The sequence below is a fragment of the Rhamphochromis longiceps genome, linkage group LG2, assembly GCF_057381845.1.
Source record: "Rhamphochromis longiceps isolate RC_006_pf linkage group LG2, R_longiceps_female_GT1.1, whole genome shotgun sequence".
Lineage (NCBI taxonomy): Eukaryota > Metazoa > Chordata > Actinopteri > Cichliformes > Cichlidae > Rhamphochromis > Rhamphochromis longiceps.
The window spans coordinates 13,183,276-13,252,828 of record NC_140558.1 but is presented as its reverse complement, the minus strand read 5'-3'; the positions used below and the strand labels follow the sequence as shown (position 1 = coordinate 13,252,828).

The window sequence follows — 69,553 nt, the reverse complement described above, 5'->3', positions numbered from 1 at the left end:
TGATGGGAAATGTGCGATCGTTGGCAAGTAAAATCGACGAGCTCTCAGCACTGGTACGGAGTCAGAGGGAATACCGAGAGTGTAGCCTGATGTGTTTCACCGAATCATGGCTGCACCAGGTCATTCCCGATGAGAATGCTTCCGTGGAAGGCTTCCACACTGTTCGGGCGGACAGGGACAGCATCGCTAGCGGTAAGCGTAAAGGAGGTGGGCTTGCTGTTTTAGTTAACAACCGGTGGTGTAACCCTGCCAACATAACAATCAAAGAAAGGATTTGTTGCCCGGACACTGAACTGTGTGCTGTTGGACTCAGGCCGTATTATTTACCCAGGGAATTCTCTCACGTCATCTTGGTGGCTGTTTATGTTCCCCCCTCTGCTAACCCCACAGCTGCATGTGACACTATCCACTCTGCCATAGCTCGGCTACAGACTCAGCACCCGAGTGCCTTTATTGTGATCTCGGGTGACTTCAACCATGTATCACTGGACAATACACTACCAACATTCAAACAATATGTGGACTGTCCCACCAGGGGAGAGAAAACTTTAGACTTACTGTATGCTAACGTCAAGGATGCATACAGCTCCTCCTCCCTCCCCCCACTTGGTAGGTCAGATCATAACCTGATTCACCTCACCCCCCGCTATGTGCCAATTGTGAGGAGGGAACCTGTGACCACCAGGACTGTTAGGAGGTGGTCAGAGGAGGCAATAGCGGAACTACAGGGCTGTTTCGAGGTGACCGACTGGGAAACACTCTGTGAGCCTCACGCCGAGGACATCAATGGGCTTACTGAGTGTATCACAGACTACATAACTTTCTGCACCGACTCCATTGTTCCAGCTCAGACTGTTCATTGTTACCCAAATAACAAGCCGTGGGTGACTAAGGACATCAAAGCCCTCCTCAACAACAAGAAGAGGGCTTTCAGAGGGGGCAACAAAGAGGAGGTGAGGAAGGTCCAGGTGTTACTAAAGGACAAGATCAGAGAGGCTAAGGACAATTACAGGAGGAAGCTGGAGTGGAAACTCCAGCAGAACAGCATGAGAGAGGTGTGGAGGGGCATGAAGACCATCACTGGATTCAGGCCAACCAACAGCAGGGGAGCTGAGGGAGGTGAGAATAGAGCCGACGAGTTGAATCTGTTTTTCAATAGATTCGACACCACAGTGTCTGCTCCCACCCCCACAACCTCACCTGCAGTCAGCCTGGAATCCAGAGCCACACCACTGTGCCAGCCTCTCTCTTCACATGTTGCCTCCTGTGAGATTCCTGACACCCCTCCCCCACCCATCACCTTCACTCAATACCAGGTTGAGATGCAAATGAGGAGACTTCACTCAGGCAAGTCTGCTGGACCAGACGGAGCGAGTCCCCTTGTCCTCAAGGCCTGTGCCCCCCAGCTGTGTGGAGTCTTTCATAAACTGTTTATGCTGAGTCTGAGTCTGCAGAGGGTCCCGGTGATGTGGAAGACATCATGCCTCGTCCCTGTACCAAAGACGCCTCGTCCCAGTGGCCCCCAGGATTACAGGCCCGTGGCACTGACCTCCCACATCATGAAGACCCTGGAAAGGCTCATCCTGGACCAGCTGCGACCCATAGTAAGACCACATCTGGATCCCCTTCAGTTCGCTTATCAGCCTCGTCTCGGAACAGAGGACGCCATCATCTACCTGCTCAATCGTGTCTACACCCATCTGGACCAGCCGGCGAGCACTGTGAGGGTCATGTTTTTTGACTTTTCCAGTGCTTTCAACACCATCAGGCCGACCCTCCTGGGTGATAAGTTAGCAGCGATGCAGGTGGATGCTTCTCTGGTGTCCTGGATTGTTGATTACCTGACAGGAAGACCACAATATGTACGTCTCCCACAGTGTGTGTCTGACAAGGTGATTAGCAACACAGGGGCACCACAGGGGACTGTCCTCTCCCCCTTCCTCTTCACCCTCTACACCACAGACTTCAGCCACTGCACAGAGACCTGCCATCTTCAGAAGTTTTCTGATGACTCTGCGGTGGTTGGATGCATCAGCAGGGATGATGAGACAGAGTACCGGGCTGTGGTCGACTCCTTTGTCACGTGGTGTGAGCAGAATCATCTGCAGCTCAACGTGGCAAAGACCAAGGAACTGATCGTGGACTTCAGGAAGACCAGGAAACACTTGACCCCTGTTTCAATCCAGGGGGTCAGTGTTGACATTGTGGAGGACTATAAATACCTTGGAGTACACATTGACAATAAACTGGACTGGGCTAAAAACACCACAGCACTTTACAGGAAGGGCCAGAGTCGTCTCTATTTTTTGAGGCGACTGAGGTCCTTCAACATCTGCCAGAAAATGCTGAGGATTTTCTATGAGTCTGTGGTGGCCAGTGCGATCCTCTATGCTGTTGCATGCTGGGGGAGCAGGCTGAGGGTCGCAGATGCCAACAGACTTAATAAACTGATCCGTAAGGCCAGCAATGTTGTGGGGATGGAGCTGGACTCCCTCAAGGTGGTGTCGGAGAGGCGGATGCTGTCCAAGATAAAGACAATGTTGGATAACACCTCCCACCCACTCCATGACATGTTGGTCAGTCACAGGAGCTCGTTCAGTGAGAGACTGAGATTACCGAAAAGCACCACTGAACGACACAGGAAATCATTCCTGCCTGTGGCCATCTCCCTGTACAACGCATCCACTTAACACACTGTTTGCTGCTACAACTACACGTTTCTTTTCCAAATATTTATTTATAAGTGACTTATGTATGTATGTATGTATATATATGTATATATTGTACTATTCTTAGTTAGCGTATTGTCTGTCTTGTCTTAATGTTGGTTTAAAATGGAGCACTGTAACAAAAAATAATTTCCCCCAGGGATCAATAAAGTATTCTGATTCTGATTCTGATTCTGATTTTCAGTCGTACGCTCCGGGATGCTGAACGCAAGTACAGTGTTTTTGACAGGGAGTTGCTGGCCCTGCACCTCGCGACACGACATTTTCGTTTTTTCCTCGAGGGTCGCAACTTTACTGCGTACGTTGACCACAAACCTTTGACGTTTGCGATGTCCAAGGTCTCTGACCCATGGAGCGCACGCCAACAGCGCCAGTTGGCGGCCATTTCTGAGTTTACCACAGACATTCAGCATGTGGCTGGTAAGTCCAATCACGCCGCTGACTGTCTCTCACGTGTGTTGGTTTCTCCGGTGTATGTCGGCATCGACTACGCTGCCATGGCCGCCGAGCAACGTGCTGACCCGGACGTCCTTGCCCTTCAGTCAACAAAAACGGGCCTCGTGCTGGAGGACGCCCCGGTGTGGGACGGCGGTCCACACCTTCTTTGCGACATTTCCACCGGCCGCCCCCGCCCGGTGGTTCCCCTTTTGTGGCATCTTCGTGTTTTTGACTCGGTGCATGCCCTCTCTCATCCCGGCGTCCGGGCCTCGGTCAAGCTGGTCAGCGCCAGGTTTGTTTGGCTGGGCCTTCGCAAGACGGTGAAAGAATGGGCAGCGGTTTGTATCCCATGCCAACGCTCGAAAATCCACCGGCACACACAACCGAACCTTTCTGTGTCCCGGGTAGGCGTTTCGATCACGTTCATGTGGACCTGGTTGGTGCCTTGCCCCAGTCACAGGGTTTCACGCACCTTTTGACTGTGGTGGACCGCACAACCAGGTGGCCAGAGGCGGTACCCCTGGCGTCCACGACAGCGGCGACGGTGGCCAGGGCATTTTTGTCAACGTGGGTTTCACGTTTCGGCCCCCCTGCTGACATTACCTCGGACAGGGGCCCCCAGTTTGTTTCCGAGCTTTGGTCTGCTATGGCTGACGGCCTGGGAGTCAAGGTCCACGGCACCACAGCATACCACCCGCAAGCTAATGGGATGTGCGAACGGTTTCACTGGTCACTTAAGGCCGCGCTCCGTGCTTCCTTAACAAGTGGCGACTGTGTCGACCGTCTTCCGTGGGTTTTGCTGGGATTGCGTAGCGCGGTTAAAGAAGACCTCGGGGTTTCCCCGGCTGAACTGGTCCTCGGCCAGCCTCTCCGGGTCCCCGGGGAATTCTTACCCGAGAGCCCTCCCCCATGTTTCGATACCTCTTTGTTGCCTTTTCGCCCCCCAAGAGACTCATTTCCTGTTCCTGGTCCTGTGCACCACTGCCTGCCTGACACTTTTGGACTCTGCTCGTTTCGTTTTCGTCAGGCACGATGCCCATAGGACTCCGCTGCGGCCACCATATGACGGGCCATACAGGGTTCTTAAACCAGGCAACAAACATTTCATTTTGGACTTTGGTGGTCGGCAGGAAATTGTCTCTGTTGACAGACTTAAGCCTGCACATGTTATGCAAGAGGATCAGGTGGTCCCGGCCCAGGCCCCTCGCCGCGGCTGCCCACCTGCCACCGGGCTGATGGATTCTGTTTTTTCCCCCAGGAGCGACCCAAAATCAACGGAGTCCGAGTCGTCTGCAGCTTTTTCTGACCGCCAGTGCCAGCCTCGCTGGGTTGCCCTCGGTCAGTTCCCCACCCCCCCAGTTCAGCCGTTCCGGCCGTTTGCTTAAGCCCCGGGTCCTGGACTAGTTCTGCTGGGTGTTCGGGGGGCATGTGTGGTGGACCACTAGAGGGCTCCACTCACACCCAGTGTATAGGAAGTGTGTTCCTGTGTTTTGTAGCGCGATATGCGCAGTTGATGTTGGAGATGAATAAAGAAGGAGTGAGAACTGAGAGCTCTGTGTCGTTGATGCTTACCTCCACATTACTGTCTTTACAGATGTTGCAAGAGACTGAAAACATGCTGTTGTTTGAAGATATTTAATAATCAGTTCTGCACAGGAGCTGAAGCAGAGTGCAGCCTGTTGCTTTTACAGAATAATACTTGTACTAAAAGTACAGTAAAGGTAATTAGTGACTGAGCAGCCTGGGGCGTTTCTCTTGATTTCTTTAGTCAGGGTAAATTTATTCACCTGCACGGGTTAGCTAAACAAACTTTACAAATCAAGTTTCCCCGACAGCCAAGTGCTCATCTTAGCTAGCTAGGTCTCAGGACCTAGCTAAGGACGGTAGTTACAGATTAGCTTACAAACACGTTTAATTTACCGAAAAAGTGCTTCGGAGCCTCGGGTAGTGATGATGTGACGTTCTGGAGAGTGAGGAGAGAATGGAGCCAGCTAAGAAGAGGAGGATGTCCTCTCCTGTGTGGGAACATTTTGATCTTATTCCTCCCAACAAGGTATGTAAATTTCTACAGAAGATGTATTTTCATAATACTGATGGTGCAATACAATTTGCGTTAAGCTGTCTTTACTTTTGTACAAGGTGAAGTGTTTGCTATGTGCCAGGGAGCTGGGATATAACAACAACACCTCATCCATGTTTAGGCACTACAGAGCTTTGCATGAGAATAAGGGGAACACTGATTGTGGAGCAAGACCAGGTGAGCCATCGAATGCCATGATAATATAGCATGCCGTAATGTTACTAAATGATATAACAATATTATACAACTGTAATAAGTTACGTGTGTGATATTTATATTTGTGCTTTGTTTTTATTGTCTTTCCTCAGGAGAACAATCTCAAATAGATGAAGACCTGGTTAGCATGGTGATTGAGGACTCCCAGCCATTTAGCATTGTGGAGGACAAAGGATTTAAAAGATTTGTTAAATCATTAAATCCTAGCTATTTTCTCCCCACTAAAAAGGTCCTAAAAGCAGTGAAAATTTAGTTTTTACAGAATAAAATGTGAACAGGCAGGACTGAGGCTCAAAGCCTCAGTGTGTAGCTGTCCATACCTCAACATTACAAAAGCACAAACACTGTCCATACCCCAACCACACCTCACCTCACAGTAAATGATCATTTCCATTTTAAGCATTTCCAAATAATCATTTTCCATACTGCCAGTATAAATATACAGAGTATACTGCCATCACTACAATATAGATGTTTTACACACTCCTTTTGTTGTTGACATTTATAGGCTGTGTGCAAAATGCTACACTCTTCAAATTCATGCCAACTAATATTTTTACGTCCAGTAGATGTCCTATATATATATATATATATATATATATATATTGTTCCAGGCGGCAGCGTTACGTTGCCATGGTTACAGGTGACGTGTTCTCTGTGACTGAGTGTTTCTGGGTGGAGAGAGCGCAGCGGCCCTTCGCGATAGACGCTAGGACAATGCTTCATGGGCTGCCTCTGTCGACCGACATACTGAGCCCCCGACAGCGAGCAGTGATGCCTACAACACCAGCTAAGGTACCGAAATACAACAGGCTAACCCCGCTTGAGCCTTACCTCTCACAAGTCAGGCATAGTGGCTGGAGTGATGAAGAGGCTGCTACGCACCTAGCACTAGCATTGGAAAGAGATGCACTGCAGGTACTGCTTGACCTAGCCCCGGCAGAGCAGCATGAGCTCCAGGCCCTCACCATGGCACTCGAGAGGCGATTTGGGCAGCGGCACTCCACTGATCAGAGCAGGGAGCAGCTGACCAACCGGAGCCGTCGGGCAGGGGAAAGCCTGGGCACCTTTGCAGCTGATGTGTTGCTATATGCTCGTCGTGGCTACCCAGAGTTCCCAGCAGCAGCCCGTGAGGAGCTTAGCCTGCATGGTTTTCTGCGAGGACTCTTTCCAGAACGACTGCGCCAACACGTCTGGCTGGCCATGCTATGAACTCTCCGTGAGGCGCTCCTTGAGGCTGAAAGGGCCAAGCTGGTGCTTGCCTCACGACCTAACCAGCAGGTAACTCCACCAAACTACCCCCAAATCAGAGCCGCAGACTGCGACAGGGAGGGGGAGTTCACCGAGATATGCCAGCTGCAGCCCTTGGTGCCCTGGAGGCGTCCCCGTCAACCGACCGACCACTTCTGTGATGAGCTTGGCCACGTGGCGCACGACTGCCTGGCACCCACCCCAAAGACCAGACTATGTGGCCTCAAGGAAACGAGAGAAGGAGCGGTATAGCCAGGGAACCACCGCTCCAGCTTACAGCCCCGCTCCAAGAACGATGCACGGTGGTGGGCCTAGTCGGGCACCTCAAGGGTCTCTACCTGAGCTGCTGTGTTGAGGACCAGCCCTGCCGGGCCCTGGTGGACACGGGGTCTACCATTTCCCTAATACGACCTGGAACGTCCGGGCCGCTTGTGATGGGTTGGTCGCCCACCGACACCCAGCTGGTGACGTGGGAGAGAACTGACATGCGGGGGAAGAGACCGTTGCGGATCCGAGTGAAGGATCTGAAGCTGGTGCACGACTTCTGGCTTGCTGACATCCAAGACCAGTGCATTGGCCTTGATCTGCTGACCCGCTGGGGGGCCTGCATTGACACCGTGAAGCTGGCTATCACTCTTGGTACAGAGACTCTGGCCTTCCAGTGCGGTCAAAGGCAGGGAACGGAGGGGACCAGAGACAGATAAGCCAGGCTTCAGGCAGCTGCCGCTCAACAGACTTTGGACTCCGGTGACTCTGGACCATCTCTACTCACCCCAACTCTACTCGCCTCAGCCCCAGCCTCTAGGCTCAACAAACCTCTGCTGCGAGATCAATCAACTTCAGACCAGACAACAAACGACGGAGGCTCCGGAAAAGTGCAATCAAACGATGAGTTTTATTATCACAGGAGAACAACCAACCGTCAGCATACGGATTGTTTTGCTCTGACAAGAATACATTGGGTTCTGGTTTTATAGGATAAAATATCACACCTACGTCAATACAGTTAAAAAATACATGGTGACAGACCGGCAAAAGTTCAACTCGTGCAGACAAGGGTACATCACGTACACTTCTAATAACCATAAACCGACATATAACTTCCCTTTTCTACATTACTTGCCTTTTAGGGTAATAACTTCAGGTCTCAACATCTCTGAGAGCTAATAATGGACCCTCGTCATTAATCACTAAGTAGAGTACTTTGCAGCCAGTCTCAAACTGAAGCAGAAGATGCTTAGGCCTTCGCTCAGACCTGCTACTAGATTAATATGTGTATCGTAAGCGTGCATGCAATTAACCTGCTATGTTCTCATCTCCCCTCAGCATGTATCATCTGGACACTCTCACCAGTGAAGCTTAAAACCTTCTAGAATGGAACATCAACTCTAACCAAGCACATTCATGCATTGTGTATAGAATGAACTCAACCTGTAAAAATAGAAAGGTCAATGTGATGACAGAAATATTCAATGCAATTTTATAAACCCTGCAGGAAATATTACTGATAAATGATACTGTAAAACATGTTATTAATACATTCTTCATAAGGCAGATTATATGGTAGCAATAAAAGAATCTCTGAATCCCAACACCTCCCTCGACTGAGACAACCCAAGCTGTTGATGACCTGTGGCAGCGCAGCAGCGTAGGCCTCACCATTGCCCAGCGCCAGCGGTTGAAGTGCTTCCTGGACGAGAATGTGGACATCATTGCCGCTTGTGACGAAGACTGCAGGCAGACGCAACTGGTTCAGTACACCATTCACACCGGCTCTGCTCATCCCATCCGTCCCATCCACATCGACTGCTCCTCTCAAAACGACAGGAGTAGCGGGTCCAGGAGGCACTGGGCGTCGCTGCTGCTCAGGCTGCAGCCAGCGGAGGGGGATGGCTCCCATTGACCACGTAGCAGCTGAATTGGGAACAGGAGGCTGACGCGACATTGGTTCAGGTGGGGGCCTGGCTGGAAGCGGCGCTACGCCCAGACTGGACGTGGGTGTTGGGCCTTGTGAATGGCTACTACTCCCAGTACAACAATCTGGAGACCCATAACGGCCTCCTATACAGGAGATGGTGGGTGTTAGAGTTTGTATTTTTGATTGTCATTTATGCTTAGAAATATTTACTTTGCAGTGTAATTATATTGTCTTCAACGTTCCAGCGGATAGGTGCAAGCTACAAACCTATCAGTGGGCCCCCGGCCAGGGCAAGGATCTCCTGCAGCTGTTGGTGCCTCGGTCGCTGCGGTCGCAGGTGCTCGAGCTTGTCCATAGCTTGGTGGGGGCCGGCCACTATGGGAATGCCAAAACTCTCCGCTGTCTCAGGGGACGGTTCTACTGGCCTGGTTGTCGACAGGATGTGGAACTTCATGTGCACTGCTGTGACACCTGCACGGCACGGAAGGGCCCCACTTAACGCTCCACTGCCCCCCTGCAGCAGTATCTGGTGGGGGGCCCGATGGAGAGAGTGGGAGTGGAGGTCCTAGGGCCTTTCCCCGTTACCAAGTCAGGCAACCGGCACGTGTTGGTGGCCATGGACTGCTGCAGGAGGCTGAGGGAGTGGCTGCGGGTGGTTCATGACTACACCCGCCAGGCCCAGGCCAGCGCCGGAGTACAACAGAGAAGAGCCGGTGACACCAGGTGCCGAGGGGGAGCTTTCGTGCCTGGCGACAAGGTTTGGGTGTACTGCCTGGTTCGCAAGAGAGGAGTGTCCCCCAAGCCGTGCAGCCACTGGCAAGGGCTGGCGGAGGTCGTGGAGCGGCTAACAGAAGTGGTGTACCGGATCTGCATGCCAGGCCTGGGGCGCATGCTGGTGTTGCACCAGGACAGACTCTCACCGTACTGACCGCCCGCTCCAGCAGGCGCCAGGGCAGGGGATGCTGGTGGCACCCGTTCTAATTCCGAGTAACTCTTCCCCTGCTGGTCGAGATCGGCCTGTGCGACGAAAGAGGGCACCTGGACATTTGCGGGACTTTGTGTTGGGTAATGGGGTTGTCGGGGACGATAATAAACAGCTGTGCTCCCTTACTAGCTCGCGGGAAGCAAGACCAAATGATACCTCTGTCTCCTCCTTGTCTGAGCTCACTACTATATATACATATAAAGTCTATATCTGCAGTGCCTACTGATACAGAAAAATAAAACTAGTAAACCAAACAAAATCGGCCGCCGTCACAATATGTCAAATTACACCAGGTTAAAACAAATTAAAATACAATGATGTATCGGGTCCTCGGCCCGCAGCCAGAAGTCCACTTGGCAAAGCAGCAGCTCAGAACTCTGCAAATGAAAGGAGGAGATGACTTACACTGGACAGTAAAACGCAGCAGGAGTATCCCTCCCACCTGACTTCAATGGTATTGTTTATTTACCTGTCCACAAGTTCGCATCACACCCTAATAAATATTGGTCAGGTGCAGTGGAGTCCACTACACGTTTCTCTGCCGGAGTAACGCAATATTTCCCACCTACAAGGGTGCAAATAACTTTAAATCTCTGCTAAACAGCCAGAACTCAAGTGGTACATTTTCTATGACCTACCGTTCTAACAGAAGGCTAGGGGGCCCGCATCAAGCTTTTATTAAAAAAAGTTAAGTGCCAACTTGCACGGCTTGGACCAAGCATTCACAGCTTCGGGTTTGCTCCAAAGAATACCTATTTGCCTATACCTGAGCTTATAAAAGGCACAAAAACCAGCTCCACCTACCAGGCACGGTTCCCAAACTCAGGTCTCACCTGTCACAGTGTTTGAGCAATGGCTTGTCCCAAATTCGACAAGTGGCACAAAAACAAACCAATGGAGGCCCCAGTTGAGTGCAATCAGATGAAGAGTTCATTAAGAACACACGTGTGGGAAGAAGTACACACCATCACATCTGCGAACTTCTTCTGCCAAAAATACACAGAGAATGGTTTATATATCATCAGGGTTTGATGCCCCCTCTTGCGTTTGTAACAGCCACTATGGTGTGGTGTCCCTTTAAGACACCCAAGTCGAGGGTTGATGGTGTCATCAGTTTGTGCCACTGCTCTCTCTCTCTGGGATTATGAGGACACGTGCCTGCACGCTTGTGCTTAACGAGGGACGGATTTATGTTTTCCTCTCCAGACCTTTTGTTTTGTTTTGTTTGCAACACTTGGGTTGTATGAGCGCTGGGTGTTATGTTGTTGAGCCGCAGCCGTTCAGCCGTTATATGGTTGTTGAAGAAGGCGTATTAAAGAACCACCGTGGATTACCGATACCAGCGTGGGTGTGTGTTCTTCCGACTAGCCTGCTAGGTGTTTTGCCGCCTCCTCTCAACCACGCAACACAACCCAACGTTACACGTTCTATAACATATTTTTGTATTTCTAAGAACATCATTTGCATCTTGTACAGACAATGAGACAATTTTTAGAGCTAAGGTCAGACACAGAAGTTCCTCTTTCTAACATCTTTTCCCAAATATGGCGATGATTTCAGGCCCTGGAGATACCCGTGGACTTGTCCTCTTGTTGACCCATCTTCTGTCACCTGTTACTAAGTAAACTCAAATGCCACAGGTTGCAACAAGAAGCTGAATACATTCAGGCCTTCACTCAAGCCTGTTTTTAGATTATATGTACTATATGTGTTTTGTAAGCGTGTATGCAGTTTTAACCTTCTGTTGCTCCAAGTCACCTACACAATAGATTGCCTGGACATTCGCGCCAAACAAAGCTTGAGACCTTTAATTGACTGAGCTTTAACTCTTTACTGAGCACAAAATGCAATGTGTATAAAATGGTCTTAGCTGTACCTGTAATAAAAAGGTTAATGTAAAGTCAGCAGGTTTTAATAAACATCTTAATGCAGTATCAATACTATAGATTATATCATTAACCCTTTAAAGCTGGTCGGAGCGGGCACGCTCCGTTTTGCGTAACTATTTTTAAATCCAGATAGCACTGCAACCACTTAAGCTAGCACAATTATTTTTTTTGCGTATGAAACTGGAGGAGTTGTACTTACATCTTATGTCATCAGCTTGCCCTAGGCCACAGTTTCCTTCCACATATGGCTTTGCAAAAATTGCATAAAAAGCACTTGCAGCAACAAAAACATAATATTCCAGAAACATGCTTTGCCGATCCGATCAGATGTTCGTAACACTTCCTACGTCCATCAGCGCGAACTATCGCATTTCCGCCATGACCTACCCGAAACAGGAAGTGACGTAATGTACGAAATGTAGTTTTTTACCATCAGGGCCTTATGAGCTTATACTGGTGTTTTTAAAAGTTATGTTTGACTTTATGACTTTCTGTGTCGTTTCTGGGATGCTTAGGACTCAAATTGCATTGCTGGAAATAGTTTATTTTGATGCATATTCTGTTTTTTTTTGCAAATTTGCATTATAATATTTATTTTCGTTTTTTCTGCAGTATATAAAAATTGGTGTATTTAAAAAATAAAGATATGAAGACACTCAAAATAAATTTCCTGTGGTGGGAAACTATTTTATGCAACTTTTATGTATTTACAGTTTTGAGGGATACGCCGCTTAAATTTCTCTAATTAGAAATATATGTTAAAAAAAAAAAGATTTTCAATTTTTTGGCCTTTTATTGCACTTTTTTGCAATTTATGTAATTACTATACACTTAATGCATACATATTATTAAAATTTGGGCTATATTGGTTGTATTGATGTATATCAACTTGAAATGCTCCCAAAAATGGCACTACAGTATGTAAAAATATAATATAAGCTCTGGCGGACTTGGTTCTATGGTAGGTCTTAAAGGGTTAATGATGCAGAATATATTGTAGCCATAAAATATTTTCTTTAATTCCACAGGCTGCAACTTACAGCCTTTAAACTAGCGATTAAAATGCTGACAGTAAATACGTCAGTCCAGATGTTACCACATTATTGTATGACACTATTGTATGAGTTAAAACAACTGAGACAGGATGATTAAAATGATAGCTGTCAGTTATCTCATTCATTCTCTCTCATTATATTATCTCCAGCCTTAGCAGAGGGCAGTGACACTGTTGATTTAACCCCAAAACATTGATTCTGTACATCTGGATGTACCTTTTTTGGATGAGCGATGAAATGTTTCTCCCACAAAAAAGGGTACATCCAGATAAACAGAATCAGCTTTTTAAGATTTCCTTACCTAGATGATTGAGCGTGCATCAAGACATTGATTGATTGGGGTTCATAAGCGAGTGCAAACATTTCTGGCCTCTTATCACTTAGATTTCTGAATCTAAAGAGTGAATGCATTTAAATCAGGAAATGCACACCTAGTAATCAAAAGTTTGGTAAAGTAGCATGAGTACTGTAAAGTTTTGTAGGGTCATGTTAAAAATCACACAAGCATCATACCACATCTGGCATATAAAATCCCATTTTGTACAGAACATTGTTAAAATTATAAACTATATATTCCAGTCATCCACTTATCAGTAATTTTTGAGTAAATGGATATCACTGATAAATCAGTGGTGATTCACCTGCAAGTGTTTTTAACAAACTTTGTTTTTTGTAGAATTCATCAGCAGCTGTGAAGAGATGTATTTGAATATCTTCTGGTTCCACTTTTCCTAACCTGCAAGCTGAGGATTGCTGATTCCATTTTCACTTAATTCTGCTCAATTAAGTGTTTTGATCATTGATCAAATATGGCATCTTTGTGCTGTGCTGCAAGTTAAAACCCATTGTCCTCATGAGCACAGCATCTAACACTCTCCTTAAAAAAGTTGATTGATTTCAACTGGACACAATGGTTTTCAGTGGGAGATACATTCATCACTCATCTGTGACACTGTAGAAAGCACTTGGATGAGTACCTGATAAAACAATTTTCCATGGAAACATCCAGAGGAACTAAACTTTGTGGTAATGTTAAAGTCAAAACACAGAGTTAACGTTACCTTTTTTGAAAAGCACCACCTAGTGGGAGGAAAGGGGATGGTTTGAGCATCTCTGGATGGATCCTGATATGGAAGTAAAGAAAGTGGAAGCCAAAAAAGGGAGGCATGACACATGAAAAGTTTGAGTTCATAAACACGTCTTTTTTTTCTTGGAAGTTAGTCCTGCTTTCTCTGAGCTTTCCCCCCCTTATGCCTCTCTGCAGCAGTCACCAGTGATCACATGAAACATGATCGTGTGCTGTCGCTCCTGCCACACCTACATCAATCCGTTCATCACCTTTCTGGACCAGTGCAGGTGGAAGAGCAACCTGTGTTACCGGGCCAATGATGGTACAAGTCCAGTCACTGTTGTTTATTTTCCCTGCAGTCTCTTAACTGTTGTATCATGTTTTGCGGCCTTAATGTTGTATGCCTTTTTAAATTCTTGTTCAGTAATAGGTGAGCTCATGTGTAATCCCTTAAGTAACACTTGCAAAGTTCATATAAAGAAAGATTTGGATTTATTATTATTTTTTTAATTCTTCAGGGATCTATGATCACAACTCCTCTTGGTTTTGTTGATCTTTTTCAGTTGCAACCTCCTCAGCTGGTGGTCCACCTGTTTGTGCTCGATGTGCCTCACAATGCTGTGGAAGTGGGATACCTGAAGTACTTCTCTGAATCACTTCTTACAGTTTTTCTCAGTCGCTTTGGTGCATTCCTCAGAACACCATTAACATTTGCACAGCAGTTAGTGCATTTCCCAAAACAATTAGTGCAAACTGCAAAACCTAGTGGATAGCCTGCAAAAGCACATCACATGCACAGAATTGATTATCCATACCTCAAAAGCAAGTATCCATGTCAATGAAACTGTCAGTGCTATCAAAATGAAAAGTCTTGACACCATCTTTATGAACAAGATAGTCAAATGGCATTGTCATGTTTCCACTATGACAGTTTATAATTTCAGTGTTTCCCATTGCAAAAACAATTGGTGACACCTGAAAATGCTGGCGACAGCACTATGGCCTACCTGTACAGCCATCTGAAATGTGCAGTAAAGTCACTGTAGATGTTATGGGAGTCTTGGGAGTAACTGAGACACTGAATACGTACGTTTCACATTTCCATTGTGTAGAAGTGTTTGTAATCCTACAGAATTGTGCAAAAGAAAAATATGCTACAGTCACTTGTGCACTGTAGAATACATGTAAACATAAAATCACCCATTTGGTAGAGCTGTGCACTAATGTGAACAATAAACAGCACATGTAACAGTACAGTAAATCATTCTGGCACATCCAGACGTTCCTGTCTGTCTGGCCACATATTTTCATCTACATCACAACAGATGTTATCCCTCGCAATGCAGCGAGGAAAGTATCTCCTGGAGTGGCGAATCCATCCTCTGCAGGACCCTGCTGTGATGTCGTCACATGCTGCATCCATGGCTGCTAGCAGGGCCATTTGCTCATGTGGATGCCGGTCATAAACTTTCCACCTCCAGACAGAGAAAAACTCCTCTATTGGATTAAGGAATGGGGAATATGGAGGGAGATATTCAACCAGAATTCTGTCATGTGCTGCAAACCACTCTCTGACCTGATGGGAGTGGTGAAAACGGACATTATCCCAGACAACAACATACTTGCTGAGTTGGCCTCCACCTCTCTCATTCTCAGGGACTAGGTCCCTGTAAAGAGTGTCTAAAAATGTCAGGAGATGTTGGGTATTGTATGGACCAAGAAGGGGGATATGGGTGAAGACGCCGTTGTCTGAGATGGCTGCACACATGGTAATATTCCCTCCGCGCTGACCAGGGACTTCAGTGGTTGCCCTCTGTCCAATGCGATTTCTTCCACGCCTTCTGCCTTTGGCCAGATTGAAACCTGCCTCATCAACATATATGAATGTGTGCAGTGTTTCCCTGGCTTCCAGCTCCAGTACACGCTTTAGAGAGAGACAGAAATGCAATGTCACAATATGCCTGTGTACAGTAACAAACAGTAATGCATGCATTTGGTAAAACACATTGTAGAGTATGTGCTGTGGAATTGCAAGTGTACTGCATGAAACTACGAAGTACTGTAAAACAGTTTGCAGTGCAGAACATAGAAGACCAGCTTTACCTGCACATACTGGTGACGGATCTCCTTCACCCTGTCACTGTTTCGTTCAAATGGCACTTTATACAATTGCTTCATGTGGATTTCATTTTTCTTGAGTACTCTGTCAATTGTTGAAATTGAAACAGATTCAATATTGCCAAATACCGTGTAATTCTCTATGACAGCGCTTTGTATTTCTCTCAGCTTTATTGCATTGTTTGCAATGACCATTGCATAAATGGCTTCTTCTTGCTGTGGGGTAAAAAGGGGCCCTCTTCCGCCTCCGCGAGGTTGTCTTACAATCCTATGTGGTGCAGAGTGAACTTTTTGTGAAATTGCAAATACAGTACAGTAACATGTGATGTGTCTGAGATGGCACAGTACAGTACAGTGTATTACTGTTTGCATACCTGTTTTCCCTACGGAATGTTTGAATGATTGAACTGACAGTAGTTCTTCCAATATTGGGTTGCACCCTTCGACCAGCCTCCTCCATGGTGAGGCCGTGATTGACAACATGGTCCACAATTGTAGCCCTTATTTCATTAGGAATCCGCCTATATCTGCCTCTTCTCCCTCTTCCCCTTCCTCCCCGCATCCTCACCCCTCTTCCACGGTGCTGACCTTCCATTTTGTGTCACAGAAGTGTAGAAATGGTACACACTAGCTCCTGCGCAGTTTATATATGCTTGCCAATTGGGGATTCACAGGATTCATCCATAATTGACAGTGAACAAGTTGTTTGTCATTGGTTACAACTAAACTTTCACACGCCTCCTCATGAGTGACAGCTGTAATTCACCTGAGATCAATTGTTCAATTTCGGAGACATTTCCAGGAAAAATGATACAGAAAGGTATAGGATTTGCTTGACAGATGGCCAATATTTGGCATGTGATAACTAGTTCAACAATTTTGTGTGTGATGACTCAAGCAATGGATGTATGACTATTAGTTTTATTGGGAACAACTATTCAGCATCCATAGGTATGATTACTTTTGACTGACATGACATAAGCAAATGGAAATGTCAGAAAGCAGCAGGGAAATGTATGGAAGCAACTGATTCAAGTCCAAAATCATTTGCAGTTTGTTCAGAGAGAGGAGAAATTGCTACTATGATGTGCACAAATGACTGAGTGTTGTGGAGGTTGAACTAATAGTTATGAGAATTTCAATTCTGATCTGAGAAACGCACCAAAGCGACTGAGAAAAACTGTAAGAACCGGGATTGGTGAGTCCTGATGTTGCGGCTTCATGAGTTTGTCAGTTAATCAAGCTGATTATTAACTCATTCACTGCCATTGACGTCTATAGCCGTCAATGGCAGTGAATGAGTCAATGGGTTTAACTCATTCACTGCCAATGGCTGGCAGTGAATGAGTTAACAGGTGTCACAGGCAGAAACCAGGTTGACAGAATGTTTTCTGCTGCAGGTTGCCTGGGGACTCACGTGGGCTTCCTAACCTTTGAAAGCACCATCCACTTTTACAATCTCCAGGAGGGGCTAACCCAGGCGCAGATGCTCATGGTGTCGCACATTGATGGTAAATCTGTTAAATTAATCAAGTCTTTTTAAAAATTAAACATAATGTTACAAAAAAGTCGACAATCTTAAATTATTTAGTTTCATTTAAAGACAAGTCATTTGATTAGGTACAGATGTGCATAAATAAAGCATTTCTATGGAATCATAGGAATCATAATCAAATGGAGAAAGTCTCTTTTCAAAAATTTTTTTTTAGTTTTAATCTTTTAATTGTAGGCACATTGCATCAAGCAAAAATGAAATTATATGCCACAGTCTTTGACTTGAAGAAATCTATTTTCTGCACTTTTCCAGCATATAAAATAAAATGACCCACTCACTGCAACTTCATGCTCCTTATGTGAGGAGCCATGAGCGATTGTGTGTTTGTTGTCACTCTCCTGGAGATCTGTTGAATGCTCTTTATTACCACATGGTGAATCGCCGGTTAACCTCAGAGAAGCTGAAGAACGGATCCAACTTCTCCGTGTACCAGGATGCCCCCATCCATATACAACACTACAGCAACAGGGTGAATGAACACATACTATTGCTAGCCTGTAACTCTGGCACAGGAATCCAGTTTAGCTGTCACAATAACATGAACATAGACCAGAACAATTTGTAATCAATGTGAAACCACCGCAGGACCAATCATTAGCTGAGACTCAGAGACTCAATCTGGCTTTCGTAGAGCTCACTCTACTGAAACTGCATTTCTTATGAGTCTCCAGTAACATCCAGGAGAAAGCTTTGTTTTGCTGATGTTGGACCTTACTTTGATACTGTGATACTGTTGACCATCATATTCTGCTAGATAGGCTGAGACACTGGGTGGGTATATCAGGGTCTGCTTTGGACTGGTTCGCATCTAACTTGCGTGAACAATTCTTTTCTGTGGCTACTTCTAAGTATAGGTCCTCTTCTACCTTTTTTTTTTTGCCCATGGTGTGCCACAAGGTTCTGTTTTGGGGCCTTTATTGTTTCTATTCTATATACTCCCTCTTCAGCTCTTATTGAGCACTTTTAACGACATTTCTTATCACTGATATTAAGATGATATTCAGTTATATATCTCCTTTTTAAGCCCTAAGATGTTTCCAAGGTTTTGCATAGCTGGATTTTTAGAGGATGTTTGGATGTTTAGAGGTTGGATTGCTGATAACTTTCAACTTAATGAGGTAAAAACTGAAGTCCTTGTTTGCGCTCCTAAAGATTTTGTACCTAGGGGCTGTATCCCAATTCAGGGTCTGCAGCCTTAAAGGCCGCATTTTAAGGCCGATTACGTCACAGCGACGCGACGAAGGCTGTCCCAATTCGAAGGCTGCTCGAAATGCGGCCCTCAAATGCGTACTTCATTTCCCTGAATTTTAAGGCTGTGGCGGTGTAGACTTCGTGGCCCAACATATCCCAGAATTCATAGCGCGGCGTTGGGTGTGGATAATTTTGCCGAAAAAAAAAAAAAAAAAAAAAAAAACTGCGGATGAGGGGCTCCCGAAGAGTAAACTTTAAGTACTGAATATTATGTCACTTATTTATGTGCAAATGTTTAATAACGAAGAACATTAAAACATTACTGCTGGCCACATGTCGGCAAAGTTATGTGACATTAGTGACGTTTGTACTAATTTGGTTTTAAAGCCTTTACTTTAAAATATACGCCGTTCAATAGCTGACCTTAATCTTACAGAGAATGATCAAAGCTCATGTAGAAACAAAAACAAATGAACAAAAGATTTTCAATATTAAAGTTATTCTATTAATCATTTTTAGTTATACCAGCAGTGAACTTTAACTCTGTGTCAAATACTGAGATTCAAGTTGTGTTTATTAAAATTTCCTTTACCTTAAATCTTCACTCAAAGACAAACATATTTTACAGTGTATATATATAGATGTGTTATATATAAGAGACAAATATTGTTCTTTTAATATGTTGGCATTACTAAATTTGGCTCAATGCTTACATATGTGTAAAAACAAAATGTACAAGCTGTGATAACTGTGTCTGATAGAATGAAGAGTAGACTGATATATTAAATAGTCCTTTATTGGGTGAGAAAATCAGACCATGTCATAACTGCTTTAAGTCATACAGAATAGATATCAGAGCCTTAAACAGGCTGACTTCTGCTAAATGGGTCAAACTGGGCAGAAACACATAACATCCTTATAGAATATGATATAACACTATAGATCAACTAACCTCAGAATATATAAAGCATATAAACAATTACAGCAATATGATGCAACAAACACAGCAGTACTACTAATCCAAAATACTCAAAGCTTCATAGAACTGAAACAAACATTTTTTTTAGGTCCATTCTGCTGCTGATACATACTTTAGGTTTCTGAATATTACACTTGTTGCTGCCTTTCATAGTGTTCAACTTGAAGGCCCTGAGTACTTTCTCCCACACTGAAAACACTGGAATGGTAAAAATATTTGAACATTGCCTAATAAGACTGATTCAGGACAGACAATTAGTTATTTCAAACTTTTCTAGCAGTCCTTCACAAACAGGGAACAGTCTGTCTATTCTCTCCATCTGTCAGCTGCTGCTGGCTCTTCCTCCTCCTCTTCCTCACACACTGCTGAGTTTGTCCTGGTGGATCATCAGGGATGCAAAGCCTCACAGGTGATGTGCAGCAGTGGGTCCCTCAGTCTGTCCTCACTCTGGACACCTGCAGTTGTCACACATGGAAATCAAGTTTGTGATAAGCTGCAGGATTCAAACACAAGTGTAACTTATAAATACATGTTCATACATTTATTACAGAGAGAAAGAAAAAGAGAGAGTGCAGGACAAACAGACAGGTGGCAGTCTCAGGTGTATACACTGCTACAAAACAGCACAAGAGAAGCAGGATTTAGTGTTTGTGTTATTACGAGTGCTAAACAAGAAGAGTTCCCAGATGGTAGAGTAGACACATGTGTGACTCCTGTGATTAAAGCATCTTTCTTTCAGCTTAACGAGTGAACCGTCAGCTCATTCAAACACACGTTAAAGTCAGTTTGGCTCGACACCACCGAACAGAGGCAGTAATATAACATAGCTAACATTAACAGTGCAGTGAATCCTGCTTGTGCCGTGATATTCAGGACTGCAAACCGAGCAGCATCACTGACTTTCAGCTTGTTGTGTTTGTGGATATATGACTGACTTTAATTATCCATAAAATCATCATATTCTCTGTAAGATTAAGGTATTTCAGAAACTGCTGATACTGGGATTTTCCCACATAACCATCACTAGTTTACAGAGACTAGAAAAAGAGACAATATCCAGTGGCAGTTTTCTGTGTAAAATAAGAACAATTTGATTGCTTCAAGCTGATGGGAAGAAAACATAGCTTGTTACAATCAATGCAGAAGAGCATCTCAGAATGCATAACACATCAAGCTTTGAAGCAGATCGGCTACAGCTGCAGAAGACCACACCGGGCGCCACTTCTGTCACCAAAGAAGAGTAAGATTCTGCAGGTCTATCAATATTAGATGATAGAAGATTGAAAAACTGTTATCTATATAGCTAGATACTTGCTTCTAATAAAAGATATTTGAAATGAAAAACTGTTATCTAATCTGATTAGTCTCAATTTTAGCTCTGATGTTAGATTGATGGGGTCAGAATTTGACATAAACAACATGAAAGCATGGATCCATCCTGTCTTCTTGGCACAAAGTAATCTTGATCTTATATGTATGGAGACAGCCCCACCTGCTTGTAAGATTGTGTGGTATTCAAAAAGTACATCATCAGCAATGCATGATGCAGAGTAACTGCAATATGTGACACTTTAAGCTCATTGTTGACAGAAGTCTCTGTGTTTGTGGGAAATAGATCAGTGTGTGGCTGCAGAATCCCATCAAAGCTGACTGGAAATGATTCGAGCCCGAGTTAAAGGTCAAAGGTCAAATTTTTATTCCACGTCACTAGTGCATGGAATCACATTTGACTTATATACTATTTATTTATCTTTTTCAACTGCCAGCATTTGCTATGTAAGCATTATGTGTATAGATAGTTTACTTAGGCTGTGGGACTCACATTCATGTATCCGCTTATCCTTTTCAGGGTCGCGGGGGGTGCTGGAGCCTATCCCAGCTGTCATAGGGCGAGAGATAGAGATATCTATAGATATTTTGAAATGTATTTCAAAATATACAAAAATGGCCAAAAAATATATGCGCTAAAATAAGTTTTAAAATGTATTTATATAGGACTGGGTACAAGATTTGGCTGTTTTTAAGCCTCTGCGTTGTGAGTACGCCGTCATTCAAACAAAGGTAAGTCAGCTTGAGTACTGTGAGTAAAATGCGTTTGATTCCCCCCGAACATTCAGATTAGTGCAAGCATAAATTCATTCATGAGGGGAAATTACAGTGAGAACATGTGGAGGCTCTGTTAGAGGGATAACATAGTGAGTTCAGTGCATTGATGTGACATTATCCTGAAGGATTTAGTTATTCTCTGTGGTTAAAGAAATTGCAGTAATAAATTCATATTTATTATAAATAATCCTAATTATACATCTTGCTTCCTTGTTTGTGTCCTGTGTCACTAAAAATACATTCTGTATACCCTGGACAGGTCGCCAGTCTGTCGCAGGGCTTGTTTGTTAAAATGATAAGTTATTAATTGAAATCTAAAACAAGTTTTTTCTGTGAAAAACTAAAATCAACACTATAGAGGGCTAAAATAATTTTGTGAAAAAGTGAATTCCACACCAGCTACAGGAATAAATAACAAAAAGGAGAAACTTATACAAAACAAAAAGGGGCAAACATTAGAGAACAGGTCACACAGCATTTTCTACCCACAGTTTGAACTGAATAACAACTAACATGTATTTATTCAACTTACAGTGAAAACAAACAGAAATTAGGGTGTAAAACGTAAAAACTTTTATTGATGTCAACTTGAAGTATCTGTATTTTTCTTTGTTTTAAAACGATTCAAGGTTATCGATATACATTACTCCTGAAACAATGGGATGGTTAACTGCCAGTTGTTAAAGTGAACATTATCGACATTAGTATTGACGGTGACATTTCTTGCGACATTTTCAGTTTGTTTTTCTGCTAGTGACAGGAGTGTCCTGGCAAGACCTCAGTTCTACACAGAGTAAAGGTTGATGATTTTCTCTACAAAATTACAAATCCTTTGTGGTGGCGTATTCTGCGTTATCAGACCGGAAGTGCTGCCGCTGCTCCTGTGTTTAGCAATTGGTCCAGGAGTGGCCTCACATCATTTGCTGAGACATGACTCCTGACAGTGTCTGGATTAGCTGTGTTATTGCCCGTTGTGTTTGAATATGTATTTGTTTCCTGAGAATTTACTCTTTGTTAAAGAAAGCGTTTGAAAACCGTTCATAGATATAAGTGTTGGGCTGAGTACACATGCCTCTAAATAAACTCTGGTGTGACATCATCTGCTTTGAAGTTTAAAGCTTTTTTTCTTTATTTTGTGTTCTTTTCTTCACTTCTTTATTATTGTGGTCATGATTATTATTTGATTATAAAATGTCTGGGCTTGAGTACTGCCCTAATAATATTCATAAGTATTTTTTTCCCCCATTACAGCTGTTTATAGTTCAGTTGCTAATGGGAGAAAAAAAAAAAAATCAGATTCATGTGAAGGACAACTTCAAATCGATGTGTTTAAATTTAAAGTGGTGTGTTATGGTCGTATTAACACACCATAACTATCATTTTACTTCTGGTTTACATTAAAAACATGATTTGAATAATAACCACAGAACCACATTAACACGTCAGTGTAACCATTGTTTTCTACAGTCAATGAGTGTAACTATCAGAGTGTCATGTGTCCACTGAAGCTGAATCACATCAGTTTTACAAAATTAATGCTTCCTGCTGCGAGCTCAACTTCTTCTGCACGTTGTGTTTTTAGGTATTTGATGAAGAATTTTAGATAATTACTAATCCTACTTCAAATTGGAATACTATACCCGTGTTCATGTTTTCTAAGTTAGGTGGCACTGAATTTTTCCTTAACTGTAATTTTGATATTGATAAAATCTCTATAAAAATCTCTGCTTTTCATCAAGCTTTTTTAGCATGGACTCTTATTTACAAGCATAACTTTAGTCCACACAATTATTATATCTCAAATAACAAGGATATTTTATTTAAAAGAAAATCTTTCTTCTTAGTTGGTTTAGGAATAACATTGTTTTAGTCAACCAATTATTTGATTCAAATGGTATGCTTCTCCTATGAAGAATTTTGTTTACGTTTCAATTTAGCTATAAATCGTCATTATTATACAAAAGTATTTGGCTCAATACCATCAGGGGTTTGTATGCAGTTTATGAATCAACCTAATATCACTTCATTCCACAGGCTGTTGGCATCTCCTATACAAACTTTTGTTGGCAAGATTTGGTTTTCTAAGCAATCTAAAACAATAAATCTATCAGATCTTTATTTCAGAGTAGTATAACCACGGTACCATATGTAATTTTTTTTCTGGAACCGGTTGTCAGATGGTATTATGTGGAACGAAGTTTGGAGACTCCCTAATCAGTTTTTAATTACCAACAAAATTAAAGAGTTCTTATAAATTAATACACAGAATTTATCATTCTAAAGATTATCTTCAAAGCAAATTCAATTTAGACATTGATACTGTCAGGAGTCGCTGTGTGCAGGCAGGAATAGGACCCAAAGTGCAGACTCACAGCAGGCAAAAGTGTATTTCAAAACTCAGCTTTTATTGCTGGATGGCAAAACGTAACAAAACAATCCAAATAAACTTACATGAGCGAGCAGGCAGGCCACACAGCATAAATGAGGGTAGATAACGACACAGACATAAAGAAACACAGGGCTTAAATACACAGAGGGAGCAATCAGGGAATGGGTAACAGGAGGGAAACACAGCTGGGGCAAATCAGGCGAGACAAGGGGAAGCAAAACCAGATACATTAACATCAGACATAGCCCTTCAACTGACACAAAACACAAACCAACACAAACCAAAGACAATTCAACTTTGATAACAGATATATGATTAACTTGTTAATTTTAATGGCTAAATTTCATATTCACAAGTCCAAATGTTTAGGAAGACATCCCTCTTTTTATGTATTCTCCTTTGAACTTGTACAGTATCTTAATTCAATTAAGAACTCCACTAACCCAAAAGCTATAAAAACTATTGGTGTTTGTGAAAAAATCAAGATCTTTCAATCACTTTATTCTTTGGCTTGATTGGTTACTTTCCTCCTAGCATATTTATATTGTAGGTTCTGAAAATTGTTCTTTTATTTGGTTGTCTATAGTATCCAATTTTTTTGTAAGTACAACACCATTAATACGGTACTGTTTAATTCTATTTTGTATTGTACTGAGGTTTAAATAAAGGTTTGAATGAAAAAAAAACTTTAGATAATTTCTATTCTGTCCTACAGCGACATCTACAGGCGTTATGGTGCAGATACAGGACGTAATTTAATTCCATGCTGTAGAAAAATGATTTTGCTGTTACCACAGAAAGAATATTGTAGTGTTTTTGTTTTTGCATTGAAAAAGCTTCTGCTGATTATCATTTATTTATTTTCCACGGTAATACGTTCTTTAAACACTGTGCTCAGAGTCAATCAACTGAGACACACATGACCAGGTCAGGTACATGAGTGTGAGACTCCACCTCTGCTCTCCCCTCCTGTTTCTGCATTGTCTCTCTGTGTTCGGATGTTTTTATATGTAAAATAAAAATCTTTTCTGCTGCTTTTGAACAGACTTTGTCAAAAATACTTACTTCACTGAGAAAATAGTCAACTTGTTCATTTGGATGTATTTCACTGCACAGAGAACAAACACAACTTTAAAAAAATCTTTTTTAAAATTTTTTTTATCCAAATTTCACTCTGACATCTGAGCACCATTGAATTTCCACAGCAGTGTTTAATTCCTGGTTTAAACCCCCCACAAAGGTTGGATGTGATGAATGGTTTCAATACTGTTAGCTGTCCAGTGGATTGAAGATCCAAGACCACTGAGATCTGTGATACACTCAGATCCTAGCTCATCATTGGCTAGTTTGCTAGACAGTCACTCAGATTGCAGACCTGATGTTCTGATGGAGATTCACCAAACAGTTATAAAGAGTTACTATGGTGGGGTTTATGGTCACTGTCTTATGGGTACCACTGCATCATGGAGTTAAGGGAAATGATAAGGGCAGTAGGACAGAGATTAAGAGCAAAATACAGCACAAAATGAAAGAAAGGTCGCAAAAGCAATGGGAAGAAGACAGGAAAAGGCGAAAAATCCAAAGGAAAACAGGCGAAATGAGAAGCACAGGAAGGAACAGGAGAGAGTAAATGATTATATCCTGACTCAGATTTGGGCACACTGGTTTGAATAGTATGTTGTTTTTAATAGGAAAACATCGTACAGTAAGTGTGACTGCAATAGAGAAGAAGAAATAATAGAGCATGTTTCAGTGCACTGTCAGAAATATGATGCTGAAAGAAGACAACTGATCGAAAAGCTTGCTGATATGAAAGTGAAACTGGACTTGGTTGATTTATTTCGTAAGAACTCGAGAAGTGAAAGTTATCAGGCCTTATTTAATTTTTAAGGCAGACCGATTTGTTTGCTAGGATTTGAATTTTGTATTTATTTATTTATTTTTCATTTCTGTTCACACTCCACACTAGTTGGTGGCGGTAATACACCATTTTGCTGTTTGGCAACCGCCAATAAACAATATAAAGAAGAAGACGTGCTGTTTCGTCACGTGACTACAGTCAGCGCGATCGTAAATACGGAAGTGCTGCAAGGTATAAGCCGTCGACGCTCTGTTTAAAGGCACTGTGGAACTGTGCCACAAACGTGAGGATGGACAAACGTGTGGCGGTAACGGTGCTCGTAGCTGCCGCTTTAGCTCAGGTGAGCTGCGGCTCCTTCGGGTGGAAGAACGTCAGGAACGTACAGGTGAGCCAAATTCCGCCGGGTACCAAAGCCTCTGTACGGGTTTTATTTATCCACACCGAAGCTCCCACCGTGCTGTTTTAGGGGACCTCACGTACTAAATGTGGACGGTTCATCCGTGAAACCTGCCGGAGTCGTCGTAGAGCCTTAAAACTGCACGTGCGTGTGGGGGCTCGGCGAGGTCCAGGGTTGAGACTACCGAGCTGTAACAGCTCTTCTAAACTAAACCCGGAAACACAAACTGAGCTGAAGAGAGTGGATCCACAATGGAAACATTAGAGAGAGATAAATAAATAAATAAATAAATAAACGAAAAGGAAAAACACTGCAGTATCCAAGAAACAAACATGAAAGTCGTGAATCCAATGATTCCTTGATTGCTGTCTGTTTGGACTGCGTCACTCAGCTTTCACGTCTGGACAAGTTGATTTTCCTGGAGTACGGAAATGCGGGAACGCTCTGACCGTGATGGGAAATATCTGAGGTTTAAACATAGTTTTATGCATTTTGCAGGTTTTGGGTTTCGACTGGAAGAACTGCGGACCGCCTGATGCTCCAGCTGTGCTGAAGACCCTCACCATGTCTCCAGACCCAATCTCCATCCCAGGTGATCTGACAGCCTCCACTTCTGGGTCCACGGCCGTTGAACTCGGCACTCCTCTGTCTGTGAGTACGCTTATCTATGGATGGCAGTGACATGAGGATGCTTTCAGTCGAGTTTCACAAATAATTTTTCACTTATGACTAACATCAAAAGGAGCAGATTTTAAAGGAAGCAGTAGGGTACTTTGTTAGTTTTAGCACTTCCCTTTCAGCGCAGCCACAGTGAACAAAGGGCTTAAATGTCTCCCAGTTTGAAATGGTTTTTGTTTAATTTTTTTCATTAGAGGGAGCAGCATTCAGCACACTTCACAAACTCACAAGTTCCAAACACACACAGGCAAATTAACCGGATCAACCGGTTGAGCTGAGATGGAGCCTTTGTCAGCTGTCATCAGGCAAGAGGTGGGCTACACCCTGGGCAGGTGGTCAAACACAAACGAGTATCTCAAGGTTAAAATGTGCACTGTGAGTCTCCTACTCATCAGAAAACTGTGCCTAATATTGCTTATAACTAGAGCTGGGCGATATAAGATTTTTTCATATCACGATAGGTTTTTTCCATTTCAGGCGATAACGATATCTATCACGATATAAGCCAAATAACTATATTTGTAAGATTTTAATGTGCCGTTGCTCACAAGTAAAATGTGAAATAATCAGCAGCTTGTTTTGACTTAAATATTTATTTCCCAAAATAAGTTCAACAGGGTAGATGTACTTAAGGAACATGAGACTTTTTCAGATAAATAAAGGCAAATATTGCAAACTACACAAAAGGCAGCCGCTAAAGCGTTTAAGTTTCAAAATAGAACAAACAAAACATACTAAATTGTCAATTCCACTTAGAAACAAAATATTAATTCTAAAAATAAATCTTAGTTTGTTTTACAGAAGAACAGACAAAACTGACTAACTTTTGTCAATATCAAATAAACTGAGAACTAAAAGGAAATTCTCAATCTCTCCTTGTTGTATAGCTTAGCTTTTCAAACAGTTTTAGCAGTTACTTTAGTCTGACAAAAGCCGAATGACGAATTAGCGCTTCCAGTCAGAGACTGAGCATGCACCGGTTTATTGTATTTCCAGACTTTCTTTCGGCACAATTTATAGTGCGCGCTACTGTTTTTTGTCAGACTTGAAATAGCCGAAATACCTTCACACTAGGAACTTCTATGGCTCTCCCGTTCGACAATCTCTCCGGCATTGGAACCATCATCGATTTTCTTTTCGGTAACCTTCGGTCACGCTCTCGGTTGATTTTTCTCTAGTCGGCACACTCATTTCCTCCATTACCCGGGCGGCACGGCGGCTGGCTGCTTCCCAAACAAATACACATGTGTGGCTTGGCACTTGTGCTGTACGTAACAAGTCACGTGACGCGACGCTGCGGCTGTGATTGGTTCGGCTCTGCGCTACTTAATTTGGATTGGCTGTTCTTTTTTTTTTTTTTTTAAAGAGGACAAGAGCGGCGAGGTCTATCGCAATAGTTTAATTTTTTGATCGAGAAAAAGTTATATCGCAATACATATCGTTATCGTTCTATCGCCCAGCTCTACTTATAACTCTTTGTATTTTGCAGGCAAAATAGAGGATATTTTGTTGATGCTTGACTGAGGTGAATAACTTGATGGATTTTAATTAATGAGTGGGTTGAATAACTTAGAGCTGATGGAAACGGACAAAATTCTTTCTCTTTATTCCTTTAGTTAAGTATTGAAATGTTAGGAAAAACCTGACTAGTTTATAGCAGTGTCATCCTCCACAGGGTTAACTTAAGTAACAGGCACAAGGTTACTCAACAGTGGTTTAACTGTCTGGTATAATATTCTTATTATTTGGCAAAGCAAAAAGTCGTCTGACTCTCTGTCAGAATCCTACAAAGTCCCAATGAAGTGTGCCTATCCCTAAATCGAGTACAGTTATTGAGTATTTTTTGAACAGTTATTGAGTTTAGTTAGACCTCGGCCCTGAGGAAACAGCTCCTCGTTTTATTGTTTCATTGCCCACGTGTACTTTCACTTTGACAGTTAAAGTTTATGTGGAGTGAAAGGGTCTTGGTTTTAGTCACTTGTGAGTAGGGATGGGTACCGGTATGGCACCGGTTCTGACATAAACGGTAGTAACCAGACCGAAAAGCAGCGCACATTTCGGTGCTTTATTTCGGTGCTTTTTTTTTCCTGAGATGTCACACACTTTGGATTCTAGCCAATCATTTTACCTTTGCAAGCGTAGTAGGCGGGCCCAGGTACATATGTTCTTTTAGAGCAGAGCTACAGATTAAAAACGCCCAAGGCGAAGCGGTCAAAGTCTGGCTGTACTTCATAGCAAAAGATGCAAACTCGGCAGCCTGCAACAAGTGTTTTAAGGTGATACTGTGCAAAGGAAGTAAAACCTTGAATCTGATGAAACACCTGGCGACGCATAGCGTTTTTTTTTTTTTTTTTTAAAAGCCGAGAAATGCACCGTATTTGATAGCTTGCTGCAAGAGCTCACATCGAGCACATCTATTGTGGGTGTGGTGCCTGTTATCGGACCCAGAGTTAGCAACATCCCCCAAAAACTCGAAGAGGAGAGTCCTGGCCCCTAGCCCTGCCAGTGTAGCAGAAATGATGACTGATGATGATGGCAGCAGCAGCAGCCATTCTTCTCTGGGTCAGTAGCTTAATGTTGTTTGTGTGTAATTTACGTTGAGTAGGCTCACCACGTTATTAAATTAATGCACGTAAGGTGAACTAGCAAACACTGTCGTAGTTACATGCGGCTGTCTTCTTGTTTGATGGCAGATACTCCCTTCATCCTGGCCAAAAAGGCTAAAATGACCAAAGAAAAAGTGGAAACGGCTAAACATGAGAGGTTTTTGGACAAAGTTGGTGGTTTTTTTTTTTTTTTTTTTTTTTTCCCATTGATTAAGCACTGCTTCCAGCCAAGAGTGATACCATAAATCCCCTATACAGTGGGGCAAAAAAGTATTTAGTCAGCCACCGATTGTGCAAGTTCCCCCACTTAAAATGATGACAGAGGTCAGTAATTTGCACCAGAGGTACACTTCAACTGTGAGAGACAGAATGTGGAAAAAAAAATCTATGAATTCACATGGTAGGATTTGTAAAGAATTTATTCGTAAATTAGGGTGGAAAATAAGTATTTGGTCACCTCAAACAAGGAAAATCTCTGGCTCTCACAGACCTGTAACGTCTTCTGTAAGAAGCTTTTCTGTCCCTCACTCGTTACCTGTATGAATGGCACTTGTTTGAACTCATCATCTGTATAAAAGACACCTGTCCACAGCCTCAAACAGTCAGACTCCAAACTCCGCCATGGCCAAGACCAAAGAGCTTTCGAAGGACACCAGGAAAAGTATTGTAGACCTGCACCAGACTGGGAAGAGTGAATCTACAATAGGCAAGCAGCTTGGTGTGAAAAAATCAACTGTGGGAGCAATCATCAGAAAATGGAAGACATACAAGACCACTGATAATCTCCCTTGATCTGGGGCTCCACGCAAGATCTCATCCCGTGGGGTCAAAATGATCATGAGAACGGTGAGCAAAGATCCCAGAACCACACGGGGGGACCTGGTGAATGACCTGCAGAGAGCTGGGACCAAAGTAACAAAGGTCACCATCAGTAACACACTACAACGGCAGGGAATCAAATCCCGCAGTGCCAGACGTGTTCCGCTGCTGAAGCCAGTGCATGTCCAGGCCCGTCTGAAGTTTGCCAGAGAGCACATGGATGATACAGCAGAGGATTGGGAGAATGTCATGTGGTCAGATGAAACCAAAGTAGAACTTTTTGGTATAAACTCAACTCGTCGTGTTTGGAGGAAGAAGAATACTGAGTTGCATCCCAAGAACACCATACCTACTGTGAAGCATGGGGGTGGAAACATCATGCTATGGGGCTGTTTTTCTGCCAAGGGGACAGGACGACTGATCCGTGTTAAGGACAGAATGAATGGGGCCATGTATCGTGAGATTTTGAGCCAAAACCTCCTTCCATCAGTGAGAACTTTGAAGCTGAAACGAGGCTGGGTCTTCCAACATGACAATGATCCAAAACACACCGCCCGGGCAACAAAGGAGTGGCTCCGTAAAAAGCATTTGAAAGTCCTGGAGTGGCCTAGCCAGTCTCCAGACCTCAACCCCATAGAAAATCTGTGGCGGGAGTTGAAAGTCCGTGTTGCTCGGCGACAGCCCCAAAACATCACTGCTCTCGAGAAGATCTGCATGGAGGAATGGGCCAAAATACCAGCTACTGTGTGTGCAAACCTGGTAAAGACCTATAGTAAACGTTTGACCTCTGTTATTGCCAACAAAGGTTATGTTACAAAGTATTGAGTTGTATTTTTGTCATTGACCAAATACTTATTTTCCACCCTGATTTACGAATAAATTCTTTACAAATCCTACCATGTGAATTCATGGATTTTTTTTTTCACATTCTGTCTCTCACAGTTGAAGTGTACCTCTGGTGCAAATTACTGACCTCTGTCATCATTTTAGGTGGGGGAACTTGCACAATCGGTGGCTGACTAAATACTTTTTTGCCCCACTGTAGCTGCAGAAAAGGCTAAGATTGTTATCTTTTTACAAAAAAACCCAGCTAAACATGAGAGGTTTTTGGACGAAGTTTGTGTTCTTCATTTAAGCACCGTTTCAAAAGTACCGGTTTGGTATTGGATAAAACCTAGACGATACCCATCCCTATTTGTGAGATAGATAGATAGATAGATAGATAGATAGAATTTATTTTGAACATTCAAAAATAACAAGAGAAATAAGAAAAACTTTTAAACAAAATTAAAAAACATCAAGTTTTCATGTATATATCTATATCTACAGAATGTGTGTGCAACTTGTGGTGTAGACTTGAAGCCGTTGATTAGTCTTTAATCTTGGAAAATGAAATTAAACAAAGAATGTTGTTTGGGTTACATGGTACACTGAAAACAGAAGCTTGTCTGTGAAGCATGGTCACATGCGCCAAATAAAGAGATGAATGAGCTAATATCATCAGAATGAGGAGACAGAAATATTAGAAAGGTATTATTACTTTATATATTTCAACTTTACTTAGAAGCACGCATGAAAACCACTTCCTGTTTCCAATCTGTGTTTGATACAGAGGAATAAAAATACTGTCCGGTTTGCCAAGATATATAAAGCATTTAGAAGAAACACCTGATGGCACAGAGCAGTCAGGTTTTATTGGATTTTATTCAGTTTTCTTTTCTTTCATTCCTCAATCGGTTTATTTGTACACATATTAGAGATGGCACGATACCACTTTTTTATGTCCGATACCGATACCGATATTAGAGATGGCACGATACCACTTTTTTATGTCCGATACCGATATCATAAATTTGGATATCTGCCGATACCGATATGAATCCGATATGGTGTTTTTTTTTTAATCAACAAAACTGTTTTTTAAATATCTTGCTGCATTTTGTATAAGTTCATACTCAAGTTTAAAACAACAACTACACTAAAGCTATTCTGTTATACCTGTATACAAAAAAAATATTTCATAGTTCAGCAATACTGATCAATCTAATAAACTTAGACCTACACCATCCTCCCTATTCTGGTATTTTAAAGAGTACTTAGCGTAAATATTAAGCAACCTAACTAATAGGGTTCCAACTCCCAGCAACAACAAAAATAAATAAATAAAAAATAGGGAACCACCCCTCACGCTCCACCTCATGATGCTTAATCGACGTAATCAACCTTAATTTGATGCAGTGTGAAAAAAAAAATGCACAGAAATCAATTATTTTTCAAGAAATATTAAATAGATTCAACATCTTTCTTCAACAAAATTGCAGACTGCACAGATGGTACCTTCCCAAAGGAAAAAGTAGTATAGCTTACTAGGGTATATATATTAGACTTAATAGTCACTATATACAGTAATGGACTTCTATTCATTTTGCATCAAATTAAAACTTTGGCTGTCAGATAATTATTTATTAAACGCTCGACATTTTAAATGAGAATAAGAAAGAAAAGTATGTCTTTGTGCCCCCTTTTCCCTGTTAATGCCCTATCAGCCCCCCTGGCTAAACTTTGTTAGATCCGCCCCTGCACAGTTACCAGCCGTCAGCCACATAGAAAAAGATCCTGGTGTAGAAAGTAATATTAAATAAATTGTAACAACAGCTGATCAAGCTTAAACGTGCTGCTGTTGTTCAGCCGCTGGTTTCCTCTTTCTGGTGCAAAGTGGGCCAAAAGCAAACTAGAGAGACTGACTCGGACAGAAAAGCCGATCAGCTGATCATTAAGCAGTTTCACGATTGAAGTAGCAGCCGGAGAGCGAGAGGCAGTCGCTCGTTAAGCTTAACGCAGGAATGCTTTACAAACATTCAGAGATGGACTTACACACTTGCTTTACTTCTCTCGGGATAACTTTGTCGGAGATGAAATGCCGGGTTGCTAGCGAAGCTCCACATGCTATCCAGACCACCGACAGGTCCCGCATGCCACAGCTGCTCTATCACGTGATGCATACTGCTCCGACGTGCTAACCTGAGGTGAGTTACGGCGTGTTGCAAGTTTTGTGAGGTGCTTTCGTGATATTTAATGGATCGGATTACATTTTTTATTTTTCTCCGATATCCGATCCAGTAATTTAGGTCAGTATCGGACCGATACCGATACGTAATATCGGATCGGTCCATCTCTAACACATATTAACCAAATAAATAACTAAATAGACAACCAGTTGCCTCCTGTGAGGCCTACACACGGACACCCCCCGGATCAGGGCTGTCATTTATTTTTACAGGTTTAAGATTTTTAAATTTAAATCATTCTGCAAACTAGACACAGCCATATTCTAATGTTTAACAGCAATATTAAAAACTGCAGTGTATGATTGATACACAGTGACACATTACATTCTTCAGGATCACAGTAATATAATGAGCTACTGGACTAAAGTCAGTAATCACATCACACAGTTACAATTATGTGGTTACTTGTGTGACCAAAGTTCTTTACCTGCACTGCGAACCAAGAGAGAGACAAAACACCACCAACCACGTTGTTTTCTTCATGCATACGTCGCTACGATCAGCTGATTTCAGTTTGTGTGCAGGGAGGACGACGATGGTGGACATTACTTTTATTTTTATCACATGAAAGGACAAGAGCGTGACGGTAAAATTCAAACTGTGAATTAACTGGATTATACTGCTGACGCAGACACACACCGTTCTAACACAAAGACAACCCACAGCTACACCTGATCTTCAGCAGATAACAGTGATCCTGTTACAGTGTGAGCAGTCTGTTTCTAAAGTAGAATCGCCATGACGATTGCTTTGAAGCCTGCTGTTTTTCATCTTTGCTCCATGTTCATATTTGAAAACTAAGATGGTGTGTGTGTCCTTATTAGGATGGGAATTTGTGTCGTGTGGGGCCTCAGGTTTTTATTGTTTTTTTGGTGATTATGTCACAGTTTATTACAGAGCAGCTAGAAGGTAATGTAATGAGTAGTGTAACATGATGTAGTGGTGATGGTGTGTTTAAGGATGTGAGAGGCACTTGGAGGTTTTTTTTTTTTTTTTTTTTTTTTTTTTTTTTTTCCTTTCCAGCTGTAAAGCGGCAATCATGCGTCTGAAACGGGAAAAGAAACTTTATCACTCAGCAGAACTTGTTCTTTGTCACATGTGCAGTGATAAGCATGAACTGTAAAACTCTGATTATGATCCTCTTCGAGGTCTCCTCAAATTTCTTTTAGAGTTCTTGGATTTGCTGCAGTGGGTAATTAACCTGAGGCGATTGTGGTGATGAGGAGTTCTATTCTACCTTCACCAAATCAAAGGTCACTGCATCATGTTTGGCCACTTTTAGTTTTTACGTTTGCTTCAACCTGCTGATGTTTTTCTTTATTTTATCTTATTTTTATGATGCTTTTTGTAAAATTGAAAATAATTCTGACATGCTTATGTGGCTGTTGTTGCGTCTTGTTCACGCTGATGAAGGAACCTGCTATGTGGAGAGCTGAGGAAACTGGAGTTTCAAAACTCTGCACATACTGAGGCAATAAACTGAAGCTTCCTGCAGATTTGTAGATTTAAGTTAAAAACCAAATACCTAGCACTTGCACGTTAGCTATGATAAAGGCATATGGAAGTATGTCGGGTATCACCGTTTCCTCTCAACAGGATTAAGGTTGCGGCACGGCGCTGGTGACGCTGCAGCATTTTTAACACATGTGCTGCTGTTTCTCTGTCTCCTCTCAATCTTTAGCTAAATGTAACTCTGGAGAAGGAGGTGGCAGGTTTCTGGGTGAAGGTGCCCTGTCTGGATGAGGTGGGCAGTTGTCACTATAAGGATGCCTGCGATATCCTGAGCCAGCTGATCCCGCCCGGTCAGGACTGTCCCGAACCGCTGCACACCTACGGCCTACCCTGCCACTGCCCCTTCAAAGCTGTAAGTCTTTGATTTCAAATCAGATCACTTCTCAGTAGCTGAGATTGAAAAGTGTAGAAAACCATTTAGGGATGAAACATGAGCCCTGAGCTCTGTGACCTTTAAACATGATGAAACACCATGACTCTCCCTCTCTGTTCTCAGGGTTCATACACGTTGCCACAGTCAATCTTCTACCTACCCAACATCGATCTGCCCTACTGGCTGACTAACGGGGACTACCGGGTTCAGGGGGTCCTCGGCAGTCAGGGCAAAGAGCTGGGCTGCCTCAAAGTCACGCTCTCCATCCACTCAGACTGAGCCGTCAGCCGGAGCCTCATGGTTTTAAAACTGGGAAATGAAAAAAGTTTTCACCAATGAGGGAGGGGAGATGTGGGATAATAATCAGAAGAAAAGACAACAAAAACAGGTTTTATGGGATGAAACGCACAGAACATGAGCTCCTGCAGCAATGTACGAAACCAGGCGCAGTGATGCACTGAAACATTCTCTTTAGTGAAATTACAGGTTTTCTCCACGTTAAGATGCATCCAAGCTGCTCTTCTTTCACTCTGTATGAACACAAACTGCGTCACTGTATCTGCTGGACCTCTTATCGTGCTTTTTAACCATTGAGAACGATTTTACAGGAGCTGAAATTTTATTAAAACTACTTTTAATTGCTGGAAAAGCTACTGAAGTTCCTGTTGTTCATCAACTTTTTATAGTTTTCATCTCCTGCAGTAACAGAAAAACTAATTAGGAAAAAGCGAAGCCTTTATGTCGAAATATGACGTTATTATTATCACAGGTATGAAATGATCTGCTCATATGAAGGAAAATAGATTAAAACATGGATGACAGAGATGCATAAATATGCTGAAATAAATCACATGAATACTCTTAATGAAATAATAGAAACCAATCTCTTTAGACTCAAGTGGAGCTTAAAGCAAAACTAAATCTCAACCTTCAGTTATTCAACCAGTCCTGCACCTCAGTCAGTCCCCAAAGGTCTGACTGGTTTCATGTGTCCTGAGGAACTAAACCTGTCACCATTAACATAAAGAATAACCACTGGAGCTCTTGCTCCTGTAATAATAAAGACTGTAAGATGGAGGGGATGGCTGTCTGTTTATGATTTCTTCATAATTCAGCCGTCAGCGGTCCTCATGACAAAACTTGGAACAAAATGATGTTGCAGCTCACTGAATTTTAGTGCTACTGTCTAAAAACCTGCTAACATTTGTCTAATTTATTTCTTATTTTTAAACATTCTGTGCTTTTTTTTTTTTTTTTTTTTTTCTTCTTTTTTGGGATAATGTCACATGTGTTATTTTAACTGGGAGCCAGTTTTGACTGTTCAGTTATTGTGAATGACCTTATTAGTATTATTATTGTTGTTATCACTATGGGGGTTTTTTTTTTTTGTTTTTTTTTTTAAACTCTTTGTTGTTGCTAAGTGCCTGATTCATTCTTTCTTTGATTCATGTAAATCAGAGTTCAAATTTTTCTTGTGTGATGATCACAGAGAAATGTTGCTGTTATACATTTGACTGATTCAACACAGCTTTAAATAAACTTTATCACATAAGCTATTCATGCTTTTCTGGTGCAGTAAAATCAATTACCTCAGAAAAAAAGGTTAACGATAGGGCTGTTCGATATAACGATATATATCGGATGATGATAAAAACGACTAATGTTTCATTTAATGCTATCGTTTGTTTCGTGGTGTTGCAAAATAAACTGTTTATGGCAATATTTTTTTCATCGTTTTGATGGTCACTGTAGTGGCTATATTAATTTCTTAAAGTTCTCTCTTTCTCTTATATTTAATATAACCATACTATGGATGGACAAGCGCCTGTTTTTATGCATTGTTGTTAGCAACAAGATGGTAAAACCATCACGTGTCCGCTTGTTTATTTTCCACATAAACCTTTCACAATAAAGCTCAAGATCTTTGAGACTTTTCAAAATAAACTGAATCACGTGAAAGAGTATGCAGAGTATTTACCGATGACAAGCAAAAAAGAGCTGTCAGGTGCTAAAAAATAAACCTTAGACTCAAACGTTAGAACAGGCTTTTCCCCGCAACACGCTGTGTAATAAATACTCGCAAAGAAAACGGCAGCCGTTACCACTTATGTCTAAAAATGTGTAGTTTCATGCATCGGTAAAACACTCGACACCAGACACACGATGCCCAGCTGGAAACACTTCAGCTGCCCGAGATTCACAGAATTTACAGATAATGTTAAATTTTTGTGATTTATATCGTTATCGGACGATAGGTGTTTTATATCGGGATATGAGATTTTGGTCATATCGCACAGCCCTAGTTCACGATGACTAAAACAAAGTTCAGAGGATGTTTCTGTTAGGTAGAGGTAAGGTTGCTACAGGAGTTGGTCCTCTACAGTGAATTGGCTCCTCCCAGATGAGGGAGACGCAGGCCGCCATTCGGCCTCTGCTTTGCATCATTGTGGAGAAGAATTAAGACTGCAGCAGGAGACACACCTCAAAGCGGCAAAGATCTATTAGATGAACAGCACGCACTGACTGTCATTGGGCTTCCTCTAACCTCGTGAACTCTGCCACACCAAACATTTACGGGTCACCAGGTCAACCGTTGTTGACCGGTTCAGAAGCTCTTTGGGACTCGCTTTGGACATGTGATCATCTCTGAACACGGGGCACTGCAGCTTTTATGTGTGCTTTTGTGTTTTCCCACAAGATGGCAGCATTTCACATCCAAACATTTCCTGAGCGTTCACATTAAAGAGTCACGTGTAGACCTGCAGCAGTAACAGATGATGATAAAAATGCTTCATAGTTATTTTTGCTGAGACTGAATTTTGCTGATTTAACTGTCAAGACCAAGAGTCAGCTTTGGGCATTTTTAATCTGCTTCTCACTGCAGGAAACTAAATGTGTAACTCACATTCAAGAACGCAGAACAATAGAAATTACCCGCTTTCTTTATTTTGACCCAAACAAACCCACTTAGTGTTGAAGTCACGGCAGCAGTGAATGTTAACAGGAAACGCTAAAGAATACTGGAAACAAAAGGAGGAAAGTGAGGAATTACACACGAAGCAAACAGCCCAGCATAGAGTGGACCAACACCACTGAGTTTACATCCAGAAAAAACCCAATGGAATGAAAGATTCATGAGACTGTGCAAGAACGGGTTAAAAGAGAAGTCTCCACATGTGTTTCCTGCCTGCCTGCTGCATCTGGGTCTTTGAAGCTGGTGAGCTACCGATGAAAATCAGCCTCCATGGTCTGGAAAATGTTCATGAAGTTCTTCTTTTGTGGTTTCAGCAGTGATGAAGGAGACACAGGGTTCAGATCAGAAAGATGATCAGCACAGAATAAAAAGCTCAGCGAGGTTTCTTCTCGCCTTCCCCTGCAGTCTGACGCGTTGGCCACACACAGCAGGATCTATGTTTTAGAGTGCAGTCGAGTGTCACACCACCTTCAAAAAAAAAGTGTGTGTGTGTGAGATGCAGCTGCAGACCACTTGTTTCTGGGCTAATCTCAGACAGGAAGTGTTTTACTTTGGCAGCAGCATTTTAACCAGAAAAGGTAACGTGGCTTCACTTAAACACCGACCACAGCATGTGGACACCAGGCATCAGAGGTCATACGGTTTGCATTTAATGGCCACTTCATTAGGTACACCTGTTCGGCTTCTCGTTAATACAAATATCAGAGTACAAATGCTTTGTGGATGGCAGAGGTCCAACCGTGTCAAGTTGATAGGAAGGCAACAGAAACTCAAATAGCACTTGTTACAACCGAGGTCTGTAGAAGAGCATCTCTGAACCCTCAAGCTGATGACAACAGTAGCAGAAGACCACACCGGGTGCCACTGCTGTCAGCTAAGAACAGGAAACTGAGGCTACAGCTCACACAGACTCACAAAAACGTTTTGTGGTCTAATGAGTCTCAGATGGTCAGCTCGGCGTTTAAAACATGGAGCCATCATGCCTGTGTCAGTGTACAGGCTGCTGCTCCACAGCATGCCCGAGTGCTGCTGCTGACCACGCCCATCTTTTATGACCTCAGTGCAGTGTCTTCAGTAGGATAACAAAGCTTCGTGTCTCAAAGCTCAGACTGGTTTCTAGAACATGAACCATATTTTTAAAAGATTTTTTTCTTTGATTTGATTTTGTTTCAAAATCAACTCATGATGATGCTTTTTCACTAAAGACATCCACGTCACCTTAAAGCTGCTTCAGCTAGCAAACAGTCAGTCTTTGCTCCTTTCTTTAGCAGACTGTGTTATTAGGATGAAGTTCCTTTCCTATCCCTCAGTTCTCTTCTCTGATTTCTGCTATAAGTATAGCCATGATCTGACTCTGAGAAACCCTCTCTGTGATTAGAATAACAGTCTGACTCCTGACTCTGTCGTGTTGGTCTGATGCCACGTTTGCCACAATTGCAGGACTGCTTAGTCAGCAATGTTCTGTTACTGAGGCACGGGCATGAGTGTAACAGGTGAACAATGGCTGCAGATTGATTTAGGATAAGCCTTTGATTAAAGTGTCATCTGAACATTGTTTCAATGGAAAGACAGAATAAGGAACTCTGACCAAAGCAGTTCAATAACACTAATCATCTTTAGGTGAGGATATTTCAGCTTCTATTACAATTTTCATAATTAGGCTAAACACAGACTCAGATAACAGACTGTCGGCAGTTTGAAATGTTTGAAACTCAAAAGTCTTTGTATAAAACCAGTTCTCCAAAGTAGCTGGACCAGGAGCACTGCTGGAGTAAAAGCTTCCAAATGGTCACGAAGGGGTTGGTTGGTTTTTTGCATGTTGTTTGTGATCAAAGGCAAAAGTCTTACTTGCCAGGAGTGAGGATTGGAGTCTAGGAGGAGTACTGACCTGGCAAAAAAAAAAAAACCCCAAGGTGAATAGAAGTTCACAGGTGGAGAGTGGGAAGCAGCTGAGCCGTTTCTTCTGCAGAGAACAGAGAAGCTGACCAAGGCAGGAGAGAGTGGCTGATGGCGCTTACGGAGGCATGGCCACATTCAAGCAGGCTGGTTTCCAGGACAGGTTCCAAGAAAAGAACATGAAGGTGAACAGAGTTATCGGACTAATAAAGACAAAGGCAACATATAGAGAGTCTGAACTGTGGCTTCCATCAGCCTTGAAATGATTAGTCCGTCCTCCACAGGACACAAACAAAAGGATAGGACAATAGGAGCAGCTTAACCGCTCCACCTGAGACTTAAAGGTTAAAAATATAAAGTAAAACCCAAATTTGGTGTGACCATGGTGGCTTTTTAAATTTTAAAAGTTTTTCTTTGGTTTGTTTCAGTGCACCAACCCCCCCCCCCCCCCCCCCCCCCCCCCCCCCCCACCCCCTCGCGCGCAAAGAATGGCGGAGATTGAGCTACACAAAATTATCACAGAAGGATCACTGAGGACAACCTCTTCACGAAAGTAAACCAACAGCCAAAGCCCAAACTTGTCCTGTGGTCTACGCCAGCGCCATCCCACCTGCCTGCTGATGCGGAGGAGAACCCAGTTCATTAAATGAGAGCCAGTATGTGATAAACTGGGAGTGAGAAGGATTTTTCTCTTACATGTTGAAACAGTCTCATAATTTTAGATGCTTCATGTCGATGTGATGCAGACAAACACGCAGCTGTCGTTAGCACAATCAGAGAATCTGATTCGACAGTGAACAAAAAACACACTTTAATGTTCTTGAAGTTGCAGCAGCTGCAGACAATAGTTTCTGTGTTTGGCTGTAAATTAAATTTGGTAAGAATGTTTATTTAATTCACACACACACACACACACACACACACACACACACACACACACACACACACACACACACACACACACACACACACACACACACACACACACACACACACAGAGTTTGTCCTCACCAGAGTGTTTGGTATTTGTCTTCCTCCACTCTGATCCTTATCTAGCAACATGCAGGTCAGCAGATCAGTTACATCCTGCTTTTAACCACACACACACACTGTTTGTGGAGGGGTTTTTGAGCTGCTTTCAGTGAGGGTTTAAGCCAAACAAAAGGTGAATTTACAGGGGACCTCAAAGCTAACGGGAGTTAATGGGGTCACAGATAAATACACACACACACACACACACACACACACACACACACACACACACACACACACACACACACACACACACACACACACACACACAGTCATGTGAAGCTTCTACCACTTAATGACAACCAACAATGAGCTTGAGTTTCCTCTCACCTTCTGCCTTTTACCTTTACATATCGTTTGGGGACCAACTCTGTCCCGTTTCCAGCCACAAAGCTTTTGCAGCAGAATCAGTTCTGCTTGTGGATTCTGCACAGTTGGAGTCTCTCTGTGGATATTTTGCATCTATTTGCTGGTTTGCACTTGGAGACTTGAATGCTGTTTTTTTTTGCCTTTGTGATCATTTTTGCTTCATACAAAATTCTGTTTTCTGTTTATTTTCTGCCAATTTACTCAAAGAACAAACTTAATAAATTAATTTACCTGAAGACAGAATGTTTCAGTCGGTTTTTTTGTGGTTGTACTGTAAATTTTGTTCATTGTGTGTCTGTCTGCCCCACTGAAGAGCATTTTGCATTTTGCATTTCATTTTAGTCCGTTTCAGTCTGTGATGGACAGGAGGACCTGTCCAGGTTTGCCACACCTTTCCAGGCTCCGGCAGCCCCACCCAACAGTGCACTGGATTAACAATGAAGAAAACAGAATGACCTCCATCAGCCTATCTGATCTTAGTTCTGGATCGTTTTTGTGTAAATGTTAACCGTACATGTTATTTGCAGTGCTATTCATGGTGTGCCTTATCAGTCGTTTCTCCTCAGTTTCCACTGTTTCTGCATCTAATTTTGTTAATTTTGTATATTTTTGTCTGGTTTCCCTCTGTCTGTTTGGATTTACATGAGTTCTGGTCTTATCATTACAATTGTTTTTTTTTTTTCTTTTGCATCTGTTTTAGTGTGTCCTGCATCTGCTTCTAGCTTTGCTTCTCTTTTTGCTCATTTATGGACCTTTAAGTCCCTCTTGCTTGTCTCAGCAGCTGTTCTGTCTGTTGCATGTATTTTAATCTGTTTGTGTTCATTTTGTCTCTCTTCTCAGAGAGCACCCTCACACTATCATTGATGTGCACCTCTTTCTTGAAGTTTAGTTTGTTGTTAACTCATTTTGCCATCCTCAGGACCCCAAGCTTCATCTTTGGGACTAAAAATAATGTCAATCATTAAACTTTAGAGTGGAGGGTCTGGGGTTTTGTTTTTTTATTTTCAACCCAACCCAAGAGCGACATTTTTATCTACATCTTCAACATCAAAAATGAATGAAAGTGAACGTAGGAACACCAAAAGAAAAACACTAATAAGAACCAACTTCAACTACGAGTACAAAACTGAGTATACACAGGAAGACTGATGGTATAGAACTACTTAACCCCCTCCTCACACACACACACATAAATATTCTTCCATACAGGTGGTAGATTAATTGGAAGCAGACATATGCCTGTGTGTGTCTGCGAAAACATTCTCGTCTGCAGCTTCAAGAGGGAATGTGGTCTTGCTCTCTCTCTCTCACTCTCTCACACACACACATAGCAGACAGGCGGGTGATGCTGTTTGTTTAGGAGATAACCACATCTGACCAGCTGACCTCTGCCCTGCCTGGCTGAACTCCTGCTCAGGTTTGTGTCGCCTGAACAGACGACCTCCATCACTGAGGGTTAAATTACACTTAAATGTTTTATTTAGGATTTATTCTGTTTTTTTTAATATTTAGGCGTAATTCAGATATTTTGTTCTCCAGTACTGTCTTGCTATTCTGGAACCTGATGTTTGTGTCCCTTTCACTATCGCTAATGATTTCTTTAAATCACATTTTGAAGTCAGTTTTGTGCCTTTTAATTTAATTTTGCAGCAAGGACCACAGGATACTTACATTTCAAAGTGAGCCCGCAGTTTCTGCTATCACTTCATTCAGTTTCACCTGAGTTCTTAACCCCAATAAGAACTGATGGAGAAAGTAATCTGATCCTTTGAGTAAACACTCTAAACCACAGAACTATTTTTTTCCAAAGTGCATCTAATGATTTGTAATTATTGTAGCTTCTTTACCTTTCAAAATAAAACACCCTGAGATAAGACACCCTCTTGTTGTGATTTGGTACTATATAAATTAAACAGAACTGAATCTGAAATGAAACGATCTCCTTATGATGTCAGTGAACTGGACGGTTGTTTGGAGATTTCACATCACTGCTGATTACTTTCAGCTTTTTAAAATCACTCATGTTGTTGGCTGTTCAGCAAATTACATGTTTTGCTTTTACACTTTAGTTACAACTTTATTTAAAAAAAAGTCAGTTGCTTTGTGCTTTGCTTTCATTTCGGGCAAACTAATCTGTGGATCCTATGTGTGACTATGAGTTCCATAAATTATCTCTGATATATGTTTCTGAACAGGACTCTCAGCTCTGTCGTCTTGCATTTCTTTGATTTCATCAGTCATCCATCTTCCTCTCAGTCTTTCACTGGCAGGTGACAGCACTGATGGTTTTAGGCTTCGAATAGTCCCCCTCTGTCTGAGCCAAAGGAAAGCGATATGCTTGAACCTTCCTTGGCATAATTCTGTGTGTCTGCAGGATATTCTGAGGACATGCTGGAAAAACATTAAACTACAAGACTATTCTACTCTTTTTACTTTAAATTCTGAACTAAATAAAATTCAATTCTAAATTGACATGAACTGACTTTTTTTCAAAGCATTCAACTCCTCTCACTGATAAACAAACCTTTAAGTGCAAAGGAATGAGCGAAATGTGTTTGCCATGGCTTTCTGGAAATGTTTTGACCTCATGTGGCAGTGTGGTTGAAGATGAAACTCTCTGTAATTATATTTGGGAGAAGGCTGGAATGTGGGTTTGTCACATTAAGGACAGGCTTCTGGATTTTGAGCATTTACTTCATAGCTGGCGAACTCTTCAAGGATTGCTTTTCCAGGAGGTAATAAAACAATGTTGCATATTTCCAAATACATAAAACAAAGACTACTGTTCAAAGAGGGGGAAAGTCATCACTGTGTTCAGGCAGACTGCGCAGTAATAATACACTTTTAATAGCATGAACAATAAGCCTGTGTGTTATGGTTTATCTGTGTTTGTATTCTTGTGTCAGATATAGATCACTGTGATGAAGCTCGGGTATATATCCTGCAGCCAGTTATCTTCCCACTGGTATACAACAAAATTTCCAAGTGATTTAAGGTCCCACACTGCAGGTTGTGATGAAATGCAGACCAATGGGGGGGTAAGTGACAGAGAGGCAGTGTCATATTTCTCTGAAGGCACTCCAGAGTTGAGCTGAGTTTGTTCGGTACAGGGGAGAGCGTCTCTTTTGTGTTCAGTCTGGACTCATTTACATATGACCCTCCTCCTGCTCTTGGATTGGCTGGTGCCCTTCTAGCATGTGGAAACCCACTTCCAAGCTTTCTCAGTTGGAACCAAACTTTACAGAGTCAAGGAGGATGAAGTGAGAGGCTGGAAGCCAGCAGCTGTATGTGTGAGTAACAACAGCAGGCAGACGTGAGGGAAGAAAAGAGAGGATGATATCTTAATTGTAGGCTTCTATAATTGTATCCTGACCATGTTGGATTTTTTTTTTCTAGGTATTTGTGTTTGAAAACCATCAGTTTTTCTTAACTTTGTTGACTTGGTCGTGGTGGTTAGTTTGGGAGAAATGTGAATTTTATCATTTTATCTGACAGCAGAGAGAGTCACAAAATAATTTCACTTAACAGTCTTTCGATTTTAAAATATCTCTTATTTGTTTCTTTACAGGTCAGCGCATGGATTCTTAGAGATGTCTGTTTAATTAGTCTTTCACAGAAAAAAACAAACCTTTTTTTAGACAGCAGCTAACTATTACTTTATATCATCATGCTGCTCGCTCTGCTTCTCGTTGCGAGTCTTTGCTCCAAGACCCTCTCCTCACATTGCTCATCAACAACTATTCAGTACCAGGTTTCGGAGGAGCAGCCGGCGGGAACCCGGGTCAGCTGTCTGGCGGATGACCTGCGGCAGAGGGACGAAGGCGGATCTCTGGAGGATTTCCAGGTGGTGGAGCAGGGAAAAGCCCTTCCTTTTTCTGTCACCACTCGAGATGGGGTTGTCTCCACCCAGGGCCGATTGGACAGGGAGGAGTTGTGCCGAGGGACTGACCTGTGTGAGGTGGCGTTTAGTGTCCTCTACAGGAAACGAGGTGCTGTGAAGTGCCTGCGGGTTCACGTGAAAGTAATGGACTTAAATGACCACAGTCCCAGCTTCCCCAATACTTTGCAAGAAGTGGAGATCTCAGAAACTGCTAGCCTTGGGAAGCGAATCCCATTGGACTGGGCAGTGGATCCTGATGCAGGTTCCAACAGCCTCCAGACCTACTCACTGTCTGTCAACCAGCACTTTGATCTCGATGTGACAGTTGGTCCTGGTGGGACGAAACAGGCAGAGCTGGTGGTTGTCAAAGAATTAGACAGGGAAATTCAGGCTTCCTTTGATCTTACCCTTGTGGCGTGGGATAAAGGGAATCCACCCAGATCTGGGAGCACATTAGTCCGTGTTAGTATTCAGGACTCAAATGATAACAGCCCCACATTTGAGGACAGCAATCCAACTGTGTCATTACCAGAGGACACAGCACTCGGGACTACTGTGATCAAGCTCAAGGCCACTGATCCAGACCAGGGAGCCAATGGGGAGGTTGAGTACTCATTTAGTAAGCACACACATCCAGAAGTTCAAAGGCTCTTCTATGTGGACCCACAAACGGGAGAAGTGAGTATCAGGGCACCATTGGATTACGAGGCCCAGTCTTCTTACGAAGTAATTGTACAGGCCAGCGATCATGGGCCAAATGCGATCCCCTCTTACTGCAGATTGCACGTCAAACTCATAGATATTAATGATAATGCACCGAGGATACGCCTGACCTGGACCCCAGCCAGCTCGCAGGTTATAACTGTGCTGGAAGGAGCTCCAGAGGATACTCTCCTTGCTGTGGTGACGGTCTCTGATGCAGATTCAGGAAGAAATGGAAATGTGACTGCACAGATTCAACAAGGCTCAGGCCCTTTCCGACTTAAAAAGATGCACGGCAACGACTACATGATTGTCACCAGCGGCTCCCTGGATCGTGAGAAGGTTATGCAGTATAATATCACGCTCTTTGCCCGGGATAGCGGAAACCCCTTACTTTCTTATGTCGAACATCTACCTGTCTATGTTCTGGATGAGAATGACAATGCCCCAGTATTTTCGATCCCCATCTACAGAGCTTCGTTCAAGGAGAACAACATGACAGGCTACCACATTCTCAAAGTCGAAGCCCATGATGAGGACCTGGAGCTCAGCGGAAAAGTCTCCTACTCCATTGTTGAGGAAACTAAAACGCAGACTTTCTCAATTCACCCCAAAACTGGTGTCATAAGTGTCCAGCAACCTTTAGACTACGAGGCATTCAAGAACTACTCTTTCATTGTGGAAGCCGTTGATCATGGACATCCACCACTCACAAGCACAGCTAGAGTACATATTGACATAGAAGATGTAAATGACAACTTCCCGGTCATCAAGGAGCCAAAACCAAGAAAAGGTGTAGCATCTCTCAGTGTACCCGTTGATGCATACAGAGGTGAGATTGTGACAGAGTTGGGGAATGCCATCAAAGAGGAAGCCACCAATGTGGCAACTGATCACTCAGTCAGAGAGGGGCTTGGATTTCTCGCATCAACAATCAAAGCAGAAGACCAGGACACGGGACTCAATGGGAAACTCCAGTACCTCATTACTGATGGAAACCCGTCTGAGCTCTTTTGGCTGAATAACACCTCAGGCCAGCTGTTTGTTAATACCACTAATGCTACCGAACTCATTGGGAAAATCTTTAAGGTGGACATCACTGTTTCTGACATGGGCACTCCGAGGTTGGCTACTAAGGCAACTCTGGAGGTGACTTTCATAAACCTCAAGGACCATCTAAAGAACTCATCACCTGGAAACCGTGGACAGCTCAGCTTCACTATGATGATGGCAATCTGCCTCGGTGCTACATGCCTGCTTCTTCTATTGGCCATCGCTTTGGTGACAACATTTTGCCGCCCTGAGAAAAGGGACAACCGGGCCTACAACTGCAGACAGGCTGAATCGACCTACACCCGCCATCCTCGGCGCCCACAGAAGAACATCAGAAAATCTGACATCCAGTTAATTCCCGTAATCCGAGGAAGAAAGGAAGACCTCCCTGAGGACGATGGTGAAGCCCAGCCACTAACTCCACCTCCAGCCTCAGATGATCAGCAGATTGAGAGTCACTATAGCTTAATGCCATCAGTTATGAATGCAAGCTTCCATTCCCAAGGCTATCTAGAAGAGGATGTCACTCAGCCCAACACCCATCACTGCAGAACACTTAGGAAACCTGGAAACATTGAACTTGATGGAACCTTACCTTCATCTCCAGCAACATCATACCGGACTCTTCACAAATCCAGAAACACTTCATCCTCTTCCTCAGTCTCACATTCCAGCACCTTAAAGAGGCCGAAGAACTCTGAAGGAGAGGAAACGGTTTCACAATATTCATCAGCATCTGTGGCAACTCTCAGGAGGCCAAAGACCTCGGATGGACATGGAGCACGTGATGCAGCTCACCGGCAGATCCTTCGAAACCTGGTCCGTCTTTCCATGGCTGCTTTTGGAGACTCCATTGAGCTTTCTTCAGCTTCTCCAGAGGTGCAGGTGAGTTTTCTTCTTTTACTTATTCCATAATATTTAACAAGACTTAATCTTATTGTTGTTTGTTTCTTATCTCTAAGGTAATGATCAGTGGCATTAATCTACAATTTTGGCCACTTGAATGTATTTATTAATTCAAGTCTTTGAAAATAAAATAAGTTTGGGTGTCTTTAATCAAGTAAACTGTTTTGTGTTTAAAAAGCCTTTACTCACCGGTATATACAACTAAACCTGCATAAAAAGACGAATTAAGGTCTCATTTGTGGAGAGATCTCTAAGTAAAATGAAGTCACACATGACTGATTTCAAACATTAAAACTATTTAAATTTGCTGCAAGAATGAAACTCATTACAACAAGCCACGTTCATTCCAAAACACAACTTTCCTGCAGGTTGAATTGACATATTTATCCATTTATCTGGTGTTAATGATTTCACTAAATCTGCATGATGATTTTTTAATGTGCTCTTATTTACATTCTCTTCTATAGCTTAAACATTAAGGATAATGTGCTGCTGCTGGCTCTCATCTAAATGCCATTTACTTAGGTCGAAAATGTGTGATCACATTTATTTCAACATGTGCTTACAGTTAGTGTTGGAGTAATTAAGTGTTCTCCTTTGAGGCTTGGAGATTAATCTGAAGTGAAGTCCATTAGAGAGTAGAGATTAAAAGCACCCCACACCTCCTCCACCACCACCACCACCACCACAGCAGCACACATACACAGAGCAGCTTCCCTTACAGTTTCCCAGCAGTCTTTGTGCTTTTTCAGCCTTCTGTATGATGACTTACTCAGACTGCCTGAAGGCTGGAGTCAGCCGAGACGTGTGAGTGTAGGGGAGAATAACCTGCTGATGGATCACTCTGAAACCAAAAAGTAGCACATTTATTCATGTGCTCATGTGTCACAGCCAAAAATCCCCCACGAGAAACCCCGACAGACTTTTAAACTAAATCTCACATATCAGATTCATATTGGAGGAAGGGCCGCTCCATGCTCTGTAGGACGTGGGCCAGAAGAGGAGTGTGTGAGGGAGGCTGGCTAAAATAAGCTGTCATGTGTTTATAGTGTAAGCTAACACTACTCTGACACGCTGCTTTGTCACTTTCAAATGGCTTAAAAAAAAAAAAAAACTTACAGAGAGCCTGTCTGCACAGGCCTAAAATAACTCAACAAACAGGATTTATTTCATGCAATAGTTTTTCTTATTTAAAAACCCCCCATTATATCTCATGCTGTGATGTTCTAGGTTGTGATCCTGAAACCAACTGAACATTAATTCACCAGTGAAAAATAGTTCAGACTGTTCACTCTTTCTCCTGATGACTGGCCTTTGTATGGCGGGTAGTTTCAGGATTCCTTCTTCACCATCTCCCAAAGGAAATATCTGGTTCCTTGGCTCCTAAATACGCCACTAGCTTTGTTTCCTGTTATGTCTGTTGTTTGGTGCTGAGTGAATAGCATACAGTGGATTTTTACAGCTTACTTTCAGCAGTTCCTTGAACCTATCAGTGAACATAGACAAGCAATGATAATTGGAATTATAAATAAACATCAGTTATATGTGCTTAAAATGTTACTCAGGAAATGTGGAGTTTCATTTTAACACTTCACGTGACCACAAGGGGATAAATTCTTCAGTATTTGGAGTTACAAGCACATTTTGAAAGCTTCATTTAATTTGTCCTTATTTGATTTTGTAGAGAGGATGCCACCAATTAATGGTGATAAAAAGAAAAGCCAGTTTATATTTTAGAAATGCTTTACAAGCGTCATAGTCATGGTGAATTTAACTTTCAGCTGTGGAAATGCTGCACTGTTAAAACAGATCTGCATTATTGAGGGAAAAAGTCGCTGCCAACGCCCTGCAGACAGAGAACAAAGACCTTGGCCGGGCCCGACATCCTCACGTGAATCCCATTAGAAACGGGAAGAGGCCTTTTTGGGTTCTGCCCAGTTCCTTTCCTTAACCCTCCCAGCCGGCCCAGTTGGCACTCCTTGGACTTCAGATATTTCTCTCCCACCTCGAGGTCACAGAGGAAGAGGCCTGCTCGACGCCTTGGAGGAGGGGGATTTACTGTTCACCTCCACCTCACAAAGACACACACACACACACACACACACACACACACACACACACACACACACACACACACACACACACACACACACACAAATGATCATCACTGTGCATACTTTGGAGTTCGTCCTGGAAGGAAACCAGCCAGAGAAGAATAGGCTTTTACGTAGAGACCATTTCCTGTCACTGTAGCAGAGTGCACGTGAAAAAACACACAAATGTCACGGCTAAAACAAAGTCATAAATTAGCATGCATGCACACACACACATTATTCACCTTGTACATGTGTGTGTGCTTCCTCCCTGGTGTGCAGTGTGTATCCGCTGTATAACAGAGTTGTCAGCAGAAAGCTCAGAGCAGTGAGACGGACTTGGCCGCTCAGTTCTCACACTGCAACACTAAAACAAAAATCACAAAGAGCACGAATTAATTTCCTTATGTCGCTCGTATCACGTGCACTTTTTGTTCAACCAGCAGAGAAACCCACTCACCTTAACAAGGCAGTTACATTGATTTATTATTGACTTCTTTCAAAGTTCAGCTGTTCATACATTTACTTATAAACTACTGAAGAGTAAAAACACTGGAGCTTCAGTTTAATCCTTTAAACATGAGCTGCTGCAACTCTGAAAGCAAAAGAAAAACCTTTTACTTAAAGTGATGTTTTGCATGTGATGGAGATACAGCGACTTATTAAATAATCCCACACGCACATGTTCCTTTCCCCTCAGTTACATCACAGTCTGTAGAAAATTTGTGAATCATATCGATTTGATTTGCAAACAAAATGTTTTCACTTTAGGAGTGAGATTATTCAGTGGACCTTCAGCAGGAAAAAAGCTCAGGAGATCCTCTGTGGATGCTTGTTCACTGTCATGGGTCTCTGAGTGTTAATCAGTTCAAAATGCCTGCAGTGAAAAGGGTCTGTTATCACTCGTTAGGCACTGATTTTTAACTCTGTGGTCAGTAAATGTGCAACAAAAAACAGCTTCAAGAATGCCATAAACCACAAACTTGCTGTGTGTGGCTGTGACTGCAGATGAGCTCGAATGTTTGAAAAAAATAAAAATCAGAGTGAGCCAAAGCAGACAGAAAGAGATTTAATGCATGAAAACCAGCTTATGTAGCAATCAGCTCAGTGGCTCCACTCTGTCTACCTCCTACACAAAACCAGGAAGAAAACAAAGAAAACGCAGAGTGGGAGGGATCATCACGTGTGACCAAAAAAAAATCAATGAAATGGCTTTTTAGCAAATTAAAATAAATTAAAAATAACCGCACTGGCCTGCTGACTTCTGCCCATGAAACTGCTTTGCTTGGGTGGTGATTTAGAGCAGCGGTCCCCAACCTTTTTTGCGCCACGGACCAGTTTATGCCCGCCAATATTTTCCCGGACCGGCCTTTAAGGTGTCGCGGATAAATACAACAAAATAAAACTAGTACCGGTACCGAAAAAAAGAAGATTTATTCATAACACACGTGAAAAGGCCCAGGAAAACCGAGTTAACGATAAAAACGATAACAAAATAACGCTGAAAACCAATAAAACCCCTGAAAACCATACATTTCACACCTGAGCCTCAACTCTCGCGGCCTGGTACCAAATGACTCTGGTCCGTGGCCCGGGGGTTGGGGACCGCTGATTTAGAGGTTTTGAGGTTCTACACCTCCAAACATGTTTCATCTACCTGTAGAAACCAAATTACACCCCGCTCTTCCAAACAGGCCCGATGAATAACCCACCAGCTTTCTGAGATATATATATATAATATTAATGTCTGACCCTGCACAAATATGTGTGCAGCATGTGTGTATTGAAATATAATGTGGCCAGTGCCTGACTTCTGGTAGAAGTACTCACTGTGAAGGAGTAACTCTGGTTTGCTGTCAGGTGAACCTCAGGTGAAGCTGGATAAACTGAAATGTGATGTCTGAAAATGTGCGTTTAACCCTTTTTTTCTCCTCTTGTTTCTCACCTTCATCTCTCCTCTCCCTCCATCTTTTCCTCCTTACAGCAGATCTCCCAGCTCCTCTCTCTCCTCCATCAGGGTCAGCTGCAGCCCAGAACGAACTTCCGTGGAAACAAATACTCTCACCGCAATGGCAGGTCAGTCTGACTTCTCCTCTCCATCCTCCTCCTCTGGAGTACAGACGCAGCAAATCAAAGCAAGGTCACAAACCTGCTTCTATCTGGCACAAAACCACGTTATACTCAAAATTTGCTCCAAATAGAAATACATTCACATTCTGTACCTATATGAATTTAAACTGCTTTTAAACTTCTGGAGCCTTAAAAATGGGAACGAAACTAGGATGGGGTGAAGTGTGATTAAAAAAAAAGGGTCAATCAGCTGGAAACAAGATTAGTGAAGAATCCACTCTTTAAGGTGACACAGAGTGCTCAGACTGAATGAAGTATTCATGTTTATTTGGTCATCATTTCATCAAAAAGAAACAAATAAGACTCAGTCCCCCCCCCCCCCCCCCCCCCCCCCCCACACACACACACACACACACACATTCCACACACACACACCTCCCGAAGAGTTTTAACTCTGATCAGATGCCAGCATGTTTTTAGTTTTAACTCTTTGTAGTCTATTCAGCTCATGATTTAAATTCAAACATGAGTAATGTTTTCTAGTAGAAGTGACTGCACAGTGGACATGCCAGGCACACTGTCTTCTTCAAAGTGTCTTTATTTCATCCTTTAAGGCTTCAATATTTGTTATTCTAGCTAAAAATGTGGCCGGACACTAACACGGGTCACCACAAGTCTCTTCCTGCTGCCCTGATAGGAACTGCACTTGCACACTGACTTAAAAAAAACAGACTGATATCCTGAAGGAAAGATCCCGATGTAGATGCAGAACTTGTTTTTCCTTTAATCAGAGGGTTGTTTAAGAGCCAGATGGCTGCTGGCTTCAGACTGTGATCACTGTTGCGCGCTCTGATGCAGTCTTCTTCTGATTGCAGAAATATGAGGGGGGGGGGGGGTCCCACCAAATTTAAGAACCTGCATATGTTATAATGATCAATCTGATCCACGTACAAACACGTGTTGTTGTTCTGTGGTTTTATTAAGTGAAACCCAGTGGTGAGGGTTAGAGATCACCACGCTGAGTATTTTATGGCTGCGCTACTTTGTGCACCAAACACCTGAGCTAAATCTAACTTGAAAAGTTTAAAATGAATTCAGATCTTTGTAGGTAGCCTAACAAAATTACTTCAACACCATGAAATGCGTATTAAGCATTGTCTGTGTTCAAATACTCTCTTTAATGGAAAAGTGAAAATACATCTCTTCAACCTGATTTAGACTAAAGAAGATTTTTCACCTCAGTTTAGTGTTTCAATGTCTAGCAAAGTGGCTGCCGTGAGGGACGCTCCTGGCTTTCATATAAATAAAATGCACTTGGGAATATGGGCAGCTCCTGACTCAATGTGGTTAGTGCATTATTCCAGCATCTGTGCCTTCATAGCAGTGACAGTAACGCCACACTGTTCAGCTGGAACTTTTGCTTTTGCTTAAAGTCGTGAAAGCTGCAGCTGACAAATGTCTTCCCTGGTGTTTCTGACCGACTGACCTGCTGTGACTGAAATAACAGCAACAGAAAAACAGGACACAAAGTCAGTGTCGCAGGAAGAGTGTCTCATAACCCCGCAGCGTGTGCGCCAGAGCAGACTGCAGCAGAGTGATTCAGAGGCTCTGACAGGAAGCAGGACTTCAGCATCACTGTTGCGCTCAGATAAGATCTGACATCACCTTGATACACACGGTGCACTGTTTCATCGCACTCACAAAACACACCTGAGTGTGCATAAATCCTGTGTGTGAGCTCACCTTTATCTGTGCGCTGGTTCCTGCCCGAGCCTGCTGCTCTGATGAGATGTGCTTACCAAAGGACTTGTCACCTGAAACCTCAGGAATTTTATCACCTTTTTAAAACCCTTAAAAACATCAGACCTCAGCTGTACTCTGGAGTTCTGTCTCCTGTGACTCACTGTATTTTAAGGAATATATGTTTTTAACTGGATATCAAAAACTCATTCTAACGCCTAGCAACATTTTCAAACTTGTCCATTTGTCTCCCAAAGATTTCTGATTTCTGCTTCCTACACAGCTCTGACACTCGCAGGGTGAGGTCACCTGTGGCTAACAGTTTGCAGTCAGCACTCAGCTCATTACCTCCACTAAGCAGGTTCTGTTTTTGGTAGCGTTAGAGTGTCGTAAACACGATAACTGAAAAAGTTTGGAGTGAATTCTGATAAACTCTGTAGGGCTGTAGAGTGAGGTCACCTAAACAATCATTAAAATTTGACATCCATCCACCTCAAGGTCAACTTCATGATTTATTGGTGGGAAAAGAATGTCTTAGAACTTAACCATGATTCATGACGTCAACAAATAGAAAGTACAGATTTATATTATAATGTCACATTTGACCTCTGACCTCTCTATCACATAGATTGATCTGAAGGTCAGACTGATAGTAATGCTATATAGAGCTATGGCCATATAAGGAATGATATATGGGAATTCTAAATATCACGTTACACTGACCTCTGAACTTTCCCTCAAGGTCAAATAAGGTCAAACTTTGTATTGGCAACAATTAGGAAATGGTTCTGACATATGAGAATCCTAAATATCACATTATAGTTTGCATCCAAACATCATGTGGACTCAAAGCAGAGCAGTGCTGCTTGGATGTGACTTTAATTAGCAGTCAGACTGTAACTGATATAAAACAGTGCTGCCGGCTTTAAAGTGTTTTAACCACATTATGTTTGCGATGCCTCTCACTGAGTTTGAGGATTGAATTGGATGTTTGTTTTTAAGCCTTGCATGGCCGTGCTCCTGCCAACTCAGCATGAGCCTCACTGTTACTGTGAGCTGGGGACTTCTAATCATCCCTAATGTATAGACTCATCACCAAAGATTTTATATGTTTATATTTCATGTTCTGGCTCTTATTAAGCATTAAGAATTGTTTTATTTTAAAAAATAAACAACCAAACCAGAGAAAAGGTAAATTGGGCAGATTCTGTTCTTAAATGAGTTTGGACTGCATACCCAACTACTTGTTTAACTTTGTATAAAGTGAATGCTCCCATTGCAATTTTAGATTAAAAAAAAAATATCTTTAATAGTTGAAACGTTTCTATCAAGAACTCTGTGACATCAAACTATCAGCTTAAACAGACACGCTGCCCAAAGTTAAACAGATACATGAACGGAGAGTTTGTGAGTCAAGTTCACGTTTGTCTGCAGGTATGGAGGTCAGGACTGTTCTGACTGGCAGAGCACCAAAGACAGTGGACATGGCGAGAGCGAGGCTGGAGATGTGGACTGGGAACCAGGAAGAGACTCACCGATAGACCCACAGCTGGAGGAAGGACTCAGCAACCTCCTCAACAATCCTGGTAAGCACACAACATCTGACAGACACCCGAGGTTAGCAATAATTCTTGGAAATTGGAAGTGAAATCCTATCTTAAATCAATGATATCGTCATCACCACTGAATGGGAAAGCACACGTTAAAGGATCATCAGAACTCTTAATCAGATTTCCACGTAGCATGGAAATGAACAGACGTCCAAGCAAAAGCAACCAGCTAACCCTCACCGACTCAACTGCAGTAAAATAATGATGTTTAACTCTTCAGCACTTGTAGATATTTTTAGTAATGAACTCAGGTTCCAGGTTTTTTGACCACAAAAGCTCATTCTTGTTCTTTTTTAGCTGATTTCTTTAGTTTAGCATGAGTAGCTGTAAGCATTGTTTGCATCCTCCCACCATAGAGGTCCATAAAATAAAACAGTGTGTCCTGACTCTGTGTGAAGGTTATTTGATGTTCAGGTTTGTTTGACTGATGGTTAGTCTATTTAAAGATCTACTGAAACTAAACTGGTGAATTTAGCTGGAACCTCCCGGTGAAGCTCTTTGATTTGTCGGATAAAAGCAGCCAAACTTTAACCCTGCAGCACACACACAGACTGATCACTCACAATGGACAGTCAAAGACAACTGTAGAAAACAGGATGAAAGCAGGAAATAACACAGTGGCAAGTTACATCCACATCCACCCACACACACTCCACTCAGGACGTCTTGCTGTGTTTTGAGATTGAATCTCTGATACACTCTTTTTTACATTCTTCTGCCGTAAGGAGACAGTTGTTTCCCCCGTAAACAAACAGCTGGTTTCATTACTTCGTGTTTGCAAAACGCAGTAATGATTGAGGGATAAGAAATGTCGATTGTCCAAAGTTTATCTAACATCTTGGGAATTCCTCAGCGGTATGAAAGCCAACACTCGCTTCATCCAGTGTCTGAGCGTGTACCGTAGGTGTGTTAAAAAGTTTCTTCCTGGCATTGTGGTGGTCACAGCTTGGAGGTGAGCAGAGGGGGTTACCGGCTGATGATGGAAGAACGAGCGTCACTTTATGATAGGACGAGAGCGCGGGAGAGAAACAAAAGAGCGAGTGGGAGTTTGTTGAGTTATGTATGTGCTTGACTCACCTTTCAGCCCGCAGGCTCCATCATCAGTGTAAGTCACACTGTGCTGCAGACAGCTCAGCTCTGAAGAAAGCTTCAGGGCAGCACATTCCTCTTTTTCCTGACCTGCACCTTTATGAATCACACACATAAATGCACGTCCCTTTGTTCATACCTGAGGATGATGTTATGGCTGCTGAGGGGAGAGAAGCTGTGCGTTTATGTTGGTTTGTCTTGTATTTTGTAGTTACTGGTTGCACTCATGGTAGATGAGCATACTGCTTCTGTGCTTTAACTAAAGAATCTTTATCAAAGTTTCCACTCTGAGGACTGACAATAACTTTGAGAGGAAAATATATATGAAAAGGAAAGCTCTTATTGTCATTTTTAGTGTAAAATAATTTAATGATGAACAGAATTTATGTTTGTGTATCCATAGCAGGGGTCTCAAACTCGCGGCCCGGGGGCCAATTGCGGTCCACGTCACCCCTAGATGCGGCCCGTATATTGCCATGAAGAAATATAATGCAATTTGTCCCTTGAAGTGACTTTTTTGTTGGGAAGGATTTGTTTGTTCTTGAGTGCAATGTTAAAATAAGTTCATTAAAAAGCCCAAAATGATTGAATATGAAGGCAACATGAGCAGAGAATACAAACATGCTGAGGGATTGGCTGTGTTAGTTCAGTGAGACATTTAAAAACTAATGTGTACATTTATGTCTGCACTTTTATTTTGTTAAATATGAACAGAATGATAGCAGAAGTGCTGCCATGTGTTTGGACAGAAAGAGGACCAATGTGGTCATTTGGTAGTTCAATGAAAGGCGTCAGTCAGTTAAAATCTGCATTCACGTTTGTAGTTTTGTCTTGTTATACAATATTTGAAATTAAACAAACAAACAAACAAGAAAACAGCCACAAAGATTTCTGAAAATTGTTTGTTGTTGTACTGCTTGAACACTGAAGTGTCCCTCCAATGAGATGACAGTACCAACAGTGGCCCACAGCTCATTGAAGTTTCAATCAGGTAGATTTTCTTCTTCCTCCTGTTAATATTAAAACACATTCAAAGGAAACACTGGCTTCCTTCGGTTCCTTTAGGCCAAGCCTATTCAAATGGCGGCCCGCGGGCCAAATGCGGCCCAGAAGCAACCTGCGAGTGGCCCTGCCTGTGGTCCTGGCAGAAACACAGAGAAAACGCAAAAAAATAATTCATTAATTAATTTTAAAAAAATTAAAAATTCCTACAGCGTAGTGTGGACTGTGAATGCAACACTCCTAGTAGCCTAGCAATATGTAACCCACAATGCACCGTGATGTAAACATATTAAACGATCATCATAATATATGATGCGACAACAGCATGTCTTTCTCACTCCAAAAGCGCAAAATTGACAATGAAAACTGTCGGTTTAACCCTGCCTGGACTGACAAATACTTATTCATTTTACCGAGTTTAATAATCTTACAACCGGAGTTGTACTACCATGGTGGGTCCTGTACAGCCCAAGAGAGAGCTGCAGCATCTTCCCTTCGTGTTTGCTTCTTGGCGAAGAACAAAAGGCCTTTCACAGATTCTGAAACAATGAAATACTGCATGCTGGCCGTGATGGATGCGGTGAAAAGTAAGTGTGACATCTGCTATTAAAAACGTACCCCTGTAGGACAGTTCAAATATTCGTAGAATTGAAGTTCTGGCGTCAGACGAGTTTGAAATGCTGTTAGATGACCTGAAGAAAACTGATGTAATGTCTATAGCAGGAGATCACAGACAGAACTGATAATGCACAGTTGTGCGCATATGTCCGTTTTTTGGATGGGAAATTGCTCGGTTTACTACCGTTAGAGGGACACACAGCTGGCGAAATAATGTTTGAGAAGATTTAAGCTTTTTGAGGAAAATGGTCTGGATATGAAGCGTGTCTGTATACTTGTGACCGATGGGGCTCCATCCATGGCAGGAAAAGTGAGTGGTCAGCGAAATATTTATTTTAATTTGAAAGGGAATTATCAAAATGTTTTTTGTTATTATTATTATTATTTCAAATGTGCAAAAAATAGTTTAGTTATAGCTCCCTTTTTTTTTTTTTTTTTTAAAAATGGACCTTTTGGTGTGCATTTGTGAGAGGTCACCACCAGATTTATAGGGGAAAAGGAATAAAAAAAATACTTGTTTTTCAGTACAGTTGTGTGGGTTTGAAATTGATCATGATCTGCTGCTTACTGGCTTCAAAAAAAATATCTGGCCCAGATAAATTCCTCGGTTTGAAAATCTGGCCCAACTAACTTTGTAGTTGAATAGGCATGCTTTAGGCTCTCCTGTTTAGGGGTCAAAAGCACCTTCTGGTTATTATAAAAAAAATGATATAATGACTAATGAGCCAGGCACTGCTTGGCTTCCTGCTCCGGTGATTGGTTTCTCCACCTTGAGTCTCTCATGTTTCACCCACCTCTCTTGTGAATTGACTCTGTTTTCTGTCTCTGTTAGAACAGCTGCTTCCCCCCCCCCCCCCCCGAGTGTTTGGTTTCTTTGTATTTGGTATTTATGAGTTCATGGATTTTACAACGCTCTGCTTTTGCATCCTGGCCAGCATTGTTGTGAGTTTATGGAGCTCACAGCACAAACAAAACAGTTGTAAAAAACAGTTTTTGATTTGCAGTTTTTTGTGTCCACTGACACAAACTGGCACATTCTTCATGACATCCAGCACAGATTGTAATATATTACAGTAGGAAGTATATTGTGTGCTTGCAATGCATTCAGCGCCAGTAGGGGAGAATAACTTTGGTTATAAAACTAGTTTCAGCTGCAGCACATCTATCCAAGTAATGGATATTTAATTCATAACATATTTTAAAAAATACAAAAGAAGTGTGAAAATCTGAGACATGCACGTCTCTGGTCTCAACTATCAACCCCTGCGGCCTTTTTTACCCTGTTAAACAGAGAAAACAAATTTTTTTTCTTTGTGTATGTGGACACAAACGAGTCTCTATGAGACCTGTTACTTCCACTGCTGACTCCTGTTTCACAGGTAAAGAAGATACAGGCTAAGAAGGCCTCGCTGTTTTTCGACGAGAGCTCAGTGTTTAAAGCTTCCTATTGGAGGAGAAACCCTGAAAGACTTGTTCAGATTAAATAAAGTATAAAGATGGATTCAAATTACAGGCAGAACACTTGGATAAACAGGAAGATGATCTGAAACTCGACACGTTTAGTAATTTTGAGGATTTTGAGTTTGGGTGCTCTGTGGTGAAATACTCCTAAAACAAAGAGAGGAAAGGGGGTGGACGGTGGGTGATTTGGGGGCGGTCTTTACCATTCTGCATGTAAGCACTAGTGTGTGTTTGTGGTGGTACATTTAATCCTCCATCTGGTTGCGGTTAGATGAAAGAGACCAAGCTCGTCCGCAGGCTGATTCTCACAGTTTCTGCTTTTTAGTCCACGACGGCTGCAGATACAGTCTGGGAGTACATGTATGTTCTTATAGAATTGACTGGCACATTATCCAACATCAGGAATATGACAAATGAGCAGCTTCCTATAGCAGGTCTCCAGATGTGCACTGACAAATGCTGTTAATGAGAAAATAAACTGGTGTTTCTGCTCATCCCGTCACTCTGCCAAAGTTTTCCACAATCCTGCTCGTACTTGAGCTTATCCAGGTTTTGGCTGTAAAGATCTTTTATGTTTTACGTTAAATTAGGGTCAAGAAAAACTTTATTAGTGCTGGTGTGAAATCAGGTTTTTACAACAACATCTGATAAAAACACAAGCAGGAAGCGCACAACATCAACAGGATGTTGTCAGGGTGAGGAACAGGATGAGGAGTATATCTCTGTGTTTTCCCCTCACACTCTGTCCAGCAGACAGTGTATTTACAGTAGATGAATAAATGAAGTCAGACATGTAATCATGTTGAATGTTTGAGTGAAAACACACAAACCAAGGTTAGAGCTCCGAGACACACCCGACATTTACGCCTCTGACATCGACTCGCCCGCCAGGCAGCCGGTAGGGCCGGGAGGAGTTTTGTGTCAGCGTGGACGTGATCGTCGGCATACGGTCCAAGCATGCAGGATGCAACTGATGGAAGAAGAAAAAAAAACTTGTTTATAGCCGCCAGATAAAGCCACTGTGTCATTTCCTTCTTCTTGTGCATCCTTCATGTCTGCCCTCACCTGTGAGATATATTATAATATTACACTATAAATAACCTGAGATGGTTTGAGGACAAAGCTATCGCTTCTCTTTCTGCAGATGATGTTTTCTCAGAGGTCAGTGACCCTTCCTGGATGGCCAGACTCTCCCTCCCACTCACCAGCGATTACCATGACAACGTGTTTGTCCCCAACAGCCCTCCATCCCCCGAAAGTGAGACCCTTCCTCGGGATGGCCTGGAATCTTCATCCTTCTCCACGTTTGGTAAAGTTTGCATTTAAATTTATTTTACTCTTTTTTTTCCCTCAAGTTGAAATATTATCCTGAAAATAAAAAGATAATAGTTGATTATCATTGAAGATCGTGTTGATCATGTTCACTTGAACCAGAAGCGGGATTTATAAAAAGACGAACAGAAATCTGGAGTTTCTGACTCTTTGTGTTCTCCTCAGGTAAAACCCCAGAGAAGGACGGCCCACTGGGCGGAGCTCTGCTATCTGAGGTGAGCACGCTGTTCGAGATGCTGATGACGCAGAAGGCCGATGCCCACCCCGGCCCTCGGCCTGACGTCCTGTACCGGCTGTCGGCGGCGTACCGTCGCTCTCTGGGCCTGGACGGTGGAGCCGCTGGCAACGCAGCCAAAAACTCTGCGAGATCTGGGCCTTCCGCACCCTCAGGACTTTGTCAATAACCGTAGCATGTGTTCACTGAAGACTGGAACAGACTGGCAACTGTGCAACAGACAGTGTTTTTCAGGTGTCTGTTTTTGTGGAGGATTTTAGAGGCATTCAGTCACAGAAACATAATTCAGGCATGTGCAACAGTAAATAACACCACAGTGGATCTGTGATGGATTTAATTAACATACACTCGGCCCTCACACTCCCCTCAGCCAGCAGCACTCTTCCCTTTCCTCTGCTTGACTAGTTTGTGCACTTAACCATCTCCCACTGGCTGGAAATGAGCTTATTTATTTTACAAACCAGACTGAAGACAGCACCACAAAGATAACACGTTAATCAGAGTAAAATACATTTATCCTATAAGCATGTTTAAAGCATTGCCAGAGACCAGAGAAATGACATGAAATAAATATTACATTTTTTGTTTTAATGAAATCATCATATGGTGGGACAACCTCCATGATTCTAGTTCCCAGTTCTGTACAGTACAACTATAATGAGCTGCCAGGATGTTAAAAGAAAACAATACTAGGAAATGTAACTCAGGAAATAAACTACCTCTCTGATGCTAAACACAACCACAAACTACAGACAAGAGGAGCAGGAAGACAGAGCCTCCAACATTTGAAATCATATATAGGTGCAGCTTCGCCTCAGTCCTCTCTGCCCTATAATGAACGTGGATTCAGGACTTTATGTTTTCACCAGTTTACCAGTCACCAGTTTCCACTTCACATTCTTCCTCTACAGGCTGCACTATTGGACACAACATCATGCTGATGTGTAGTTTTTAAGATAAAATATAGACGTTATGCTTGGGGTCAGGGTTTAGACAGGTGCACAGACTGAAGATCAGCTCAGATTTTGTTCAACTGGTGCTACAGTATCAGATTTTTTCAAAAATTCACCCGTGCGTTGTGATGTCAGGTTTTAAAATACGTGCAGGGAAAACACAGCCAAAGTGGACCTGAAGACTTCAGCATCTCCATTGTCCTTAACTCGGACACAGGCAGTAACCTGATGACCTCCTTCTGTCAGGACCTAATAAACCCTGTTGTTGTTCAGGGTTTGGCTGGCAGAAGGCGAACCAGTGACTGGGAGGAAATGTCGCTTTGTCCTTTTGTTTTTCCTCAAGAATGAACTAAACATCACGCTGAATGTCAGACTGAACTTCCTCCTCAAAGTAAGCCAGCAAACTGCTTCAGTCCTTTAACCTCTGGCTTAAAACGCTTCTGAAAGTTGTCTCACTATGTAGCAGATTTTATCCATTTAACAGCCAGCACTGTGTATATAGTTTTACTTTTGTAATATGAACTTTTTCAATAAAATGTGCATCATATTTAAACTTGTGGATCTTTATGAACACAACCTCTATGTGCACTTAAGAGCTTCACTGTTCTTTGTATATTTTCAGGTCGTTCCTTTGCACAATTGTTTACACTCATCCAGCTGTTCAAACATCTGCTTCCATTAAGCAGATTTTCTTAATTTTTTATTTAAGACGATGATGATTACTACACACTAAAGCCACCACGCAAACAGTCTGTGTGGACTTTGATTGCTCAGATGTTTTCTTTGTGCAGAGCACCCTCTGCAGCCTCAAAGAAACAGTTACACTGCGTGATGGTAAAAAAAAAAAAAAAAGTCATGCCAGCTCCTCCTGCAGAAAGCAACAGAAATGATTTTCTGATCAAAACAGTGTTCCTGCATTAAAAATAAATTCAAGGCCAGACCAGTGATGTCAGAAAGGTCAAGGAGGCTGTTGTGTTGGTTCAGAGACAGCATCAAACTCTATGCTGTGATTAGTCCTGAAAAAGCAAGAAACACAGGAAAAGTAACGGAAGTTTAAAAAGATGAGTGACAGAGAACACCGAGTCCACAGATCTCAGGCTCACAGGGAGTGAGCTGAGCTCGCCAAATAGTAACTCAATATACTCACATTACACATGCATCACAGATCAGATAGTTAAGGTTATAATATGTAATGGAAACTTACAGGCATGTGGGCAAAAGTTTCACCTCCACTGCGCACTTGTAGGAAATTAGCTGCGCATAACAAACTTCCCAAGTACCAACTGTGGCCACAAGAGGGTGCCAAATCATACAACACAAAGGCATATTAACACATTAAAGTTATAACAACACACTCATCCTGATCTATATGTGCAACCTCGAGGTCACGTGTAAAGTTTGTATTTATGGGGCAGCTAAAAAGTGAAGCAGCTGCAGGTGAGGCTGGAGGAATCAGCTGATGCAATTCGTGAGAAAGTGGGGCAGGTGGAAGCACCTGTTCTGAGATCAGCAGGGTCAGTGAAAAAACAACCAAAACAGACTAATGCTTCAGCACAGTCCTGCTTCACCAAGTAACACTCACACACTGAAAGTTCACCGTCAGCCAGTTACAGGCCTTTACATTGTCACGCAGAAGAACACAAAAGAATAAAAAGTTTAAAACATAAACTAAAATGGATCAATCTGTTGACAGAATAAACAGCATTGATGCAGTGAGAGATAAATAATGATCCCAAACTGAACAGCTAGCAGCAGAACCCTGATTTAAAGTCTGCTTGGAGCTGTTTGACTTGTTCTTGTTCGTGCCAGTGATTTAATCATAAACCTCCATGAGGAATTCAACTTAGCATTCAAAGTATTTCCTGTGTCTCAGTTCAGATTCTTCCTTTAGTAGTTTTGCAAATACACTGCTAATTTCATTAGCTTATTGCTGATTTACAGCTCTGTGTGCCAGCTGCTGCATTTTGCAAACACTGAATATTTATGATGCCTCTGAACGTTCATATTATTAAAGTTCTCTACAGCAAAGTCAACAGTGTAACTTTGCATAATCACTGAACAAACCCCCCAAATACCCCAACACATCAGTGATTATGAACGTCTGTTGCTTTTTATAGTAGGTAAGCATCTGTGTTACCATCAGTGCTGATGTTGTTCCCGGCCTTTCCGTTGAATGACGAACACACCATCCTACACTGATGGAGTCAAACCTGATAGTTTGGACACGTTCAGTTGTCCAATTAGGAAACATAAGACAGCATTAAACCAGGATAAACTGGAAGTTCCACACAAGCACAGGGAAACATGCAGACTTCCCGGAGAAGGACCCTGTGAACGTCTGAGCCCAGGATCAGCCTGCTGATGTAGACATTTCATCCAGCTCACAGATGGTAAGTTTTATTCCTAAAAATAAGTTTATTTCCTTCTGCAGATGCTCGATGACCAACTGAGAGTGCAACTTCAGTGAGAATATTTGTAAGTGTGAATATTTTGTATGTAGACAGTGACAGCAAAAGACAAAGAAGCAGTTTTTTGATTTTTCTGCAACCTGTTAATGGCTAAAATATTATATTTGCTATATGAATTTTTTGTGAGCTTTTGAGACTTCTACATCATCCGTGTGATTTCTTGCCTTCCTCCAAAGAGTAAATTAATCGCTGAAACCATTTCTAAGAAATAAGCAGCAAAAAAAGAGACAGAAATGCTGGATGTACACATATATGCACATTAATATGTAAATTATTTCTATCTGTTCTTTACATGTTCAATAAACACACACACAATAATAAATTCTAATGATCATGATTATCAATTCATGATGATCATTTAGTCTTTACTGAATTGTTCTCTGTGTCCTCCTGACATTTGATGCAAACTTAAAGGTCTTAAATTTCTTCTTTAATTCAATTTTGTCTAATGATTCTTTTTTTAGGAGAAGTTTCAGATATTAAAAATGTTAGATATTTTAATGTGGTTCATTTTGTCTATTTTTCTGTGAATGATTATAAAACTTTGAAAAGTGTTCACTGATTTGTCTCAGTAACTTCTGTTCACTAGTTTCTTTAGTATTTGGATGTCGCTGTAACGCGCAGTAAGCAAAAGTCTGCAGGACTTCATTTTGTTCTGTAGCCACTTCAAAATCTCACTGGGCTCAGGAGAGACTTTTATTGCGCTCCAGGCTTTTATAGTGATCTGAATTTAAAGGAAATATTCATTTAAAAGACAAACTGGTTCAGTTTAGATTTACTGAACAACAAGAACAAAAACAGCAAAGCAAACAGTTTCCCCCCAAACCACCAGGATTAGGATCGGTGGCCCTGTGGTAGGAAATAGATCTGGAAGCTGCTAATGCGCACTTTGCTATTAAAGCGTGCCACCTGTGAGTTACTGAATGCGAGAGAAACCAAAAATCCAATAAAAACTCGATTACAACAACACTTTATTTGTAAGCTCCAATAATACGAGCAGAGTATAAACTCATTTCTGGCAGAAATACGAGCATGTTTGGAAGCAGAGTGAATCCCAAAAGGACGACGAGTAGATTCACCTGCTGCAGAATAAAACACAGCCAGCCGGTCCTCTGTGAAAATATATAAAGAAATGATAAATAAAAGCAGCGGCAGAAACAGCATTAAAACAACAGGTGTTTAATTTTGCTGCAGTCATCTTGGATGATGAAAGAGCCGGAATATCATTTAAAGCTACAGAAACGAACTGTTGTTTGTGCTGAAGGGAAATGACAAAGGAGATTCATTTTCAAGCTGATGGACGTAATCGTTCACAGATATCTGCCAATCATGTTCATTTATTTCTCTGCCTCTTTGGCCCACAGCAAGATCAATTGATTGATTAAGATTGATCAAAAAGTAACATTTAAAGTCATAAAAGTAGAAAAAATGCAGTCTCCTGAATCTAAACTGGCAGCTGATTCTACAGAAGAAGAGCCTGAAAGCTGAAGACTCTCAATCTAGTTTGACTTTTGGAAACTATGAGAGTGACGTGCTCTGTTAGAACAAAATGATGCTGTGAGGTCTCTAAGATTTTAACCCAGTGAAGAGTTGACGAAGGAGTTTTTAGGACAAGCTGATAATAATGCATTGCAAAGTCCAGCAGAACCAACACATGCATGAACTAGTGTTTCAGCATCACTGCTTGCTGGTCCGATATGGTAAAAATGGTAAATGGCCTGTATTTGTATAGCGCTTTACTAGTCCCTAAGGACCCCAAAGCGCTTTATACGTTCAGTCATCCGCACACATTCACACACACATTCACACACACATTCACACACTGGTGATGGCAAGCTACATCGTAGCCACAGCCACCCTGGGGCGCACTGACAGAGGCGAGGCTGCCGGACACTGGCGAAACCGGGCCCTCTGACCACCACCAGTAGGCAACGGGTGAAGTAAACTAAATTATAAAATCTGTTAAGTAGATTTCAGGTGACATGTCCATGATAATTTTGAGTAATTAGAAATAAATACAGGTAAAGTTTGGGGATATTTGATCAAATTTATTGTGATTAATTTTAGGGTGAAGTTGAAAGTTGTTGTGACGTATGTTTGAAGTTGGTGTGTTATGTGTGTGTTACGTCAGCCAAGAAAAGAAATTAGATTAAGAAATTTGGTCAACTGGCGGTTAGAGTCCACAGTGATGCTTCCAGAATTATTTAAAGTACTTAGGACGGGAAGTTGGACTTCCTAGGGGTGCAAAATGTTCTGAGGGTTATGCCTCCACTCTGTTCCGGACGTGGAACATTGTCCTTGGGCGAGAGGGTTAATTCAGTTGACAACTGCGAGCACTGGGGACGCTCGTTAATAGCTAGTGGTCAAACACCACTTTTCTTGCACTGTTTGACCGACAGGGGCGGGGCCCCTGGGTGTGACCATTTTAAACGTGGCTCACATGTAAGCTTTACGGAAAGCTTCAGGCGCCAGCAGGACGCTGGGTGTTCATGAGGTGGAGCTTCTTGTCAAGCTGCGGGAAGCGCTTATAGATTAAGATAGGACTTAGTAATCAGGCCACTGTCCCGGACAGATAACGGCTACAATTGACCAGCAAGGTGGGCGAACCTGGGCTTAGATGCTTTTAAATTAGTCAAAACGGTAGGATGACTAGTACTAGAGGAAGATGAAGTGAAGATGTGAATATGGTAATGGAAATAATTTATCTTGGCGGTTACTGGCAGTCTTTTGTTATATATAAATGTGTGAATGTATAAATGAAGGGTAAAATTGTCATTTGGAATGAATGATTAAAGGTGAACATTGTTTTGAGAGAAAAGTGTGTGTGAGATGACGAAGTTCAGGGAAGTGTGTAAAATGTTGATGAAAGTATTGCGTGGATGATGCTTCAAAACTGAGCTGAAAGAATGGTGATATGTGTGGAAAATTGTTAATTGTCCTGATGTCTGAAAGAGCTTTGCTGAGCACGTTGAAGATTGTGACGTGAATGCTTGCAAAACCAAAGAGCTTAGTATATTTAAAAGTGTGTGTGTGTGCGTGAAATAAGGGTGCATTGTTTTTAGATCAAGACTCAGCAGAATTACAGAGGGTTTATAGACTGTAAATACAAAAAGAAAAAAAAAACAAGAGTTCGATTAGCCTGTAGAAACAGGAAAGAGAGAAACAGAAAAATATGAGTCTGTGTTGCTGTGTGTGTGTGACAGGAAGCAGTGTGTGAGATAGGAACATTGCATGCCCATAAAAAGAAACTGGCTGGTGTGTGAACTGTCCAGAGAGAGAGAGACGAGTTAAAATCTAGGCAGATGAAGCTAATGGATGTATTAAGAACAAGTGATCAAATTATATTACAGTTTTTCTCGATTGCTAAAACACATTTCTTGAAACTATGCCTCATATTCTCACAACAGTAAACACAAATCCATAACATCTCACTCAATTTCCCAAACATCCTATTTCCAGGTCAAAATGAAGCTCTACACTCAAAACTATTCACTCTTGCTGAAAAACCAAACTTTGCCCTCAGACATCAAACACAAGCCCTCAAAAACACACACACTACAACAGAGTTTTGCACACTGGTACAATTAATTCAAAACAATAGTTCCAAAACAATTAGGTTGCTTATGGTTCTCCCCTTCAAAAACCTTTTCACATGATAAACACAAAAGACGCAACCAATGTATGTACAGTGGCACATTTTTATTCATGTACTATACAGTACAACACACACCAAAAAACATTATTCCACCTCAGCATCTTGTCTTTGGTCTGGGTCAGGCCAGAGAATCTCATCCACATCACAGGCTATATTGGCCCTAGCCAGGCAGCGGGGGTAAAATCCTCTTGCATGCCTGATCCACCCCTGGCATGCATCTACTGATATGTCTAGGCAGGCTTCTTCCATGGCCTGAAGGAGGTGAACACGGACATAAGGTTCTCGGTCATACACTTTCCACCGCCATGCCGAAAATAACTCCTCTATCGGGTTTAGAAAGGGAGAGTATGCAGGCAGAAAGATATTAGAAAACCTTGGGTTATTGGTAAACCAGTCACGAACCAGAGCAGCGCGATGGAAGCTGACGTTATCCCACACAACAACGTAGTGAGGCTGCTCTGGCTGTGCTGGTTCCCTGTAGTCCAGCTGGAACATATGTTGTCTTACACCATCAAGAAAAGCAAGGAGAAGCATAGTGTTATAGGGTCCTAGTACGGCATGGCGGTGGAGTACCCCTCGTTGGCTGATGGGTGTGCACATAGTGACATTCCCCCCACGCTGACCAGGGACATTTACAATAGCCCGATGGCCAATTATGTTCCTCCCCCTTTTCCTTCTTTTGGTCAGGTTAAAACCTGCCTCATCCACAAAGATTATTTCATGGGGAACAGGCCGTCCTTCAATCTCAAAGATTCTCTGCAAAACACATAACACAGTAGAGTCAATCGGTACCCTGAACCACAGTTCAAGAGTGCTGAAATGGCAGCATAAACTGCCATGCTGTGATGGTACACAATACTTTATACAATATCCAAACTCATACCTGAACATATTCCACACGTTGGTTTTTCACTCTGTCAGAGTTTCGTTCGAAAGGGACTCGGTATGCCTGTTTCATCCGGAATTGATTCTTTCGGAGGATGCGGTCAATTGTGGAGAGGCTGATGGCATTTATGCCTCGAAAAAGATGATCATCCTCAATCACTCTCCTTTGAATCTCTTGCAGGCGGATTACATTATTTGCAATTACCATGTTTACAAGTTCCCTCTCTTGCCCCTCCGACAAAAGCCTT

The 69,553-nt window shown here is 42.3% G+C and overlaps 2 protein-coding genes across 5 annotated transcripts; both read left to right on the top strand.

Moving 5' to 3' along the window:
* Positions 1-26,010: 26,010 nt before the first annotated feature.
* Positions 26,011-36,997, top strand: gm2a (ganglioside GM2 activator). The gene is made up of 4 exons (XM_085417888.1): positions 26,011-26,214; positions 26,725-26,877; positions 35,079-35,261; positions 35,406-36,997. The coding sequence occupies exons 1-4, from the start codon at positions 26,119-26,121 to the stop codon at positions 35,559-35,561; spliced, it is 588 nt and encodes a 195-aa protein (XP_085274014.1). The 5' UTR covers positions 26,011-26,118; the 3' UTR covers positions 35,562-36,997.
* Positions 36,998-44,731: 7,734 nt separating this feature from the next.
* On the top strand, positions 44,732-62,864 carry pcdh12 (protocadherin 12). Of its 4 annotated transcripts, none has more exons than XM_085417879.1 (6): positions 44,732-44,843; positions 45,122-48,073; positions 52,175-52,263; positions 55,432-55,583; positions 60,922-61,086; positions 61,275-62,864. In XM_085417879.1, exons 2-6 carry the CDS (start codon positions 45,221-45,223, stop codon positions 61,511-61,513), a joined length of 3,498 nt encoding a protein of 1,165 aa, XP_085274005.1. In that variant the 5' UTR covers positions 44,732-44,843; positions 45,122-45,220; the 3' UTR covers positions 61,514-62,864. The 4 variants fall into 4 exon arrangements, with proteins under 4 accessions (XP_085274005.1, XP_085273990.1, XP_085273999.1 ...); XM_085417864.1 differs by having other exon boundaries at positions 52,172-52,263; positions 61,275-62,863; XM_085417873.1 differs by having other exon boundaries at positions 44,787-44,837; positions 52,172-52,263; positions 61,275-62,863.
* Positions 62,865-69,553: the final 6,689 nt, after the last annotated feature.

Excerpts from the sequence above, each read along its gene's own strand:
- gm2a (XM_085417888.1), top strand. The coding sequence starts at position 26,119 with ATGGACAAACGTGTGGCGGTAACGGTGCTCGTAGCTGCCGCTTTAGCT. Across the intron at positions 26,215-26,724 it reads AGAACGTCAGGAACGTACAG|GTTTTGGGTTTCGACTGGAA; the intron begins GTGAGCCAAATT and ends TGCATTTTGCAG. Across the intron at positions 35,262-35,405 it reads GCCACTGCCCCTTCAAAGCT|GGTTCATACACGTTGCCACA; the intron begins GTAAGTCTTTGA and ends CTCTGTTCTCAG.
- pcdh12 (XM_085417864.1), top strand. The coding sequence starts at position 45,221 with ATGCTGCTCGCTCTGCTTCTCGTTGCGAGTCTTTGCTCCAAGACCCTC. Across the intron at positions 55,584-60,921 it reads CAACCTCCTCAACAATCCTG|ATGATGTTTTCTCAGAGGTC; the intron begins GTAAGCACACAA and ends CTCTTTCTGCAG. Across the intron at positions 61,087-61,274 it reads TTCATCCTTCTCCACGTTTG|GTAAAACCCCAGAGAAGGAC; the intron begins GTAAAGTTTGCA and ends TGTTCTCCTCAG.